This window comes from Arvicanthis niloticus, chromosome 10, assembly GCF_011762505.2.
Source record: "Arvicanthis niloticus isolate mArvNil1 chromosome 10, mArvNil1.pat.X, whole genome shotgun sequence".
Lineage (NCBI taxonomy): Eukaryota > Metazoa > Chordata > Mammalia > Rodentia > Muridae > Arvicanthis > Arvicanthis niloticus.
The window spans coordinates 21,428,455-21,483,651 of record NC_047667.1 but is presented as its reverse complement, the minus strand read 5'-3'; the positions used below and the strand labels follow the sequence as shown (position 1 = coordinate 21,483,651).

Genomic DNA, 55,197 nt, shown 5'->3' with positions numbered 1-55,197 from the left:
CCCATCCCACCCCCAGGCCTGGCCCAGCCCAGTCCTACTTCTATACTACAGGCTAATGACCAGCCTTTCATGGCGTGGGAGGGAAGGGTCTCGGCTTCCTTTCCCAAGCCCTGCTCCAGTCTGCCTGCTCCATGGTAGGTCACAACTCTATCTTTATGGAGTGGGGCTGGAGGAGCAAGCAGCATCCTTCCTGAAAGCAGATGGCCACAGGAGACCAGAGCTCCTTCTCTCCTGTTCATGAGGTGACACCTGCTCTCTCCCAGTCCCAAGGAAATGGCACTATGCTTGCTGTCATCCCTTCCTTGGAGAGTTTGAATCCTGCCTGCTATTCTTCAGTCCTACAAAGACTATGTGAGGCAACGGCAAATCCCATTCCACGCCATACAGCTCAGGACTTAGTTCTTCTGCTCAGGTATCTACCTTCCTGCAGAATCCCCGAAGCAGCACTTCCTGGATTTAATGCCCACTCCCAGTGCTCACCAACCTTAGGTTCTCTTCACCCAGCAAGGCTTTTGACAGGCTGGAAGAGTTCAGCCACACAGTGTGCTAGGGGCCGGGCATTGGGTTTATCCCAGGAGCTCACACATTAAAAAAAAAAAAAAAAAAAACAATAGCTCTTTAGCAGCCAGTCGGGTGACTTCTGGGAACATTCCCGTTTCTTTGTTCTTATGCGTGGTGTCTAGAAGGGAATCCATTGCTCCTGTGGAAGCCAGACCAACTGGAAGATGACACTGAGACTTCACCCTGAAGGCTTGGTCACCTTATCACCTGAACACCAGGTGAAGTCCCTCTTGAAGAGACATGCTCAGGTCACTAGCCTGCAGGGTAAGGCCTCCCTTATACGGAGCCTAAAAGTCAGTGTTCAGTCCCGAAGTCCCTTGAGTGTCTGTGGAACCTGCATCCACTCTCTCCTCTGAAACTATTCCATCATCCTATGTGACGCCAGCATCCCATCTTAGATAATAGTCCAAGAGTCACAGGCTAGACTGTCTGAACGCTGTGAGGAAAACAACCTAGACTACCTTCCTGCTCAAACGGGTCTTCACACCAGTTGTAAGTCTCATGCCTACCTCATTCAGGTCCTCACCTGGGACAGAACCTGGAGCAGAGACTGTTGTCAAACAAGCACTAAGCCAAGGCCCAGAAAAGAGCAGCGACTTCCCCAGTGTCACAGAGTCAGTCTGGGCAGCTACATCAATTTTCTTACCCCTTTAGGGCCCCCAAAAGGCCTAAGTGTAGAGCCTGAACCCCAGAATCTCAGGGAAAAGAAGCTGGTTTCTGGCCATGGCCTGCCCAAAGGATGCAGACTCCATACTTGGCAAGAGCATCACCCCAGGACAGCATGTTGCCTGGGGTGGAGGGTAACAGCGCCTGGAGCCAAGCTGTGGTTGTGAGCTTTACACACAGGCTCAGACTTGTCAATCCTAAGGTTTCCAAGGAATTCCTACTCCCTAAAAACCTCTCCACTTGTTTTGAGACACTGACTCCCTTCCTTGGTGAGTGTTCAGATGTCGTTCCTGTAGTGTCCCTCCTCCAAGCTCCATGTTTAGACCCTACTGGGTGCTGTCTGCTTCTCGGACTCACATGACTGTGTGAGTCTCAGGCTGGAGCTGTGAACTCAACTTAACCACTTACCCAGCCTTCCTTGGTAAGCCTTCCTTCTGGTCCACACACCAGAAACCATGAGCTGTGTTTTGCCTTCAATTGTGTTCTGTGGTTTCACAACAACATGCCCTTTTCTCAAACCTCTGTGGCCAGAGGAGGTCCAACATTCCTGTTATCATCTAAGGTCTTGATAGGTTTTATTTTCTCTGCCAGTTAAATAATTAATTGGCAGTGACATTTTGGTATCTTTCATCTGAACATCTGTACTGAATATTTTCGTTCAAACATTACCCTGTATCATGGTTGGCAGAGGTCCTGATGTCTCATGACACTTGAAGCCCTCATACCACGATACTGCAGCAGTAGCGAGAAGAAATCCCTAGGAAATTGCAGTAGTTGTCACATTCATAACTAAATAAATAAAATGAAAAGTCAGAAAGAAAGAAGGAAAGAAAGAAAGAAAGAAAGAAAGAAAGAAAGAAAGAAAGAAAGAAAGAAAAAAAAAGAAAAGAAAAGAAAAAAGAAAAGAAAGGCAGGCAGGAAAAATCTTGAATGTAATAGATCAGGGAAATCTCAGACAGAGATTGACAGAGCCAACCAGTAACTTTTATTACGGGTAAGAAGGGGAAACACACACACAGAGAGAGAGAGAGAGAGAGAGAGAGAGAGAGAGAGAGAGAGAGAGAGGAACAAAGAGACCCTCTGCTTAACTAAGGAGAGACTCAGAAGTGATTGGGTCTCTCCTTGATGACTGGGGGTTTTTAAGGGTCTTTGAGAGGTTTTTTTAAGGAGATCAGTTTGAACAGACAGGGAAGCTCACAGGCCTAGGATTATGGAAAAAATACATCCTAGTCTCTGCTCACCAGATCTTTAGGCCTTTGACTCTGGTCAGGAGGAAAAAGCCAATATTTGCCATCTTTATCTTTATTTTGGGCCTGTCTGTCTATCTGGGAATTGACTTAACTTCTAGTGCATCCCCCACCCCATTCCCCCGTGTTGGCTCCTAGGAACCACCTGAGGTACCTGGTGTGGTAGAGAACACCTGTAAGCCCTATTCAGGAGGGTCCAGAGTTCCAGACCAGCCTGGTCAGCACCCAAAAGCATCTCCCAGCTTGTGGTAGGTAAGGGAAGAGATAAAATATAGAAACTAGGCTGGGCACGGTAGCACATGTCTTTAATGCCAGCACTCAAGAGGAAGAGGCAGATATATCTCTGTGAGTTCAAGGCCAGCCTGGTCTATAGAGTGAGTTCCAGCACAGCCAGGGCTACAAAAAACAACCCAACCAAGATAAGAAACTAGTTTTTAAAGTCATTCCCCAAGCCAACTAATTTGTTTCATTTTATTTTTTGAGACATGGTTTCTCTGTGTAGCCCTGGTTGTCCTAGAACTCAATCTGTAGACCAGGTTGGCCTTGAATTCATAGAGATCCACTTGCCTCTGCCACCCAAATACTGGGATTGAAGGTGAGCTCCACCACTCCCAAATTAAGCAATTAATTTTACTTTGCTCCACAGAGCAAGCACACAGTGTGGGTCGGGACGGAGCCAGCAGCTGGAGAGGTATGCTGGGGTCAGGTGGTGACCTTTGACTCCTGTGCAGGCTGGCCTACGCTGTTGGCACAGCACTCTGGAGGCAGAGGTGAGGGGATGGTGGCAAATTCAAGTCCAGCCTGGGCTGGGGCTGTTATCCAGTTATTAGAGTGTTTACCTATCTAGACAAAGGTCTGGATTTGGTCCTTAGCACTGTATAAACCTGGCATGATTGGTGAATGCCCCCCCCCATGGGGGTAGCTGGGGAGGATCAAGAATTGAATGTTATTCTCAGTTACAGAATAAGGTCAAGGTCAAAGACAGTACAAGCTTTAAGCTTATCTACAAAAAGAAAGAAAGAAAGAGAAAGAGAAACAAGAAGTCCTTCACCTTATGTTATAAATTCACATTATTTACCTCTCCTCCCCTGCACTCCCAGGCTTTGAAGGGCAGTGAGCATCTTCTGTTTAGTTCAGGACTCCCAGGGTTCAGCACCACACCCAGTATGCACTAAAGGAGGAAGAAAACAAAGGGTGCTTGACAACCTTCCCGGCAGCGGCAGCGTGATTTCTAGGGCACACCTGTCTCTCTTATTAGACTGAGTGCCCCCAGAGCTGGCTATGGTGACACTGGAGACCCACATCAGCCCCTCCTCTGGTGGTTCTCCTGAAGCCACCTTTCTTTCTCTTTGGGGGTCACTTCTATACATATCTTAAGATTTTTTTCTCCCAAGGCATGAACTCCTGCTGCCCCGACTATACTTTCGGAGGCTCACCCAACTCTGCAGATTCACCCCACAGCTCCACACCCTCACCCCTCCCCTCCTGCTCTGCCCAAAGTGAGGGGGGTGGGGTAGCCAGATGATCTCAGCACCTCCTGGTCTGACATCCTCCCTGGGGACTTCAGACGTCCTCTGCCTCCACCCAGTGTCACTTCCTCATTTTGGCAGGAACTCCACTGATAATCTTGTTCACTCTCCACCACTTCCTGTGTTTTATGTGAATCTTCCTGAGCTCAGCCATGGAAGAAGATAGCCCTAAATGTCTAAAGGCTACCCACCAGCTCCTGGACACATTCAGTTTTGTTTTCGTTTGTTGTTTTTGTCGTTGTTTTGTTTTGTGTTTCAAGACAGGGTCTCTCTGTGTAGTCCTCCCTGCCAGACTGGAACTTGCTTTGTAGTCCAGGCTGGCCTTGAACTCACAGAGATCCACCTGGCTCTGCCTCCTGAGTGCTGGCATCAAAGGTGTGTGCCACCATCTTCCGGTTTGCCACAGTCACCTTTTTAAAGCTGTCCAGAATGGGAGATTCTCTCCTCCTGTGGGTCAGTAGCCCAGTGAGTAATCCAAGACTTTCTATTGCTTAACCTCAGTCTTCCTGCTGCTAGGATTTCCAGATTGGAAAAACAAAAGATACAGGATACTTACTCGGTTTTGAGTTTGAGGGAGATACTGTGTAAAAATTCTAGTGAAACATTTCCCTTTCTATATCAGAACAAGAGTGAAGCTTGGTGGAAGAGCACATGCTTAGCCTGTAGGTTGGATCCCCAGCAATCATCGAAAATAGATTGAGGGTCTGGGGAAACAGCTCAGACAGTCAGAGTGCTTGCTTTTCAAGCATGAGGGTTTGAGTTCAAATGTCAAGCACTCACGTAAAAAGCTGGGTGTGCCCATGTGGCCCTGTAACACCAGGATTGTAGGACGCAGATGGAGAATCATTGGGGCTTGCTGGCTGCCAGCCTGACTTCAGGTTCAGTGAGAACCCTGTCTTAAGGGAAGAGGGAAGAGAGCAATAGTCAAAACACCAAGGCGCTCCTCGGGTCTCCACATACTTAAACACGGACACAGACATCCACCCACTCACATGAGTACCCATGAGTAGTTCTCTCTCTCTCTCTCTCTCTCTCTCTCTCTCTCTCTCTCTCTCTCTCTCTTTCTCTCTCACACACACACACACACAAAGACCTTAGTAAGAGGAGCAACATTGTTTTTATTCTCTCTTTCGTGTGTGTGTGTGTGTGTGTGTGTGTGTGTGTGTGTGTGTAAACGCATATGTGTGTATGTGAGTGCCTGGTGCCCTGGGAGGCCAGGAGAGGGTGTCAGATTGCCTGGAACTGGAGTCATAGACAGTTGTGAGCCACCATGTAGGTGCTGGGAACTGAACCTGGGACTGATATAAAAACAAGCACCCATAATGGCTGCAGCATCTCTCCAGTCCCATATTCTGCATAATCATGTGAATATTTTCTTTCTTTTTATAAACAGGCTCTCACTCTGTAGGCGAAGTTAGCTCAAACTTGTGATCTTTCTGCTGTCCCTCTCAAATGCTAGAATGACAAGCATATGCCATCGTGTCAGGCTCCACTTTTAATATTTTTCTTCTGGTCTTTCAAAACAGAGTTTCTCTGAGTAGCCCTGGCTATCCTAGAACTTGCTTCATACACCAGGCTGGATTTGAACTTACAGAGATCCACCTGCTTCTGCCTCTTGAGTTCTGGTATTGAAGGCTTGTGCCACCACCACCCAGTGAATTTTTTATATCATAGAGAAAGAAGTTTGGACTATGTACACTCTGAAATGATTCCCGAAGCTACACTTGGAAAGCAATAGTAACGTAAAACCAGTGACTTACTTGCTGGTCAATATTTTTTCTCCATAAGTTAATCTGAAATGGGGATGGTATGATTCCACACACACAATTTAATGTGAGTAAAAAGGTGTCACATTTCTGAGGTAGCTGTTGAGGATGTGGAGAGGCTGAGGCTGGGTCTTGCTTACAGCCACAGCGGGGAGGGAGAAATTGATGTAGGGAGACAGACTATCTCAAGGGGTCTGGTCATGGGACGCAGACGGTTTGGTAGCCCAATTTGACTCAGCTGAGGCCGAGGAGAGTGGTCTGTAGTGAAGATGTATTGGCTGCCAAGCATCTGTATGAGCTGTGACCTTTAATTCTTGCTGCAATACGTGGAAGTGGGGGGACTGTAGAAGTGGCTTTTAGGTGTCATGGCATGCTTTGTGGAAGATACAGGAGGTGCCGAAGATATTCAGGTCCTCTAGGCAGCAAGAACAAAAGAGAACAACCACACTAGCCAAGCTGTCTGCTTGCTGCCCACCTCAAATGTCTGCAAGAAAGGAATTAGCCTGCTCTACCCACCCATCTGACATGGGCATGTCCTACGATGGTGGTAGCCAAGGAAGATCAGGTTGACACTGGTTGTGAGGAAGGGTTTAGGACTATGAGGTGTCACCTATCACCTGCTAGGCTGTGGAGCCTAGCATCCAGCTCATTCCTCAGCTGTCCTATCCAGCATTTCATCTACAGTGGTCCCCTTACAGATCTGAACATCTCACCACATGCTCTGTCCCTGGTCTCCACTCTTACCCCATCTCTGTATTGTTAACCATCAGCCTGTAGGTGTTGGTTTATAGCTTCAATTTTATTCTACATAAATTCATGGAGGGAGGGGACCACTCCTGTGTTTTCTATGGCATCAAGAACAATAGTCTGATCTCAGTAAATGTTGATGGATTTATTGGGTAACGAGTTGTCTCTTGTTTCACTCTCAGATTCCCTTTTATAAGGGGCTGGGCTGACTGGTGGAGGAGGCCCTTCACTGTGGGCTTACTGAGTACCTGTTCTCACTCCTTAGGCAGGCCATGGTGATGTCTTGCTTACAAAGCACTCTCACGTGCTGCCTCCCTTAATCCTTGCAATAACACGATGGGTGTGAAGGGGACTCTGAAAGTGACTCTGAGTCATTGTGACATGCTTTGTAGAAGAAAGGACACGTTAAAGAAGAAGTTGCTCTAGTAGCATTTAACAGCATGGGGTGAACCTAATGGCTGTGTTAGTGCTTTGAGTGACACCCCCCCCCCCAAAGGCTGGCACCAACACCCAGGGCAGCTCTTGTCACCCAGCTGCTGTCCAGGTGACACTTTCCCATTGCATTTGAGTTTCCTTTGAATGAATGTCCCTGACAGTGGACATGGCTAACAGTAGCTTCAAGCATCAGGTTGGTTTTGGCTGCTATTATGTTGTCCATGCTAAGTCAGTGAGTGGATTGGCTTCTTGGTGCGTCTGCTCATGACCCAGAGTTTTTTGAGTAGGTCCAAGTCTGTCTCCAAGGCCTATTGGCAAGCCTGGTTGTTGATTAGAGAAATTTCAAGTTAAGTGCAGACACCACCTTGAATCACCCATGGCTTTGGCAAATCCACAGAGGACTGGTCACCAAGGTGGGAAGCAGGGCAAGCTGGGAGCCCCCTTTGCAAGGAGGGGCTCTTGGCAGAGGATGGACTGCTTTGGAGCTTGAGGCTGCACCAAGCAGAGACAGTGGTGAACAATGGCACCCAGAAGTCCCAAGGTGAGCTGGGTTGGGCAAGTTCAGACTCCAGCCCCAGAGTTTTGAAGGATGACAGCTCCCTCCGTCTGGCCTGCTTGGTCAGCTCTGCTGCAGGAGCTGAGTTCCCACAATCCGAAGTCCAGGCAGTGCAGCCGAGAGACAGGGGTGGGGGGTGGGGATTCTGCTTGTTGGATCCCAACCTCCACAGACACACTGTTGAGCACTTCCATCAGGAAATGGGGGCTTAGCATGTGGAGCTGGGAAAACCCTATGTTTACAAGGGAAGCTGAGTCAGACTGCTCTATCTTTTCAAACGTTCAGCTATTTCTAGAATCCCATACCGTCAGAGCCGATTCCTTCCTCTTCCCAGGAACTCCCCGGCAGGGAGAGAACAGAAGGCCAAGACTGCCTTTTTTTGAAGATTAAAACCTAAAGAGTTAGTGCCCATTTATGGACTAAAGCCCCCTCCCCCATTCTCCCAGCTTGTCCTCAATGCCCTAGACAGGATGGGGGAGGATTTTGTGGTAGGATTAGCATAGGAAGGGAGCAGAATGCTGGAGAAAGATTGAGGAGAAGATGTGTTCAGGTCCAAAGGAAGCTAGAGAAAGCTTGTGTCTCCAAGAAAACTATGGTTCCAGCTCCCCCAGAGGCCCTCAGCTGAGTACTTGTCAGTGGGACCAGAGTCATGGCCCTGTGAACACTCAGCCTTTCCGTCTTTTTTTTCTGGACAACAGTCTGTGAGCAGCCTCCTAAGAGGACTGAAGCAGAGAATTCTGAAGTGCAGAGATGATGAAAGATGACCCAAAATTATTCTTTCCCAGCCCCTGCTGTGTACCGCAGCACCTGTCCCTAATGTAAGGACCAAGGCTAGAGGCAGAGACATTTCTTAAGTTCTTAGGGAATCTAAAAGCCTTTGAAAACGTGGGATTTCAGGCGTGAGAGTAAGAAAATGTTAGTATAGCCCTTACTATGTAGATAAAGAAGCCAAGTCTTAGGAAAGTTAAGCTACAGAAAGGATCATACACTCCCCAACTTTCTCCTCTGGTCCTTCAGAGAGAGCCTTTCAAGGTTTATCAGGGCAATGCTGGCTCCACCCTTGTCTTCAGCTCAGCACTGTTGGCCTCCCCAGAACAGAACAGTACAGGCAAGCTTAGGAGGCAGCCTATCAGCCTTGGAAAGATCTGCCTTCCAGTTTAATACAATTCCAAACTCTTAGAGTGGGAAGTAGCATCAGACAACCATTGGTTACTTTCTCACTTCCTGGACAGAGATATCTACAAGCCCCGACCCCAGCCCAGGTTTACCCCACTCCTCTTCCATCCACTAGAAAAACTGTTGGTTCCCTCTTCAGACTACACACCCCTCCCCTCCCCCGAATCTGATTGCTCCCACTTCTATGCTGCTGCAACTCTGGTCTAAGCCCTGCCATTTTCTTTCAAAAGTGGTCTTCTGCTAGGTCCCCAGCCAGCCTGTCACTGTTCGCCTCATTAATCAGCTATCCTTTCATCTATTTTTTATCAGTGTGTATGTGTGTGTGTGTGTGTGTGTGTGTGTGTGTGTCACAGCTCATGTGTGGAGATCAGAGGACTACTTGAGAGAGTCCTTTCTCTCCTTTCTACTGCATGGACCCCGGGTGGTCTCAGGTGGTCAGGCTCGGTGGTAAGCACTTTTACTTGCTAAGCCATCTTGCCTGCTGGAAAGACTCTTTTTAAAAGTCTTGTTAGGTCATTTCAATCTTTAGCTCAGTTCCTCCCAATGACTCCGTTTCCCCCAGAATGAAAGCCACGGCCTTAGAATGACCCACAAGTGCCATAGCTTCCCTCCTGTGGCTTCTCTCAGCCCTTCTTCCTGCTAATCTTTTGTGCACTTTGCTCCAGCTTCACTGGCGATTCAAACACCCATGAGGGCATAGATTGCTGTCAGTTTTGTTCACAAATGTATCCTCAAAGCTGGACATGGTGGAGGATTGCCCTTTAGACCAGGCTAAGAGAGAGCCTTTCAAGGTTCATCAGGACAATGCTGACACTGCCTTTGTCTTCAGCTCAGCACTGCTGGCCTCCTCAGAACTGAAACTACAGAGTGTGAGCCTGCCTTAGAAACAAAACCAAGACCAAACCAAATCCAAAACACAAATGTACTAGAAGGCACTTAGTAAATTAAAAAAAAAAAAAAAAAATAGAAAGAAAGAAAAAAGGTTTTGTTGAAGTCCTGAAGATGGAACCCAGGGCCTTGCTCACGTCAGGCAAGTGCTGTATGACTGATCCACAGTCCCAGTTCCAATAACTGGTAATCTAATAAATGGTAATCAATTGACCAAGTAAGTGACTGGGACACAGAATGTAAGAGATTATCAAGCTACAGTTTACATTTGGAGGTCCAGCCATTGGCTTTGGTCCTGGCCAGGCTCCATATCCTTGCCTGTACATCCGTCTTCTTCCAGAAAACCAGCCTGTTGTCTATTAAGTGATTCGCAACACTTTCCTTCTTCTGTTTTAAAAAATGTCTGTGCCACTCAACCAAATCGTTGTCCTTGATCCATCCTGTTCTTTACAGACACAATCTGGAGTCGGAGTTCAGATTCCCACTCCTGATGTCTGCAGACGTTCTTCCAGGGGAGTGGGGTCTGCTGCTCCCCACATTTCAACTCTGTTTACCCCCTCTTACTCTCATCGGGATCTTGAGCCAGGGAGCCAGGCCAGTGTATCATGGGAGTTTCCCTCCCACGGCCCTACCCCACGAGGGGGTGTCCACTCAAGAACATCATGAGCCTGCCTGTGCCTCAGGAAAGGGCCAGGAACAGGGAGCATTCAGAAAACCTTTCTGATCTCCTCCAGCTGCCTCCCCCATCTTTGTCTAGGTTGTTCACATTCCGGAAGCGCTGATGTGGCACTAAAGATTCCTGCAGCTCCAGCCTTGTCCCTCGGGGCCCCCGCGTCATCGCTGAGCCTGCTTTCTGGAATGCCTTTGGTATGAAGTGTCCTGGCAGGTGAGGTCTGGGCAGATGAAATCTACAGTCCAAGGCTAGATTTTTGGGGTTCCTCCCCACATTCGCCCCTTTACCCTATCCATGACTTAGCTCCCAGTGTATTAAACAGACCACAGGAACTCCACCAACCCAGAAGCCGGTGAGGCTCAGCTCCTGTCCAGACGGTGAGGTGCTGTGTCCCTTCTGGCCCTCATCTTGGATGTCCGACTAGGCTCAGCCTTCTCCTTGGTCTCCCCCTTTCCCGCTGTCCCCTCTTCTCCATTTCCTTTCTTGGGCCTTGTGGAGGCCAGAGTGGGGGTGTTTCCAGGAGAGGAAATTTCTCTAGTTCTTGTGCCTAACCAAGAGCATAGCATGTAATAGATACTCACTGGTAGGTGTAGCTGTTTGCTTCTGTCTTCTCGGCCAGTGTTTGACTTTTCACCGATCTGGGGTTCATGCTCCCACCATGTAAATTAATGTTTCAAATTTCTGGGGTTTTTTTGTTGTTGTTGTTTTGGGTTTTTTTTTTGGGGGGGGGGTTTGTTTTGTTTTGTTTTTCCCAAAATAAGACTAAATAACAAACTCACATGGATGTAAGGAAGTTGCTGAGAGCATGGAGTCAGGCACTCTCCGTGAAGCTCCTGCTGCAGGAGGGGCCACAAGCCTGGGATGCTGGTACCCACACAGGAGGAGAAAGAGTTATTTTGAAACCTTATCTTGACTCAACAAGAACTGGAGTTTGCAACTCAGTTATATGTTTGCCTAGCATGGCTCTAAATTTGATCCCAAACATCAAAAATAAATAAATAGAAATAAATGGTAGCCCCGATTATCTCCCAGAATGAGCTTCCCTTCCTCTAAACTTCCCATCCATGTTTTCTGAACAATTTTCACCGAGTTTAATTCTTCTGTGCTCCAGTGTGCTGCCTCCCCCAAGCCTGACGGCAACCCAAGCTATCTGCCACAGTTCAGCACACCAAGGACTTGCTGCCGGTCCAAAGGGAAGGAAGCAACCAGCCTTGCACACTCTGCTGTGGGATGAGGGCCCAGCCTGCAATTTTCTAGTGTTTACCAAAGCCAAGCCCGGTCCTGGGACCTCAGGCACATCTGCTGTCACTCAAGCAATTTTTTTGGAGGGGGAACTGTGCTGTCTTAATCCCCTAGCGGCCCAGCCTTCCCCAGGTCTCCAGGCTGTGACCTTTCTAAGTCTCCAGGTATAACGAGGAAGGCTCAAGTCTTCATCCAGCAATGCCCCACACTGGAAGGACAAGTGGGGTGTATAGCTGAGAAGCTGGAGGCAGCCAGAACTGGGCAGTTAGGGGGTGAATACCAGATTGAGTCAGGAGTGGGGGTGGGGAGAGGGCCTGCTCAGAACCTAAGGCAACCAGCTGCTTGCCTGCACTTTGTCCTCTGTGTCCCCCCCGCCCCCCCACACTTATCCAGTCCCAGAGTCCAGCAGTTTCTCAATGGAACAGACTGCAGGAACAGCTCTGCAGGGGGCTGAGGGGCAGGCCAGGGAGGGTGGACATTCCAAGCATTCTTGGCTTCCGGAGCTAGGGCCCAGAGAGAAGCTGTCCAGTACGGAAGGAAAGGGAATTTCTTCAGAGGGAATAAAGGCTCTGGGAGAGTCTTCAGGCAGCAGGGGGCAGGGCACAGGCCAGTGGGGGAGGGGAGTCAGGGGGAGGGGGCAGCTGGGGAAGGGAATCAACCGGAATAATCCATCTGATCCATTTCTTCCTTGAGTACTAGGGAAGGAGAGAAGAATTCAGGACCCTGGGCCAAGGCTTTTCTTCCAGAAGGCTTAACAGGTCAGGCTTAACGGCAGGTGGAACTGGGTGTTTTAGAAGGTTTTTTTTTTTTTTTTTTTTTTTTTTTTTTTTTTTTTTTCTGTTGTTTGTTTGTTTGTTTGATTGATTGATTTTATTCTTTTACAGTGCAGGGATTGAGAGTTGTACATTAAACAGCATTCTGACCACCCAGCTGCACCCCCTAATCCCCTTTCCCTGTTTTGATTAAACAGAATCTGTGTCCCATCTGTGGTCACAAAGTATCAAAAGGCTCAAAGATGTGAACCCAAGTCCCCAAAGAGAACAAGAGACTGTTTTCCAGTTACCATTGCTGGTTTTAATGAGGTGTTTTTGGCCACAGATGAGGGAGGGCAGACAGCCTCGGGTGTGAAGGGACTAGAGACCCAATTCGGACAGTGCTCAAGACATACATTTGGAAAAGCCCCTCCCCCTTGATTAAAGGGACATCACAGCCAAATACTTCTCTGTACATAAACTTCAATGGCACTGTGGCTTTCCCCAGAACACAGCATTCACATTATTGAAAGCAGCAAAGTTCACTTAACAAAACAAAAACAAAAAAACAAAGAAACAAACAAACAAACAAAAACCAGAAGTGAGAATCACAAAAATAAATAAGTCAGCACATTCTAGGTCCTGCTGGCCTGAGAAACAAACAGACACATCCATCCATAGTCTGGTTATCCGAAACAGCTCCAAGGCTCAAGTCTCTGAGGTCTAAGGTGGGATCCAGAGGCATCTGGTCCCCTTTGAGATGAAAAACAGCAGTCAGAGTCTTTCTCGGTCTTTGAGATGCACAGCAGCAGAGACTGGAAGCCAGAGGTAGCTTCCTCTTTACATAAGGGAGGTTAGTCTACATGACCTCCAGGGATGTCAGGGTTCTAACCCTGGTGGTTGATGAGAACAGGAACTGATGTGAAGGTGCACCCTGACACTGGCAGAGAACCGGGTGGGGAAATGCCAGGGGTAACGCTTGTGGCATAAAGGAGGTAGGCACTTTCAGGTCTCTGTGGCCCCACTATAACATTCTGTCAGCCAGGGCTCCCTGTGCCTTTCCACATCTGTGCTATTTCTCTCATCTTCCAGGTTCAGTCAGGCTGAAGACATAGAGCCTTTGATGTACAATACTCCCCTGGGGAATCCTACCCAGGGTTCCTCTGCAAACCCTCTCAGAGCCTACCCCATACTGGGACACTGCCTCTCCTCCTCAGCTGAGCTTTGAGCAGATTCCTAAGGCTTGTCTGTAGGCTGCTGTCACCTCTTGGCAGTCTGTCAGAGAAAAGCAACTCTCCCCCAAGGATTCCTGCCACCATCGCTTCAGGCCTTCTGAGGGAGGCTGCTCAAGCCTCCTCAGGTTGTCCACAGACACACAGCCCCTCAGTGGGGTTTCGGGAAGCCGCTCAGGCAAGTCCAGTTGGTCAAAGGACTCGGAGGACAGGATGCTGTCTTCACTCACAGCCCCTGAGGGACGGCTGGCCCGGGCTGCAGGATGAGGGGAAGCCAGTTGGTCCAGGGAGCCGAAGGTGCTAGGGGTAGTGCCTTCTAATTGTGTTCGGGAGAACTTGCCATTGAGTTTGAGAATGCCCTTGCGGTGGAGGAGGAGCCCTGAAGCTTGTGGAGACTTCTGCTCCACAGGGTCCCCGCTCACAAACACATCACCTGCATCCAAGAGTTCCCCAGACTCACTGGGCTCTGGGGAGGAGTAATAACCAGATTCACGCTGCCGAGACTTCTTAAGGATGCCCTTCCTTGGGAGGAGGGATACAGCAGGGACAGGCTGCCCTGGGGTATCAGGCACTGGTCTGAGTTCTTGAGTGTCCTCCTGTACCTCCCCTGATGAGGTAGAGGTCTTTTTCTTGAGAATGCCTTTGGGAAGCTTGAGGCTGCTCTTGCGAGAGGAGGTATCCTCAGCGGAGTCACCCTGCAGAGTCTGAGCCATGTCGTTCTCCTTACGGGACTTCTTAAGAGAATGTTGTCGCTCCAGCCCAGGTACAGCGTTCCCCCCTCCCGGCACGTGCTGCTTGAAGAAGCTGCACACCTTGGCTCCATTCTCCAGGAGAGGGCGGGAGGAGCGACGTAACCAGTCCGCCATGGAGGCCCGGCCAGAGTCACCATTAGGGTGCCCACCCTCACGCAGAGCTTCCTGTTCTCCAACCCGGGTGGTATAGCCCCAGTTGACCCACCAATGACTGGCTACATCCTCCAGGGTGGCCCGACGAGTGGGATTCACCATTAACAGCCACCGGATCAAGCCACAGGCATCTGTAAAACAAAGGCAAGAGCTTAATAGCTGCAAGAACCATCATCCAAGGTCCTCTACCATGGGCCCGCCTCACCTAAGGGTAGACACTGCTCATGCTTCTGGGCGAGACTAGTGCATTCCTTCCTCAGGCTCCATACAGGTTCAGGCCCACTCCCCAGGCCAACTTTCCTGGACAGGTGCAGGCAACTGCCTCTGTCCCACAAGCTTTTCCTCTCAGCCCTGTTTCTACATCTGTGATTTCTTTCCCTGCCGAAACTCAATTCTCTGAGGACAGGGACTATGCTCAACGACAAAGCAACGCTCTCCTGAGCTTCTTCCCACTGTCTATATCTTATATAAAAGGTCAGATTTCTCAGGATGAAGAAAAAGTCAATAAGAAACAATACAACTATAGCAAAGAGGGTTAAGCTGGACCTTAGGGAGCATTTCTGAAGCACGCTCACAATGAAGAAAGCTGCCCACTTCCTCAGGTCCCCGACTGGAGAACAGTGTGGCGCATCCTAATCCCCCTGGAGTTTCTATGAACTGCTCCCTTCTTTATCACCATTGTCTAGTCACTGTGTTGGGAATCATTGGCAGTGACAGCGTACCCCACTCCCCCAGCCCGGTCACAGTTCCCACTTACCAGACGGCTTGGGCGGCTCACGGTAAGCCCCGCTACTGATTTGCTTCACCAGTGTTTTATGATCCTGCCCATCAAAGGGCATGGTGCCATGCACCAGGATGTACAGGAGAACGCCCAGAGACCAGCTGTCCACCTGGGGGGGGGGGGGAGGGAGAGATGCTCAAACAAAGACACAGCATGTGCTGCAGACTGGAGAGCTGTTGTCCGTCTGTGTCTCTAACACAACGGAAGACATGAAGGTCTCATCTGAAGGCTTCCTCTTACCCTCTCTTGTAACTAGGGGTGAAGTAGGGGGTGCAGCAGAGGGGTCAGAGGAGCTCATAGGAAAAGATGCTGCCAGTCACTTCCCCCTGGAAAGGATAGCCACAAGCATAGGAACAGTGGCCAGGCCACTACCATCCTTCTGGGTCAAAGGTGGGGTGGCTGGAGGTGATGAGAACCAGGGGGCAAGAACAAGACACAATACCAGGAGACCTCCGTTCTATGACAGTTTTGCTATCTCCCCCTCAAGGCTTGGCAAGCCACTGCTTTGTAGGGGCCTGAGTTTTGTGCTCTGAAAAAGGAAGTAACTTGCAAACTACCTCATCTATCCTGCATGACCTGGATTCAGGGATGCCGGTAGAAGAAGGATGCTTACCTCTGGGCCCACATAGGGCTTCCCATTGACGATCTCAGGCGAGGCATAGAGAGGACTCCCACAGAACGTCTGGAGGAACTTGCCTTTGTGGTACAGGTTGGAGAGGCCAAAATCAGCAATCTATAGGATTGGGACAAACACAGGTCATGACAAAGGTCTGGTTGTTCCATAGCTCTTGGTCATCCTTTCTCCAGGCAATACACAGTTTAATCCGCTGCAGTCAAGAAGCCCTTCAGCTCCTCACCTTGTTACCATCCCTTTCTGTGCCCCCCTCCCCCAGAAAACACAGGATCCTGGGAAAAGCCAGGCCCTGGTGGAAGAAAAGAGACACCCAACCCACATCTCATAGCTCAGATCTTGAAAGACAGTGCCTTAAGGCCCTCAGTAGGCAAGCAAGGACCCTGACCCAGTAACTATGTGAAGCCTAAGCTGCCCTTTTGAGCCATGGGTTCATCTCTGCCCACACCTAGGCAGAAAGCCAGGGTGGACCTGCATGGCTAAGCGGCAAAGAGGAGGAGAGGACAAAAGTCAGAACTGTTTACAGCCCAGAAGATAGAATCCTCGCAAAGGACTCCCCGAGCTGCTGGATTTTAGGGGCCAGAGAGGTTCTAAGATCATCCTCTTCTTTCCCATCAGCTAGAGGTGGAGGTCAAGACCCTGGGGCTACCTGATCCTTCACCCCATCAAAGGGTCATGTGTGCAGGGTGGGGAGGGCTATTTATGAAACCCTGGCTCCTTTGTTTATAGCTTTATTGGCGTCTTATCACGCAGCTGCCAGGTGAACTGGTAATGACGTTGATGATTGGTACCAACAGAGTCTATGTCCTTCTCCGGCTTTGTGAGTTTACTGGCTCTGGCCTCCCTTCCCTGTCAGCATCAAAGAAACCCCACCTCCTTCAGGAATGGCCTGGATAAGGGCTACCAACTCAGTACCAGGATACCTCAGGACACGCAGGTCAGCAGCCATAGAGTGACCCTTGTCCTATGTCGGGTAGATCTGAGAAGGGCCAGACGGTCACCCTCCCAGTTGTTTGCCAGGCTAGCCTGTCACCTCAGCCAGCTCTTTTCATTTTGCCCTTCCAGCCCTGAGATTCTTGTTCATTTCCTTGGCATGAGCTTGTGATTGGCATGAATCTAGCTGCTTCAGCATGACAATGAGAACCCGGTGTTTTTGGGAAACAGAAAGTGATAGCAGTAAGGAAAGGACTTACGTGTAGGACTTCTTGACTGTAGCAGATTAGACTGTGTATGAGGGCCGTGTGCAAGCGCTCAGAGCAAGGGGAGCTAGGCTCAGTACCTGTTGGCCCCAAAGTTATGAATAAAAATTGACCCTAGATTACACCCTTGCTGCATGTATGATGTAACTGGCCTGAGAGGCAGAGTCTTCATTTCTGTTCTAGCTCAACCTCTGCCAGTCACTTGTGGGGTGATCTTCCTCTTGAGGGCTCAGTGCCTCATCTATAAAGGAAGGGTTGGGACGGAAGATGGCTAAGGTCCAGGGACCCACTAAACACTTACTTAGAGCTTGGAGAAACCAGAAGCAGGTCTCACCTTGATATTTCCATTGGCATCTAGAAGAATGTTCTCCAGCTTGAGATCCCGGTGAACGATCCCGTTCTAAAAGAGGAAAGGAACTGAGTCAGGGAATGTCACCAGAGAAGGGAATGGAGACAAGGGGCCTCGTCTAGAAAACGTAACTGTCAGAGTACAGTGTACAGGCACGCTGGGATACAGATACCAACAGAGTTCAAGGCTTTTCCAAGGCCAAGAGAATGAAGACAAAGGTAAAAGCATTCCTTGGGCTGAGAGTCCAGAAGCCTTTCTCAGAGTCCCAGTCTCAGCACCCCAGAGACACCCCCCTAAAGAACATGACTAGGTCTGGAGGGTGGGCGCTCACCTGGTGGCAGTAGTGCAGGGCTGATACAATCTGCCGGAAGAAATGCCTGGCGTCCCGCTCACTCAGCCGTGGCCGCTCACTGATGTAATCGTACAGATCACCTCGGCTGGCATACTCCATGACAATCACAATCTTGCTGCTATTCTCAAACACTGGAGAGGACGAGCAAGAATGTCAGGCCTCATGCTGCTCCCACCTCAGGCCATGGTCCCTGTCACAGCCTCACCCAAGATTGGACCTCCCCGTGGAATGTCTGCTACAGGGGACAGGGCCACAGGCAGCAAATGAGAGTTGAAGAGCCGTGAAGACTCAGTGCCTTCTAGGAACAGCAAATCAAAACACGAGGTCAGTGGCTACGTTTAGGCTTTTGAGGACCCTGCAACCTCCCGGGAAGGCAGAGATATCATGAATGGGAGTAAAAGGCAGGGCTGTCTGAGACCCTACACTTCATCTTATGACCTTGGCCAAGTCGATACTAGATCTACCAGTGTGAATGAAGGGTTGCTGGATGAACTTGGATACATAATCAAACCATTGTGCCCGAGTTTCCTCCCTCGAGATTAGAACTCCCAGCAACAACAACAGCAACTTCCCAGTCTCAGGCGAGAAACAGACAAGAAACCAGAGCTCTTGGTATGTCACAGTATTTGACACATGAGAAAGTGCTCAAAAACAGGACCTATTACTGTATACTGTTCTCCTGTATAATTCTAAAGCCTGAGACTTGTCCTGTGACTGTGAGAGCCGAGACAGTCCTCAGTCCTGCCACCATTCAGAGTACCCAGGCTACAGCCAGGGTGCATATGGCCTCGATCACAGAGGCAATCAATAAACATGTGGTAATTAATTGGCTGGCTGGTTGGCTTCTTGGCAGCCAGCCCACTCCAGTTAGCCCATCTCCATGGTGTAGGAGGGGCCGTTTCACCACCCCGGGCCGAGTCCTGGCTCCAGTCCTGGCTCCAGTCCTCTAGAAAAGTAGAAAATAACTGGCTTGTCAAGCTGGCCCTTCAGCTGGTGTGTCAGAACACGCTAGACTACGACATGCATCTTTGTGTTAAACGGGTCCTATGAGTTTGGCTTGCTGGGTCAGCCCTAGAGCCTCTGAGAAGGAGCTAAGGGGTGAGTCCTTGCTCCCAGATGTCAGCTTCAACACCAGAAAAAGACTTGTGGTGTTGTTTTTCAGGAGACCCAGACTCTTAGGAGTACCTGACTGAGACTCCTCACTTGTGGTTCTCAGTCTATATGCTAGGAACAAAAGCTAAAGAGCAGCATGGTGAATTTTGAGGAACGTTAGAAGTCAGACCCAGCATTCTCATAGGCCAAAGCTTCTAGAGTCTATAGCAAGATGAAGATGAATCTGGAGGAATCCTTTAGACACCAGTAACAGTGATGCCCTGTGTGCGAACCATCAACACGCTTGAGTGCATGTGTGTGTACGTGCATGAGTGCTCATACACACACACACCAACAAAACAAAACAAAACAAAAGCCAACAATGAAAACACAACAAAACAAAACCCTGAGCATCAGTTCAGTTCGCAGACCCAAGTGGGAAATGGGTACAAAGAGAATTCGTATATACACAGATTCATGCACACACATGTGGGGGTGTACACACACACACACTGCCAATCACCAAGCGTGATCTGTCTGCCCACTGTTCCCGGAGGGAAGAAAAGAGAAATACAATTATCCCTCTCAGCCACTTGTCTGGGCTCCTCATGGGACAGACTCAAGCCACAGGGTTACAACAGTAGCTTTGCCCTTTATCTTCCTATGAACCTGAGAGTAGAGACATTTCTATTCCTCCTACCAGGAATCTTCAGACAAAAGAAAACCACTCCAGACAAGTCCACAGGCTCCTCCCTTCCTTCCCTTCTCCCCTCCCTCCTCCTGCTGTTCCTGTGATCCTGATTACTGAAGTTACATAAAGACTTGAAACAGACAGGTGTACGTGGGAGGGAATTCTCCCTTCTACCCTTGTCACCTCCTCCTGCTCACTTTGTTGTCTGGGCCACAGGGAAGAGGGCAGCCAGAGTGATCAAGTCAGAACTGATGTCAGAAGAGAGGCAAGAAGAGGCAGAATAAATCCATGCAGGAGTGATTCAGGGACTTTAGGAGGCCTGGCTAACAGAGCAGCATAGAACAGCACCCACACACCTGAGACAGGTGCGGACTCTGGCCTTTCAGCCTCTCCTGGGTTGCTAAGGATCTCATGGGGTTCAGAGACAGTGCTATTAGGGGAAAAAACAACAGAAGACTTGCAGTCTGGGATTAAGGATGGAACACAATTCACAGCGCTTACCTAGCAAGCGTGGGATTCTAGGTAGAACCCCAGCCATGCTACGAACACACAAACAAACCTACAGCTTTTCCACTTACAGAGTACTTAGTGACAGTATCCAGTTGGATTTTTGCAACTGCCCTGTGATATAGATGAATTATGCTGTTTTGTAAGGGAGAAGTCCTGTGTCATTTGACAAGGTTTTGAAAGCAGCTTTTGCACCTCCACAGCCTTTATCATTCTTCCTTCCTTTTTAAAGAGAACTTCATTTAAGTTATGTATTTATTTCAAGGCAGGGTCCTGTTATGCACCTTTGGCTGACCTCGAATTTATATTCTTCCTCTTGTCTCAAGCCTCCTAGGGCTGGGGTTATAGGCATCACCGTTGGGCACATGTTACTTCTTTGTGTTGGTAGATCTGACGTCTGTGCACCCCCTCCTCCCCGACCCCAGATTCCTGGCTCCCAGCTCCAAATGTCCCACTACTATACCTTCGTGGATGGCAATGATGTGGGGGTGGTTGAGTGAAGACATGATCTCAATCTCCCTCCTTATGTGCAACAAATCTTGCTCATCTTTGATTTTGTCTTTCCTGATTGACTTGATGGCCACCTGGGAACAGAGGATACAGGAGATTAAGGAGAAAGGTCTAGCAAAGCATCTCTGAGGATGCTCCATGAGCCCTGGTCCTGGTCCTCTGCCTGCAGCTGCAACACATAGCATGCACCAAGAGAAGCCACCCATCTTCACCAGGGCAGGTGACGACAATTTGAAGATCACCTTGTCAAGAAAAGGTTGTCACCTGAGTCCCGTGCAGTCCAAACAGCACTGACTAATGACCTCATTTTTAAAGCCTATAGATGAACAAGAAACATAACAGCCTGCACCTGTGTGAGGTTTGATGCTTTAGGCTTTGCAAATGAAACACGCACAGTGCATCCCAAGGACAAGGACCTGGGCTGACTTGCTCAGGACGATTTGCTCAGTGCTTGATGCCAGGCAGAAGACCTGGCACACACTGGTCAGTGAATAGCAATTTGCTGAATTAGTGAACATACTGGTTCTGCTCTGGAAAGCAGATGAAGAAAGCATCCTCACCCGAAGCCACTGGTGAAGAAACTGGAAACCCAACAGGCTAAATGCTTGCCTTAAAGTCATAGTCACCGACTAGCACAGCTGGCAAGCTGATTGAATTTAGTCCATCTTCTGTCCTGAACGCCAATTTGCCATAAACAACCAACCACTCACTAGTCAAACGTTACAGCCCAAATGCTTAGCAACAGGTGAATGAATAGACAAAGATGGTATTAATCTGCCAGAAAAGGGAGAGGATTCTGATACCTATGATGACATGACTGAACCATGAAAATATACTCAGTGACATAAGCTGGTCACAGAGTGAGAGATGTTATGCCATCCCCTTCTGTGAGGAACTAAAATAAACAACTCTATAGATAGAAAATAGATCAAAAGTTATCAGGGGTATAGGGCAAAAGATGGCACTGGGGTGGTATTATTTTACCAGCACAGCACTTCCATTTGATGATAAAACAATCCCAAATAGAAGGTTTAGAGGGCCGAAGAAGAGATATCTCAGCAGTGAAGAGTGCTGGCTGTTCTTCCAAAGGACCAGAGTTTGGGTTCCAGCACCCACATGGTAGTTCACAACTGTCTGTAACTCATCTGGTTCCAAGGGACCAGATGACCTCTGCAGATGTACAAACATACATCCAGAGAAGATTGCCATACACGTTAAATAAAAGCATTTTATTTTGTATTGGGATGACTTACAACATTGTGGATATGTTTAACATGCTAGCGAGTTATTAGCTGTAATAAAGAAGATCATAAAAAACAAAACAAAAAAACAAAATCCACCCTTCAGTGAGCAGTCTTCGAACTCCAGGTAAGGAATGTCCAACAAGCAAACAAGTTGACAGACAGCCCTCTGGGGCTTATCATCTTAAAGGGTCTTAAACGTGGAAAAGGATTAAGACTGGTGTGTGGTGGGCTCTGGAAGTGTGGGTACAGAGGAAACAGAGGAGATACAGATCAACACCTAAGAGCTTCCATCTCTCTGGCCCATGGAATTCTCTAGAATGGAGAGAATGAACGGAGACCATAGAGCCGGGACCCAATGCTCCTAGTTCTCTGGTTCTGTCCTAGTAGCTGTGGGCAAGCCCTACCCTTGTCAGAGCCTCAGTTACCTTTCTGTGAAATAAACAGATTGAACTAAGTACTCTCTGGGGCTTTCCTGCTCTGGTCTGTGAAGTGAGCTGTACAAAAGCCAGTAGCCCTCAGGCTGGGTGAGGGTTAGGTGTCTCAGGTCAGTCAGTCCCTGGCAAGTTCTGGCCAAGGACACCAACAGAATGGTAAACATAGGACTTCCTCTTCACACAAGTAATGAGAAATATGAAGGCCCAGTCTGAGGTAAACAGCTCCTCATTCAATTTCCCAGGAGGGCTGGCCTCCCCTCTGGATTCAAAAGGAGACAGAAAGGAAACCCCAGCTCAAGGGGCGGGGCCTCTAATCCACCCTTTCACAGGCTCTGGAGGTAGACAATAGCTTCAGCTCTCTGGACAGCAGGCTCTTTCGGTTTGTGCTCCCCATCTGACAAGAATGCGGAATAGCCCTAATCCTGTCAGAGGAGTTGCTTTCAATGCCTATAGCCCGGTCACCCCGGCAACGGCCAGGGATGGCGTGCCCTCCGCCCCATCAGGCCCTAAAGCTGCATTGCTGAAAGAGGGCAGGCCCCATTCTCAGCCCTCCCCAGAACAGGGCAGGGGGGACAATGGCAGATGGTCACCATGGAGCCTCATCCCTGAGAGGCCCAATGCAGGGGGATGATGCAGATGGGAGAATCTGTCTGCTTCAACATTCCGCTCCAACCCCTTTCCTTAAAGAGCTAGGCAGAAAACCCCCAGGCTTAGAATTGGAGAGCAGGGCAAAGGCCTTGAATATTCCTTCAACTAGGCGATTCCTCTCTCTTCTCCACTTAGCACTGAGCAATACTCCCACACGATGCTTTTCCACGCTGCTTTTCTCACCCTGAAGGGGAGATTGCATGGCCTGCTCTCTTCTCTGTAAGTCTTTGTTCATGAAACCAGACAGTGAGTAAAGGGCTGTGAACTCTTTAGAGACAAAGGTCTGTAAAAGATCTATTAGTAGGTAGTAAAAACAGTCATATGTAAACACACACCACGATCTAGACAACTAAAAATACCTGAGTGCTTAAAATGCATCCAGGCAAAGAACAGGCAGATGTCCGATGCACAGTTGTGTACACACAAGTGCATAGAGTACTGAGATGACTTCATAGGCTTAGGGCCAGAGCTCTAAGGGAATAGGGGCCAAAAGAAATGAGTTTCCAACACGGGTTTTGAGGGTGCTTGGAATTATTTGGTATGACTAGTGGGCATACAGCTATCAAGATCCACTTCTTTTAACCTTAGAAGATCTGAGATGCTAATTTCACCCCCAGTTTCATTCTCCTATAAGAGATCAGAGGGGTGAAGAGCCGACGAACCCCCCAGATATCTACAGTAGGTCCTAGGAGATCCTGCCTAGCACTTCCCAGGAAGGAAGCAGGGCATGTTATCAGCCTGCCATCAGTCCCCAAAAGGGTGACAGACAAGAAGGACTGATTTATCAATGGCATAGTGGGGCTAGGCCACTGTTCCCAAACTCAACAAGCCCTAGTATGTCAAAGTAAATTCAATCCAAAACTAGAAAGAGCCCTGCATGCGGAAGGCCTTTAACAGCTGTACGCTAGTGAACACTCATTACAAGTATCTATTTGTCAAGTCCCTGGATGATCTTTGCCTGAAGGGACCAGTGACCAGATAAGGTTTCCCGCTCCCCTCCCTCCCAGGCCTAGGTGGAGTCTCCCTCAGTTACAAGAACTAATTTCTAGAGACCTTTGTTCTCACCTGCAGGGTCATTGGCAAGTGCACCTAAGGATGAAAATAAGCTGACTGAAGCCTAGGAAGAAGGTGCCAACTGCAGACAGGTACCCAAACCCAACAGGAGGATGGCCACAGGCCAGGGTCTTTGTCCTAACCCAAATACTTTTTAAAAATTTTTCTGTAAATTTATTAATTTTATGTGTATGCATGTTTTGTTTACATGTCTAAGTATGTGCACCGTGTGTGTGCCTGGTGCCCAGGGAAGTCAGAAGAGGGTGTCACATCCCCTGAAAGTGGCGTTATGTATGGTTGTGATGGTGTGGGTACTGGGCATGGAAACTGGATGGTCTGGAAGAGTAGCAAGTGTTGTTAACCACTGGACGTCATTTCACTCCCTGACACCGTCATCAACACCACCCTCTTTACTCTGCATCTTACTCACATTTAATCAATTTATTATATGGCCAGCATGCTCTGAAGCAAAAGAAGGAAAACCAGACCAAGGATGGTTCTGTGTATGTGAACACATGGCCAGCTGTGTAGGCCCTGTGAACCCAGGCACCTGAGTCACACTTGTCTGTCTCAACCCATGCAACTCAAGGCATGGAGGACTCGGAGAATCTGGCTGACTGAGCTGTCTAGTTTGTTTCTTTGTTTGATAAGATTTATTTTTACTTTAAGCATATGGGTGTTTTGCCCATGTGCCATGCTCGTTGTACCACAGGCATACAATGCCCAAGGAGGTCAGAAGGGGCTTTGGATCCCCTGAAATTAGAGTTACCAATGGCGCTGAGTGGCCAGCCACGTGGGTACTGAGAACCAAACCCAGGTCTTCTGCGAGAGCGCCAGTGCTCTTAACTGCTCAGCTGCACTCCTGGGCTGTCTAGCTTTAAAGTCCTGGCTTGTGGAAGGGCTTGGGGAGCACTGGGGTGGCTCTCTTTACTTGGAAGAGCATGGGAAACCAGCCCAAGAGAAGAAAAGTGTTTCAGATATGGAAGGCTGAGTGAGGGTTTCAGCTAAGACAGTGGGCTAGGAGAGGGCAATGAGCATGCCCGGCAGATCAGGGTAGATCTCCAAGCTCCCTTCCATGCTTCAGCATTCTGTGTACAGCTTCCTCAGAAATGGGCCACGGCAATGTCAGGAAGGAGCCGGCTAAGGACGATTGCTGGGCCATCATGCTCGGCCATGTTAACTGCCAGAGCATAATATCTGCTGAAACCATCCCAGTAAATTTTCTTGTCCTTGAAACTCTGCAAGTTCATAAAGTCAACAAAGCTTAATTCCTCAACCAGCAGTGAACACCTCAGAAAGATAAACTCACTTCGCCCAAGTTCCTCTATGCACAGGACAGGGCTGAAATGGAGGAGAAGCTAGTATCTCAGAAGACAAAAGTTCCTTGCAGGTATCCAATCCTGCTCCCGATCCCTGGAGAAGGGACTGCCTGTATCTTGCCATGGGCCACGTTGTGTGTGCAGCTCCTTCCCACTTAAAACATGCCCACCCTTTGCCAACACCCCGAGGAATTGGTGCTGAGGCTCCATGGGTAAATACCTTCCCTCTCCCGGGGCTTGGATTAGGAATGATTTGTATTCAGGTGATCAAAAAGCTTTAAAAAGAAAAAGAAGGGGAGGGAGTGGGGAGGGCAGAGATGCTGGTTCCGGGTGCTGGGAGAGATGGTCCAAGTTGGGCATCTCTGGTCGTAGCCAAGATCCTTGACTCCCTTCTGCCCTTTCGTGGGAAACAGGTAAGGAGCTGGATGATGACCCACTTAGATAGTGCTGGGGAGGTTAGGTTAGGCAGTCCTGGCTGGGCAGCCGGGATGTACCACCCAATCAAGAGCTAGACAGGAATTAGGAAGAAGCTGTGTAGGTAACCTGAGCCATCTCCCCCAGTCCCATATAATGCCACCTTCTCCCTGCCTCCTTCTAGCCCACTCTGCCAGGTTCCTGAGCAAGGAGCTTCTCTGCCCAGCCCTTTTGTGTGGTTTGGCTGGAGCCCAAGGACAAGAGTCGCCTGCAGCCTCCCTCCCTGCTGCTGAGCAGGCAGGTGCAGGAGGAGCTGGGAGGGCAGCATCTTGCCCAACAAGCCTTTGGCAGCTGGCCAACAGGAATCCTTCTCTGAAGTTGGCTGAATGAGAGATGAGGGCTTTGAACAAAGCGGAGGAGACCATAGTGATTGAACTCAAGAAGACTGAGCCCAATCCATGCTTCCTATTGCGACAGGAGAGGACCAGGATACGAGAGTTCCCTAGGTCAAAGCCACCCTTACTGGGACAATAAGCCCATGTGTCGGGAGACACTGCTAGCGTTTTTGCAAGTATTATTTTATTTAATCCTAGAAGAAGCCCACGACACAGGAAGCATTATAATCTGCATTTCACAGATAAGGATTCTGAGGAACACAGAGAGGTAATGCATCTGGTAAGCAATGGGAAGCACAAATTGACACTTTGCAGGAGTATGGTATCCTTCCTCCCACCCAGGATCCCTCAGCACAGTATTGAGAAGGGGGGTTCCCAGTGACGTCTCCCACTCTAAACATCGCCTGCAGTGCTGGGAGGGCCGCTGGAGCTAACCGATGGGATGACAAAGCACTCAGAGGCAAGCCCAGGCTCATCTCAGAACTAACTTCTAGACCAAGACTCAGCACTTGGTCACCCAAGGCTTATGGTGGACAAGTCTGGAGGTTGTGCTGCAGTTCTTCCATTGCCCAGTCAGAAGACAAGTCACTTCCCCTCTCTGGGCCTCAGTTCCCTCATCTGCCAATGAAGTAAGCAGCTTGTCACCATTGTTTCCCAATGTTTTGTAGCCCACTGAGCAATTGAAAACGGGAGAGGAGCAGAAGCAATGTGACCTCACAGAACTACTCACATGGGCTCCCTTCCTGCCCATCATGGCGCCCCCTTAGGGATGATTGAGACATCCATGCAGATCAGACCAAAGGCTTGGGCGAGACCCCAGCATGTGTTTTTCTCTTTAGGGAGGGGGGTCGGTCAGAGGATCTGGGAAACTCACAGGAGGAAATGTCATTTGGATACCAGGAATGTGTCTGAGATCCAAAGCAAATATTTGGTTTTCTTCTGATGCCCTCCTGGAGTAGCCATTAGTCCCACCTACCTGTCCCTCCCTGCAGATAATCCCATGGAACCCTGCTTAGCCATCTCTACAAGAGGAGAGTGGGAAGGGGGCTGCAAATGTGAGAAATTCCAGATGGCAGGAGGCTTTCCTGGGAACCGAGCTCCCACCAACAGTCCCAGCTCTTCGAAGTAAGACCTGAGCAGAGCAATGTCCCTCTCCTACTGAAGTATCTGAAGCATCATCTCTTTAGGGAGAGCAGTTAAGATGCAGAAGTGGGTGGGTGGGGATGAGGGCACTGCTCCAGGATTGAGAAATCATTAGCACAGCGGAAAGCTGCTTTCCAAGAAAGAGGGGGGACCCTGAGCAAACTCTCAACAGCAATCCTGGGTGGTCTGGTTGGGGAGTTTCAGAGCAGACTCTCCACATTTGCTGATCTTGGCTCCTTGCATGCAGCAAGACACATGAACCTGGGAGTTCCTTCTGATTCTCTCTGTTTTGATGTAAGAGTCATTGATTTAGTTCACTTCAAAATCAAATGTGACGTGTGTGTGTGTGTGTGTGTGTGTGTGTGTGTGTGTGTGTGTGTGTGGCAGTGACCTCGGTCAAGAGCTGATGGGAACTCTGAACTTTGATCTCAGTTTCTCAGACACTCTAGTTCTCTCAACCCCCTCTTCCCACAACAAGCAACATGGGACACAAGGCACAAGCAACTATTTTCTAGCTAAGCCCCAGACAAAGCCCGGGCCCTGAAGTCTCAAGCCTGGAGCCTCTGGGGCCCTGGCACTTTATAGAAAGAGAAAGAAAAGAAAGCCCGGAAGTACACGATTGCCCAATAACTGTAACCTGGCAGCGGGCAACTGGGGACTGAGCCAGGCCTTAGCAGGAAAAACATACTTGTTCCTATTGATGGGGTTATAATCCACTCCTTTCTCCAACATCCACCTTCCTTCACCAATGAATTGACTCCTGAATTTCAAACCAGCTACTGGCTACAAAAGCAAACAATTAGGGGAGGGGACCATTCCCATAGTCAATAGGGCAAATGATGGTCGCACACACACACCCCTCACAACCAGCATCCACTGGACCTACCAAATGTTATTATCCCTAAAGCCACCTGCTCTGAGGCTTGCTAAAATGTGAATTATAGACCTTTTATAAAATACTTCCCTTGGTGGGAAATGAGAGACGAAGCATTTTAAACAAGTACCCAGCTAATACCCAGACCCGCTGAACTGGAGTGGAAGAAACAATGTTGTGTAACTTTTGGTAAATTTGCTATCCTTTCAAGGGGAAGTCTCCAGATAGAGATATTCATTCTCAAGGCAAGATCTATGATCAGGGCCCACATGCATTCACACTTATATGTTAGTCTTGCAAGCAGCTTTTAAGACAAGCTGTGTTCTCTCAATTTTTGCAGAAGGGGAAACAGAAAACAGAGATGGAGGAACTTGCTCAGAGTTACAGATTACTATTACAATTACACACGCGTGAATCAAAAGGGCAAGTTCCCCAAAGGCCTCACACCCAAAGACTTGGCTGGAGTGCCGGGAGATATAGTGGACCTGGCACTCGGGCCTGGTTTTACGTTTCCCAGAATAAAAGCCCATCACAAAGAAACTTTGCTTCATCTCAGCTGGAAAGGCCCCAAAGTGTCAAGTCAGAGTTAAAGATCTCCACACCTCATCCATCTAGTGAGATCTGGTGCTTTCAACTTCCTCCTTCCATTCTACTCTGTTGACGTTTGTTCCAGTCAAAATTCAAGTTAAGCCCCGTCTTCTCAAACCACAGGCATCTAGTGAAGCTAAGGTTCTCAGGTCCATGAGCACTGTCCCTGAAAACCACGGACAGACACATCTAAAATGCTCGCGCCTGGCAACTCAGCCGAGGACACCGCAAGGGACGCGTTGTGAGCTCCCGAGAGCCGGGCGCCGCGAGGGACACTCACCAGGCGTCCCGAGCTCTCTCGTGCCTTCTTCACCTTCCCGTAGGTGCCCTTGCCCAGGGTCTCCAGGAACTCATAGCGATGCCGCAGGTTGTGTTTGTGATGGTGCCGCTTCACCGCCTGCTTCTTCATCAGAGGTTTGGGCGACTTGATGAGCCCGTCCGCCAGCGGCCGGGCGCTCTCCGTGGCCAGGGCGGAGGCTGAGGGAGCCTGGCTCGCGCGCCGGGGTAAGGCCACCGACTCCATGGTGCGGGGACCGCGAGGCGAAGGGGGTCGGGCAACAGAAGCGCGCGGAGAGCCGCGGGCTCAGAGGTCACAGCCGCACCCGTGCACGCTAGAAAGCCCCGCGTTCCGAATTGCTATAAAACGTTTCGGGGGGGGGGGGCGGGGGGGAGAAAGTCCTGGCCACGCCCCTGCGTCCCATTGGCTAGCTTGCCGGCGACTCGTGACCAAGGCCTCCGCATTGGTTCAACGGCTCCCGCCCCGCTCCTCCCTTGGCTAGGCGCGGAAAGGTGTGAATGGAGCCCCGCCCACCTGGACCCGAGGGCCAGGAATGTGAGAAAGGAGGCAGAGCCGAATTACTACCGAAGTGCCAGTCCTTAAGTTTGAAGGCTCTCTGAATTGCTTTAGTCTCTGAATGACGCCATCCTTGTGCTATTGTGCTGTTCTCGGTTGGCAAGGGACAGTCTAAGGACACCAGAAAGCCCCGAAGTATTTCTCCACACGCAGTAAAATTGTTTCTCCCAAGCTCAGAATCTGAAAAGCCATTTGATAACGTCTTGAGGTCCAAAAAGGAGAGCGTGAATAAGAAGATGGAATGGATTGGAGGCTGACTCCAGCTAAGCACTGGTGGAGAGCTGTCCTGCCTCCAAGTTCACTCTGCTTGGTTCCACCAACCTTAAATGGATTCTGGAATCCAACAGGCCTGGGGAAATCCTTACTTTATAGGGTTGAGTGGATTCCTTCAAGATGTGGTGGCCTTTGTGGATCTTCATAAATCGTGGCAAAAGCACATCACATTCCAAGGACTTACATTCTTGTGTCTCTAAATCTGTAAGGAACTTCTTGGTCCCAGGGTTTCATCCCAGTGATTTTTAGTCAGAAGAGCAGGAGGCTGGGAATGAGATTTGGCTGCATTTGAGGGGCCTGGAAGGCTATGTCCAGACCCTCTTTTCTGATGTAGAAAGTGAGTTTACTTCTGCCAAAGGCCACACAGCTGGCAAGAAAGCCACAGACCTGGAATTCAGACACTGGCCAATAGGGAATGAATATAGAACAAGAGGACTCCCCCAGTTCCAGCTCTTCTGGGCAGGCATTCCTCTCTACTCTGCTGGACCTCATCTAGCTGTATTTTTAGGACTTGGCAGAGAATCAAAGAGAACTACATCCTCAATTATCACATTAAAAAAAAATAGTATCTACCCATTTTCCCACGTCTTTGAATCTTTCCAGGGGAAATAACCGGTATCTCCTTGTGGTGGAGCTCTCTGTAGCCAGAGACAATCCACCAGGAATCAGCCTTCTCTAAGTCTGGATGGTTCATGAAAACTGTATAGCTAGTCTGCCATCCTAGCTTCTGTCAGTCTGTCTGTCCGTTCTGAGTAACCTGTGAAAATAGAAAAGGCTCAACCAATCTGCTCTCTGTGCTCCCTGTCTGTCAGTTCCTGGGGGTCTGTCTAGGCGGAGTAGGACAATGAAAAGCAAGAGTGAGAGGAGTGGATTCGGGGCTGGGACACCTGGGTTCTAGTACTGACTGACATGAGAACAGGAGGGAGCCCCTAGCCCAGATGTGAGGAGGACAATTTGGGGATGCTTTCTAAAGATAGGACTTTGAAAGCTTACTGAAAGACTCACGGTCATTCGCTTAATTTAGACACATCACTATTCCTAAACACCCCCAGTACCCGGTGCACTGCTGAGCCCATAAATGTGCACAGTGGATTCATACAGACCAAATGAATGGATGGACAATGGAGGCAAACAAACAGACCTGGCTGCAGGGGAGCGAGCCGTCAGAACCACCAAGAGAACTGAGAGGTGGCTCAGCAGGTAAGAGCACTGACTGCTCCTCCAGAGGACCAGGGTTTGATCCCCACAAGATGGTCCACAACCAGACACAACTCCAGTTCCAGGGGATCTGGTACCCTCTTCTGACCTCCAAGGACATTAGGCATGCAGAGAGGCAAAATACCATACATATAAAAATAAATTAACTACCATTGTTTACAGAACTACTGATTAGAACAACCAAGTGCTGGGACTCAACTTTCATTCCAGGAGGGCCTGGGATGTGGCTCAGTGACTTGAAGATTGGGCTTTGATCTTTGGTGGACTTGTTAGGACGTCTAAGCTGAGCTGAGCCACCCTCGATCAGTCCTCTCTGCCTCACGTCCTAGGAGGCACTTCTTCTAACCCTTGTACCCAATCACCAATGATTCTCAACCTTCCTTAGTCCCGTGGCCCTTTAATGCAGTTCCTTGTGTTGTGGTGACTCCCCAACCATAAAAGAATCTTTGTCGCTACTTCATAACTGCAATTTTGCTACTGTTATGAATCGAAATGTAAATATCTGATATGGGGACTATCTGATATGTGACCTCTGTGAAAAGATCCTGCAATTCGATAGGGGTCAGTACTCATAGGTTGAGAACCAGGGATTTAAAGACTGTTGTGGAAAATGGGCCTTCTGTGTAGTCACTGGGAATAAGTATCCATTCCTGAACTCCTGCGCTCCATAGGCGGAATGTGCTATGACAAGCATTAGGTACAGGGTGTAGGCAGGAGCACACGAGAGACAGCAAGGCTGTGTAGTGAGGAAATGGGGTAGGGTGGGTCAGGCAGCTGTCAGGCACATCTAGGGGGGATGACTTAATTAGTTCCCCACTCTCAGGAAGTTTTCTGCCTAATAAGAGCAATAAAATAAATAAAGAAGATAAAAACAAAATAAACTTCCCCTATAATCTATGACAAAAAGTGGGACACCCCTCAAAGTGGTATGAAGTGCAAGTATAAGGCAGAAAAGTTGGGTTTTCTCTGGCTCAGGAGTTCGGGTGTCAGAGGGTGCTCACTTGGGTTTTGCAGGGGTGGGTGTGACATAGATTAGTCTCAGGCACGACATGGAGATGGGGGGGGGGAGAAGTGGAGAGACTAATTCTTTTGTTCTCTGTGTATCTGAGAGCCATAGGAGTCTCTAGGACCCAGAGTGTCTACTCCCAGGGAGTATCAGAGCAGATGTGCAACTTTTCCCCCTTTTTCTCAGGGAGAAGAGCAGATGCAGGACCCAGCTCAGCACCCACCTCCAGCCAGAGACCTTGGTCATTAAATTGCCCTTTCCTTAGAGCTCAGATGAGTTCTGGCCCTCAGTCAGCTTTTAGCCCCACTCTACGGTGGACAGTAAGGCCTGGATATGCAAACCTTGCCCTCTTAGGGGCTGGTGGAATAGTGCGAACAGGAACCAGCCTGTTAGAACTGGTTCTCCAAATCAAGGAGGTATGAATCCAAAGAGCTGGCTTAAACCCTGTAGTCTAGAAAATTGAGATGTCTGGCTCAAAGCTGCCCTCTTCTGGCCTAATTGAGTATAGCAGGGCTTGTGGCAGGACTAAAATTGTGACTACCCCCGTTTGTTGTATAATGTCTATCTACCATTTGTTGAGCTGGTCCAAGTTCTAAGCATCCTAAATAAAGTGTCACCGGCTAGAAAGTAGCATAGCTGGAGGTAAATGAACATGATCATCTCAGTGTCATGTCTCAGATCATACATCACCTGTGGGGCCCAAATGCATTCTGGAAGTACAAGATGGAGTGAGTGAGCTACAATCTAAAATTCTAGCAAGTCCTACAAGGAATGTGACATGACAGCCTTTGCTGGCCTTAGCTGGCCCTAGCTGGCCTGTCCAGATGAACTCATGCCTCACTGGGGACTAGCATATGATTATGCCCACTGTGCAAATAAGTAAGTTAAGCCACAGAGAGACGAAGCACCTGTCCCTATAGGGTCACATAGATGGCACCAGAAATGATGGGCTTATGGCTGGATCTGTTTTTCTCAGCCTCCTGATGCTCTCTGTACTCATGTATGAAGCATGTACCACATCTTTCATGAGCTTTCTTTGGGATCAAATGAGATTTTTGGCTGGCCTTTGGCCTTCCGGCCAGCCCTGGCAGAGATCCAAGTGTGTTTCAGGGAGGCTGTACAACAAGGACTTAACAGATACTTGAGCTCTGTTTGATCTGACCCAGGCCAGAGCGAAGATAAGCCCAGAGCTAGTGAGTGACTGTTGAAACTGTCTGAGGCTTGAGAGCTATGCTGGGAGACACAGGAGGATCTATCTAGGGGACACAGGAGGAGCTGGGGGACACAGGAGGAGTTGGGAGACACAGGAGGAGCTGGGAGACACAGGAGGAGCTGGGGGACACACAGGGGAAGAGGAAAGGAAGGTGCTTCTAACCACCTCACATGCTAATTTTTAAGCTCAGGATGCCAAGAGGTAGAAGGGTGTCTATTTTTATTTTTTATCTTAACTTAAATTCTGGGGTTCCAGTCAGTGCTTTGCAAAGGGCTCCTCACCTTCCTGTTAATGGGAGAACACAGAGATCTTCCTCCTTTTCTGCCCCTTGACCCATATCCTCTTTCTGACCTCTGAGGTTCTGTGGTATTACAAAACTCGGGTGTCTGTGCCTTAGGGAGGTGTTAAAAGTTACAGGATTCTTCTAGTGGGCCCCTGAGACTCTGAGTACTTTCCATGGGCTCCCTGTGTGGTTCCACTGCAGTAAGTCGCCTGGGACTGTTGATGCCTGAGATGGAGTCAGTAAAAATAACTCCTGTCTTTCTAGCTGTCAACACTCCAGTGCACACAACCTTAATGCCTCTTCACTGAGCCTTGGCTTAGGTGTTGGGTGCATGGGTAGTTGATGCAAATGAGGCAGAAAGAGCAACAGCCTGAGTGGAAGTCAGAGACGGGGCTGGGCAAGGTGTCTGAGTCTCCTTAAGCCTAATTGCACTAATGAAACCCTGTTAGAAGTGGTTTTATAGAGAGTTCTAGGCTCCCCAGCAGGTGGGGCTTATAGCAAGGGGCACCGTGGCTCAGGGCCTGGTGTCTTCACTTCACATAAATGAAAGGATATATTTTTTCCTGCCAGTCCTGCCTCCATTCAGGGGAGACCCAGGAGTGACTAGAAAACACATAGAAGGGATACATGCCGGAATTTGAGGGGGGATGCCTAGTACACCCCCTCTCTGCCTTGTGCCCAATTGGCTTCTACTGCCAACACAAGTCCTTGGTCTCCCAAGCTGATCCTGGAATGTTAACCCCAAGCAAAGCACATTCTTTAGCCGGGTCAGCAGCTCCTCGCCCTGGGTAAAGGAAGGTGGGAACCAGCATTCCTCGTGGCCCTGAATAACACCGGTACAAACTGGTATTCAGGGGTTGCTATTGCCAGGTGGATTAAGGAGCCACCATCACCAGAGATTACAAAACGCTGACCTAGAACTCCTACAAGAGCCTACGATAAAGGACTAGAAAGGGAGTGGCTTATATTTGCCACACATGGAGGGGTGTGCAGGGTGGGTGGGACAGGTAGATGGGGAGGGGCTAAGGAGAGAGGGAGTCTGGAATACCAAGTAGGAGGGAGGCAGGCTGGAATGATAGCCTTTATAAGGAGCTGAGGCTGGGGGATTTTATGAAGACTGGGAGGCTGAAAGGAAGGTTGAGTTCCAGAGCATGAGGTCAGATGTATAGCCAAAATCCCCAGAAGGGTGGAGGGAGTCCAGGGAAAGCCCGGGCAGCCATGTTTTCATGTGGTGATGAGGATCCGAAGGCAGCCAGTCACTGTGTGAGGGAGAGGGGCTGTCTAGGGTAGAGCCTGCTTCCCTAAGGTTCTAGAAGCTCATGTCCCAGATAGAACCAGAGCAGCATAGAAGGGAAGCCCCTGGTCATTCCCCTTCTACAAGTGGGGGTGTGGAGCAGGGGATTCTGGGAGTGTGAATTATATATCATTTTTTTCTTACATATGTTTGCTTTTGAGACTGAGAAAAGGACCACATTTCCTGTTGAGTGATAGGTATGATGGTTCCGAGTCTGTATCATGTCCAGGAGAGAGAGCAGGGTGGACCACTCCAAAGCAGTGACACCCCCCGCCCCCCGCCCTTCTGCCACGGCCACGAATTCTAAGGCTAACCAGAAGAAAAGCCCCAAGAGCCCAGTGGAAGCCCTAACAAACTCCAAGGCCACTAGCTACCAGCCTGGAGTCCAACCTGGCTGTTCCTCATGGCATAGGCAAACGAGAAGGCAAATTGTAATTCCCCACAGTCCTCAGACCTGGCATGCAACAAATGTCCCGACACTTCTCTGTCCCATTCATCCTCCCAAAGACCCTCTGAGTCATCTGTGAATTATTTCCTCTTGGGAGGATGGAGGTGGCTCCCAAGATTTGCGCACACAAAAAAAAGCTGTCTATGCAAGAAGAGAGGTCTGGTCAAATTTGGGGCTGGGGTAGGGCTTAGGCACTGGGACTTCCTGGATCCTCCCCAGGGAAAGCCATCTGAAAGAACAATCTGTTGTTCATCTAGTAGTACTCGGCTGCAGCCTGTGCTGGCTCTGTGCCAGGTACTAGCCAGGGACTAGGCAGAGAGGGCAAATGAGGAAGGCCAGGTAGTCCCTTCTTGATAGAACTCAGACGTTTTCTTGGGAATCAGAGTACAGAATTCCTTTAGGCCTGTCTCCTCACTGGCAAAACAGAAGGATCTCAGCCCAAGTGTGGTTCAAAAAGTTCCTCTAGCCACAGTGGCAAACTGTAGCATGGAGTCATTGGGGGAAGGGTGATCCAGAGGGAGCAGGGCAGGGCAACAGATGACCTTGCCTTGGCAAGAACAGCAGAATGTTGAAGCAGTCTGTCCTTCAAATGATAAGGATTCTGAGCTTGGAGGCATGGCCTAATGGTTGAATTGCAAGCATTCTGAGCTGGGCATGATGCCCTTCCTATTCCTTTAATCCCAGCACTCAGAAGGCAAAAGCAAGTAGATCTATCTCTATGCGTTCAAAGCTAGCCTGGTCTACATAGCAAGTTCCAGGCCAGTGGGGGCTACACAGTAAGACCACGTCTCAAAACAAAAACAACAGGGGTAGGGAGTGGAGGGAATTCTAAGTCTGGCCACCACCGACAATTGAGAGCATGTGAAATCAAAGCTATGTGTAGGACAGATGTCCATAAGGGGGCATGTGTAATGTATTTGTAAAGATTGCACATGAGCATGGGTAGCCACTTGCATGAAGAGTGTGCACAGGGAGGTGTGTCTGAGTGAGAGAGTGGATGATGAGTACATGTGTGAGCGGAGTGGGATCCAACCAAGTGTGAGCGGGAGGAGAATAGGGTACAGGCAGTAGAGGTGTGAGGGAAGAGGGCTCTGGGTGCTGGAGGCAGTTCCGGGAGCTGACTTAAGGCAGTCAAGGCACACGGTCTGCAGTGTCTGCAGTGTTCGTCCTCAAGAGTCACCTCCTGGGCTGGGGAAGCTGAACTGTAAAAGCATTTTGTCCCATAGAGCACAGCTGCCTGTGGAGCCCAAGTGTTTGGGAAAACAGATTGTAGTCCAAGCCATTGAAACAAAGAGAATCATAGCACAGGGAGAACACAGCTCTCCTTGTAAGAACTCAGGGCATCTGCTCTGGCTGCTAGCTGGTTCTCCCCCTTCCCCGGGGACCATTCCTTCATCCACTGGCACTGTGGTGGGCAAGGGACAAGGCCCTAGAAGCACTACTAGGACATGCTCAAAGCTCTCCTCTCTAAGCCTCAGTCCCCTTCAGGGTTGGTTCAGACCCTGCCTTGCTTTGGCCTCTTCCAGCTGAGTGCAGGAAATGTGAGCTTTTAGACACTCACGCTGTTCTTCAGAGGCCTGTCTCTAACAGTGGACTGACTCAGGATTTCAGGGTTCAGGGAATTCAGGATTCTGGGAACTGCTTTCCCTGGCCTTCTCATCGTACTTGGTGTTGGTAGTGAGCTGCATCTGCTCTTAATTTCCTCCATGCATAAAGTCTAGACTCTTCCACAAGGCATGAAGAAGTCTTTTCTGCATCTGCCGGCCTGCAGTACAGTCTCATGCCCCCAGAAATGCCTTCGCACTCTTCCACATGCTCTCCGCCATATTCAAACCCCTTCAATAGTCCTGATTTTGAGAGGAGGGGGTGAGACAGGGTCTCTCCATGTAACTCTGACTGTCCTGAAATTTACTATGTAGGCCAGGCTGGCCTCGAACTCACAGAGATCCCCATGCCTCTGCCTCCTGAGTGTTGGAACTAAAGGTATGCATCATGTCCAGTTTCTGATTCTGAAAGTCAGAGTCTTGTTATGTTGCCCAAGCTGTGCATCAACCCCCTCCTATGGTCAAGAGACTTGCCTCAGAGCTGACCAGGAAACTGAAGCAGGTGCTTTACCACCTTGTGAGACAGACAGGGGGATTCAGGAGGGTAAGGGACCTTCGGAAAAGTGTGGTGTGGAATGGCCTGTAGCAGTTGGATGTGTGAGGCCTGAAGGCAGGCCATTGGCTGTACTGCCTCTGAGATGCAAGGGGTATTAACCACATGCTTTAACACAGACATCAAGGGCCTCCCTCACTCCTCACCGAGGTGTCCCTTGTCTTCCCACAATGATCCTTGCACAGGGGTGACCCTGGCAGATATTAGCTCCAGCTTAGGATTGTTCTGATAATGTCAATGTCTAATTCAACCTCATAGAACTTGCCGGGGCCCTAAGGTTCCAACTATCTTAGAAGGATTCAATTCTGTCATAAGATATGGGGCCATTATCTGGATCTCTCCAGCTGTCTCTCCAGTTCTCTGGAGAGAGCCCCTGTATGGCTTGGCTCCTCTTGGGTTGGGAATAATGTGGGCAGGACAGAAGTGCAAGTCAGATAGGGAAAGGGGGTCAAGTGTGAAGCAGCTTGTTCTGAGAAGCCACCTGTCCTCTGTGGACCCCAACTCTTTCTTTCTAATGGTTAGTACAGGGGGACTTAATGGTATTGGATCCATAAGCCACAGAGGCTTCTTTGTGCTCTGTTCCTTAGAGGCCACCTCAATGAGAAAAAACTGCTAGGCCAGCAGGTGGCAGTGTCCTCCTGGAACCCAAAGGGAAAGCCAATAACCCACCATCCCTTAAAGACCCAGGTTTCACTCGGTCCTTGAAGATCCAGCTAGAAGAAGGACCCCTACCACCACAGCAGAAAGACGTCCTTCTGACCCCTCAGACCCTGATAGGCCATCCTCCAGTTCAGGCTCCTTGGGAGGTAATTAATCACCTGAGCCCTGTGAAGAAGGTGTGGGGCTCCCTGCCTCCTCCACAGTCTCAGTAGGGGGAGATTATTCTTTGTGTCCTCAGAACTAACTCAGAGCTAGTTCAGTTTGTTTTCTGTGCTGTGGATGGGACTCAGGTCCCTGAGCATGCTGGGTAAGTGCTCTTCCCCAAGCTAAGTCCTAATCCAATTTAAGTGCTTGGGAAATAACACAAAAATCTGCTGTGCAGGCTAGAGGGAAGGCACATCCATCCTACAGCTCCCAGTTGTTTTTAAGTCAATGAACAGTTCTTTCCTTCTTTGAATATGCCTAAAATGAGCTTCAGCTGAATTGATCGAGGTTAGACATGGGTATAACCTAGCAAAGACTGAACGGTCATAACCTTGGCCAAACATACGTGTGTGTGTGTGTGTGTGTGTGTGTGTGTGTGTGTGTGTGTGTGCCAAGAGAACTAAACTCGGTTGGCTCTTTGAGAGTGGGACAGCTGTGGTGGAGGGAAGGTAGAACTTTTCATCAGGAACCATCAAGAACAAGTGATCAATCGGTCCCTATTTAGCAGAACACAGTGGGAAATGGTCTCGTGGGGTTTTCTATCTACAAACCAGGACACCCCTGCCTTGTCTCCAGGGCCCAAAGAAGACAGGAATAAAGTTACCAAATGTTGTGCTGCTGTTATTAACCAGAGTGCAATTTATCCACCCTTTGTGGATTGGGAAGCCACAGTGTAAGTCAATGAGATGGTTTCACACAGAAACACGCTGAGAGCCGTTGGGCACAGAGTGGCCAGGCCTCAGGTCAGGAGAGGGTGGCGGAAGGTAGAATACAGAAGATATTGACTTTCCATCATTACATGCCCAGCAGGGACCTGAAAGGAAGGATCCTTTCTGCCGAAGCTGTTGTCCTGGAGGGTGAGCCCCCAGCTTCCTTCCTACACAACTTGGGCCTAGCTTCGAGTCCAATCCCTGATACGTAGGTGAGATCTGGGGCAGGCCCACAGATCTCTAACTTCTATATGGGGAATGGATGTCAACCAAAGAGAAACAAGGGTTTGGGGGGGTGCCCTGTTCTTCATTAGTTTATCCCACGACACTCAAACTACCTCAGAGATGAGGAAGGACAACAGTGGCTCCCTCTCTGGGTGCCAACTCTACCTCAGGAGGTAGGCAAGAGGAGGAAACTTTCCCCTGCTGTGTTTGAGCACTGTGTGAGGTTTCTCCCCAGTCCACAGCCTAGCACTGACTGACTAGTGGAGTCAGCTATGCTTTCTGAGATTGCAGATTTAGAGGGAGGTCACTGAGAGCCCCAGGGCTTGACCCCACCTGAGGAAGTAGTCCAAACTGCTTTGATGAGACCATTCCTCATGTCAGGAGTGGAGTGATACTGTCCAGGCAAAGGTGCTGCTCAGGCCACTTAGGAGTCAGAGACAAACAGCGCCTCTACTGCATCGCTCAGTCCCTGGCTGACACCCCCCACAGCCATGAGGCAGTTCTTGAAGACAATGCTGGAGCAGGCACAGCGGGGTGTGGGCATGGGGGGGAGGGCCTCCCACTTATTCTTCTCAGGGTGGAATGCTTCTGCTGTCTCCAGGACAGTGGGCTGGTTTCCTGAAAGCAACAGGGGAATCAGACCTTAGACCAAGGAGCCCAGCCACCAAACCAGGTCCCAAGGTGACCATCTCCCAACCCAGAAGCAAAAGCCAAGCAACTTCATTGTCTATGGCTATAGGATGGCTCTCTCTTTGCCATCCTGGGCCAGGAATTCCTGTTAAAGAACTTTGTCCCTTGTCCCTTTTCTGCCTCTTCATCTTAAGAATAGAATTATTTTCTCCTGTCTTGATTATCAGAAGTTTTTAAGAGTACCACTACCTCCCTCCTGATTTTACACACACACACACACACACACACACACACACACACACACACACAGCTTCCCTCATAATCTAGCCCATATGGTTGTTCATGAAGGAGCATGTCAACATTGAATAAACTCTGGTTGTCCCCCCCCACACAGTTCCTTCATCACTGTGTCCTAAAGACTTCAGTGTGCCTCCAAGTCCCAGTCTGTCCTTCAAAACAGCAGCAGTCTTTGAGAGGGATCAGATCCAGAATTCAGAGCATTCATTTGATCATATACTTTACTATCCTAAGAGGGCTGGATGTCCACAATGACATTGGGTCAAGGCAGGATGAAGACTTTACTTTTACCCTTTGTCTCCAGCTATCCCCAGAGAGGGACTCAGGGACCTGGGTTCAGCACAGGAGTTCATATGTCCCCTATTATTTCTAGATCTCCATTTTCCTATTTCCAGGTGGAAAGAACATATGTGGGGCCATGTGGAAAGGTCAAGTCCAGACCATATTGAATTCTTTGGAGTAAGTCAGTGGGAGGCACGCAGAGTCAGTACCATCCATTGCTCCAATGCAGTGCCAAGGACCTACCACGTCCCAGAACCACAACACAACATGTTGGAGATTCTCCATCCTTACCAAGGCCCCCAGCCACTATGACCCGTCCACTCAGACCACCAGCCACAAAGTCTGCCCGGCGCTTCTTGAGGAAGAATGAACGTTCCATCTTCAGCCATCCCCCTGCAAGATACCCACAATGACAGGACAGAGAAAGAGGATTAGGTGTTGATGTCCCCTAACAAATACAGATGAATCCCAAGTGGCTCTTACCCTGGTGGCTGCCCCTCTTCCATTCACCCTTGCATCCAGGGTGCAGAGAGCATGGCCTGTTGGTTGAAATGACACCCTCTGCCACTTGGGCCTTCTCTGGTGCTTGTCCCAGTCTAAGGTACAGAATTCCCATGAGCTCCCTGTTCTACTTAGGTTTTCCCCAGCTCTAAATGGGAAAGGAATCTGATTAAAGGCAATGGGAGGAGTAATCAGGCTCCCTGATTCTCCATCAGCAAAGGAAGAGACACTTCCTAACCTGGTCCTGCACAGACACTGGTGATGGAGAGGAAAGGCCATAGTGAAAACACACAAGCAGGCCAAAGGAGCCTTGGAAAGAATCTGACTCCAAGTATACCCATGAGTTAGGAAGGTGCTCAGATTTCAGAGAAGGCTGCCTGGATATGTAAGCAACCCCAGGGAGATTGCCATGGTGGGGAAAGTGGGGATCAGTCAGAAGACAGCAAGGAGCCAAGGGGATGGGAACCCAGCTCACCCTGTTCCATGTCGAACACATCCATTGTCCGGAGGAACTTGGGCTGCCGGTACAGACGACCCTGCCGCAGGCCTCCCAGGCTGTATAGGTGGTTGTCCAGAGTCACAAAGCTGGAGAAGGCCCGCTTACAGGGAATGTTGGGGAACTTGGTCCAGGACCGAGACTCTATATCAAAGACCTCAAAGGCATTGACTGCATACTTAGATTGTCGTCCCCCTGGAGGTGGGAAGGTGAGGAAGTGGGGAGGTGGGGAGGTGAAGAGGGAGGGCAGGTTACAGAGTAGAGGGTGGGAAAAAAAAGCAGTTCCTGAGAACAGAGAGGACTGGGTTGGCCCTTCTGTTATTCAGTCATCTGAAAGACTCCTCAAGGGCTAGGGTGGTGATTATCCCCCATGGCCAAGGATATTCTCAGGCTGTTGGCATCTCTTTCCAGGGAACTCACCCAAGGGAACAAGAAGAACAAATGAACAAGAAGCTTGTCCTTACCCAACACATAGATCTTGGAGCCCCGGAGGAAGGAGGTGGCAGCATATCTTGGGGTAGGCATGGGTGCTAGTGACACCCACATGTCCTTTAGCATGTCATAGTGTTGCAAGTAGTTGTGTGGACGTAGGTCCAGGCCCATTCCTCCTGCGGCATACACTCGATAATCTAAGAAAAAGGCCACACAGAGACACGGTTCAGCTCCCAGGTACTCAGAGGCAGGCCCGACAGCACCCACCGTCTTTCATAGGCCAACACAAGTTCCCAGCCTTTGCTTGGCTAGTGAATCAGGGCTGATTTGGTAATGTGGGCATTCAAAGTCTCTGTTCTGGTTAATCCGAAACTGTGGATGGACTGTGTGCTTCGGCTTATGTCAAGTCCTTAGCAAAGCCTGTCTCTGAGCAGAGACAGATGGCAGCGAAGCCTAGGCCTAGATAACCCTTTGCAGGTTTGTCCCTCCACTGTCCTTTCTAGGCAGCCAGAGTGGAAGCCCAGGGAAGAGGCTTTTGTAATCACCTCCACTGGTGACCTGTCTCCTAGCAATTCTCAGATAATTAATTCTCCAGCTGGTGATGTCCTATAGAACTATAGTTAGCCCCATCCACTGGCCTTCTACACACTGAGTTGTCAGTGGTTCAGTCTGCTACTCCAGTGGGGAAATGGCATCTCCTTCACAGTATAGAAGTGGCAGGATCCGGAAGGCACCTGTACTGAATGGGAAGAGCCTAGGTCTGAATGAGGAGGAGGAGGAGGCTTTGGGGAACTGACCCTTCCAAAACCTTGCCCTGAGAGTCTCCACCTTTCTCTTCTGCTCTTGGCAGTGGGTAGCTTTTCAGGGACTCAGCACACTGTACCTAAGAGTGTGGGCTAACATTCGTGTTTCCCTAGAGCTTGCCCGAATGGGTCCTTTTCTCAGGGATCTTCAGTTCCTGCGTGGAGTTTTTGCTCCCAGCAGCCCTCCCTCACAGCCTTCCTCACAACGGTGCCTTGACTCTGTGAGATTACCACAGGAAGTGAGCCTTATTTCCCTTTAGCCATCCTGGGAGACGATCCTAGCTCTAAGCCTAAGGCTGGGGTAAGACTTGATGGTAAGCACCTGATTAGAACAAATTCTACCTTCTCTTCTGGAAACACCCCCCCTCCTGGAAAAACTCTAACCACTCTACAGTCACTCAGCTCTGGACTCAGTTCTGACCCATCCCGTCATCTGGGTTCTCTGAGCTGTGAAGCAGAGGACTTGGCTGGGTGCCTCCCAAGTGATGGTACCGCCATTACTCTGGAGTCACATGTAACTGGCACCAGCACCAGCTTGATTATGTTCCTCCCAATACAGTGCAGACCGAGGATCTGGTTCATCTATGAAACCAGTACAAACAGCCGGCATTAAACGTCGTCTACCAGCACAACCCTTGAGACCATTTGGCTCTGTGGTTTAGAGCACAGGCACAGTCATTACTTACTATCTATTTAACCTTGGTGAATTAACCTTTCAGGGCTTCACGCTGCTGCTCCTAAAATAAGAATGAAGATAGCACTTATCTCATTGGACATATTGAAAGTCCAAAGGGGGAAGGCACCAATGGGAGGGAAGCCTTAATTCTCAACTTTCAGCATAATTTATTGAAGCTAGAGATGGGGTGTGGTCCATACTCATTATTCTCAGTGTCCCCAGGGGCCTCTGAGACTTACTTTTAGATAATAATAATAATAATAATAATAATAATAATAATAATAATGATAATAATGTCTTACGATGTAGGGTCTTACTATGTAGCTTGATCTCCTAAGCTTTCTGCCTCAGCAGAGACAAGGTTTTGAGTTTTGTTTTGTTTTGTTTTGTTTTGTTTTTTCAAGGCAGAGTTTCTCTGTGTAGTCTTGGCCATCCTAGAACTTAGTAGTCCAAGCTAGCCTCTGAGATCTGCCTGCTTCTGCCTCCCAAGTGCTGAGACTAAAGATGTGTAGCACTAAGCCCTATTGCCAGGTAAGTCTTGAACTTGCCACTCTTCTGCCTTAGCTTCCAGAGTAGCTAGGATGACAAGCTTTCAGCACCAGGCCTGGCTTTTCACCCTCCTAACTGGCAGGCCCCTTCCCGATGGGGTTCTGGACCCCCCACCTTCTCGAGAATCATGTTCAGGGCCCAAATTTTCTACCCCTTTTCTTCCTCCCCAGAGACAAAGCAGGTACTTAAGAAAAGATGTTTTCTGGTCTGGATATATGTTAGCCAGTAAGCTGGGGTGTAGTAGCAAGAGAGATGGGGATGGATGGAAAAGAGGAAGGTCACCCCACCAAGTCTGCGGTGTGGAGGCAACTGCAAATGAACTTGGGGTCTCTTAACACCCAGTCTCAGAAAACTCTGTGTGTTTAGTTGGAACCCCTCTACACCCCGGGCTGTATTAGGCCCGAGAAGAGTGCAGTGAAGGCTTTGAGAAAGTGAGAATTTTAAAACCACACGCAAGCAAGAGAACTTGGTGGACCTGGATGATACCCAACATGAAACAACCTTTGGGAACATCCTGACCTCCACTCAGTAAGTCTGAAACTGCAGTCAGGAGCAAATGAAGATCCTGGGATGGGGTCTTGAAGCCTCCTGGGTAGGGCCTGGTAAAGGTAGAAGGATGGCGTGCGCATCCTCAGGAACCTACATAGGTAGGTTTGGGGGAGGGGGCAGGCGGCCAACAGCAAATGTGGTCATTCGGCTGAATGCCAGGGTCTGCAGAGTCATTGCAGATAACCCCGTGGCTCACACCTTGGCTCTCCCTCTGCAGTGGCCTGCCCAGCCTGCTGGAGCTGACTCCTGGCATCAGATGGAATTCCTAGACATTTCACCTGCTCAGTCTCCCTTTCCAATCTGTAAAGTAAGGGCAGTGGGTCTCTAGTTTTAGTGCTTAATGTGAGGCCCGGATGTTATTGGGAATGTGTATTGACCCCCCCCCCCAATCATGTTGCCTTACACCCGTGTCCCCCCATGACCTTTTACTTTCTTCCCTAATGCCCACCCTCAATCCTGGCCCCACTTGCCTTTGGCTGTGACAGAAATGCCCATGGCAGCCTCGCGCAGGACGCTCCTCTTCTTCCACTTGCCCTCATCGATATTGTACATTTCCACGACCTTCACAGGCAGCTGATTGGTGCCCACACCCCCGATCACCATAATCCGCTTTCCGAGGGCAGTAATTGCTACCCCGGCCCTGGCTGTGGGCAAGGAGGGCAGGGAGGTCCACTGGTCGGCCTCGGGAGAGTAGACCTCGAAGCAGTCCATAGGGACGCCATTGTCATCACATCCCCCGATGGCATAGACCTGCCCCCCAGTCTCCAGCAGTGAGCAGTAGACCCGGCGGCTAGGCAGTGGAGCAAGGCGCTTCCACTGGAAGTCCTTGACATTGGGCACCTCCATGGCAGCCCGGGGAAGGGCCCTGCTCTTGCGCCCCCACAGCGTTCGGGCAAGGTCCAGCCCCGGGACCCGCGGGCTACACGGCGCCGGCCCGCGCGTCCCCTTTTGCAGCCTCCATCTCACGCTGCACGGGCTCCCGCCGACGCCCGCTGGCTTCTCCCAGTCCCTTGGGTGTCAGCGGGGCAGCGACGTCCACGCCTGGCTCCGCGGGAAAAACCGAGCGAATCTAGGGCAGCAGAGCGCCGGCGGTAGCTCGCCCTGGTCAACTTTGCAGGATGCGCCCCGCCCCGCCCGCTCCCGGGAGCGCGGAGCCCATCCCACCGCGCGTGGGCGCCGCGCTCGCCCGGCACTAGCTCCGGGCGGCGCCCACAACCGCGCGAGGCTTTCACCGCCCGCCGGGCAGCGGTGGAGCAGAGGACAGCGCTCCCTGTCCTTCCCAGCCCGCACGTCGCCGTCACCCGCGCAGGCGAGCGGTCGGCAGAAGCGGAGCTCCGGTCAAAGAGACGCCGGCTCACCGCACCGCCTCCCCGCAGCTTCCACACCTGGGCAGGAGCCCATGCGACCGGAGGCGGAGGCTGTGGCCTGTGCGTCAGTCCGGGCGACCCGGGCGAGCGAGGGCAGGGCCTGCCGTGTCTACAAGGTCGGAGGCAGCCGGAGCAGAAGCTGGGTGCCCAGATGACAGGCAGATCCTGCCAGCGTGGGGGCGGGCGTTTGCGAGTGTTTGTTTTGGGTGAGGAGGCGGAGAGGCCAATTACCCAGTTTGTCTACAGTACACAGACCCAGTTCGTGACAGGCTGGCTTTGTTTGGGGGGGAGGTATGTTCACATGGTCTAACCTCAGAAGCCAGTTAGGAGACATAAATGTGGCAGAGATCCTCTGATCTAACAATCCTCACGTGTGTGCATGTAATTCACACATAACCTTATTTCCCTTAAGTGGAGACGTCCACAAAGCCTCAAATAAAGTCGCACACAGGGGAACCACAACTGAACACACCACCAGACAAGCTGGGAGGACCTTGCCTCTCCAACCCTCGTGCATCTACAGTAAAGCAAACCTGATTAGCAAATCCTGGCCCTTGGCAGCAACCACAGGAGTGGATGGATGACCTCTTCAAACCACCCGGCAACAAACCCTTCAGAACTGTAATACTCAGTAATTCAAGTGCCCATGACATATAGGACCACCTAGTGGTGTGTTTCTCCAAGTTTCTTTCCGCTCAGGAATGCCCCAACTTGGGAACCTGACAGACTGCTGTTGAAATGGTTGCTCTGGAAAACTTAGCTTTAGTATCTACTCTGTGTGTGTGTGTGTGTGTGTGTGTGTGTGTGTGTGTGTGTGTGTGTATTTCCCCTCACTGTTGGGGATGGGTCATCTCGGGGATGTGCACATGCTAGGCACTAAACTTTAACTTGTGATAAACTATAGATTCACACATAATTGTAAGGGTTATAAGAAAGAAGTGTTCTTTATCTAATTTTCCCCAGTGTTAATATCCTACCAAGCTATAGTACAATGCCATAAGCAGAACACATTTTCATTACAAGGGCTCCATGTCACCTTTTGATACCTGGTAGGACTCTATAATTCCTCCCCAGCCCCTGACAGTCCATTTCTGAAACCTTGTCACTTTGGCCATGTTGTACAAGGAGCTGGACTGCAGCTCACTTGGCAGACTGTTTGCCTGACAAAGCACAGAAGCCTGAATTCCGTCCTCAGCACTGCATATGACCAGGTGCCTGACCCGGTGACTTAGCACCCAGTGACCCACATTCATAATCACAGTGCTTGGGAGGTAGAGATCAGAAGTTCAAGGTCATCCTTGCTCTATATTGTGTTCCAGGCTGCCCTGGACTACTTAGACCCTGTCTCAAAAAGGGAAAGAATGTTAATACAGATGAAGTCATACAGTTTGTAACCTTTAGAGTCCCCCACACACCCAAACTCACTCCTGGAGTGTCATGATGCAAGCTGTTGAAATGATCAATAGTTCTCTCTCTCCTTCTCTCCCTTTTCCCTCCCCCCCCCCCACTCCCTCTCTGTTTTTCTGAAGCATGATCTCCGTATGACTGGAACTCACAATTTTCCTGAACTAGCCCCCAAGTGCCCGGATTACAGACCTGAGCTTCCAAGTCCGGTTCTCCTTCCTTCCTCCCCGCCCCCTTTTTGAGAAAGGGTCTCTCACAGAAATCCACCTGCCTTTGCCTCCTAAGTGCTGGGATTAAAATATTTGACTCTTCATCTGATTTTTTTTCCCTTGATTTCTTTGCAGTGTTTTGTGGTTGGGTGTATCCGTGTATGCTTTGTGAAGGTTAAGCGAGGTCTGTAGGTACGATTCATCAAGTGTGATATTTTTCACCTTACCTTCTGACACAGAACCGGGCCTACCGACTACACTCCTGCCACCACTCATACTGCGACTGTGAAGTCTGGGAGAAATAGAAGCCCTGATTTAAAACAGGCATATCTTAATATCTTGAGCTCTTGACCTAACAATTCTACTTATTTTTAAAGCTTAGATTCTTGTGTTTGCAAAATCAGCACCTAGACCATGCACAGAAGGCTGTGTTCTGTTCTCCGTGTTCAGTAAGAGCTCACAAATTCTAAGAGTGTAGTCTAAACTAATGAAGTTTTACAGACAATACCAACCATTTCCTGTTCTTGTAACAGGCCCCAGACCTTAGCACAACTGAGGCCATGGTGGAAGTACCATTGAGGCCTTGTATCCCAGCAGGTAGACAGCACCACCTGCCAAAACAAGAACAAAGACTTAATCCATTAAAGGACATAGTTGTGGGAAAGTCCCTAAATGTACTATCCTTGGGTTTTGCCATCTGTAGTTCCACTTCCAGCTGTTTCTACTATATGAGGCAAGACAACTCAGGGTGTGGTTTTTGTGCCTGTAAATTCACCCTCAGAAAGACTCAAGACTATACTCAGGTCTGGAACACCCAGTGTACTTCCTGCTAGCTAGTAAAGACCTTCTCTTAGCTCAAAGCTGTAGCAGGATACTTATTCTGCTACATTGTATTTGCAGAGGAGCTCAGTGATTAGGCAGTAGAAGAGGAGGTGGAGCTGGGAGAGAAAGAGAGGAAGGGGAAGAGAAGAAGGGGGCTATCAGCCATGGAGAACCACGGGTGGGTCGAAAGCTGTCGTGGGTAGTAACTTCTATCAAAAGGTTAGATATTGGGTAACAACTCTAATTGTGTGGGCATCTTGTTAATTGAGCATTTCTAAATATATAAACCCTTTAGATAATCATTATGCTTTAAGAGTCTCATTTCTACTGGGTACTGAGAGGACGGCAGATATTGTCTGGGGTTCAGCTGAACTTTGTGATGCAGCGTGGGGGATTGGCAGAACCAGCCCCCAGGCTGGAGTCTCGTGGGTGCCAGGGTCTGTGCATCTAGCTAGCCGGAGCCCTGGGCAGAGCCAAGGAGCAGCGGAAACGTGCTGGCTGCCCGAGAACAAGCTGAACCAGGCACCATTTTCTAAATATTATCTCTACACGAAGCCACGTCTAAATAGTCTTCTCTGGCGAGTACCTCACAACCTTCTTAGGGAACTATCCTTCCCGAAGGAATATGGGATGGACCCTTACCTCAAACTGAATCCGTTTCTCAGCTCTAGCTTGTGGTGATCAGGATGAATGGAAGCCACAGTCTTCTCAAATGGGTTTGTTGGGATCTGTCTGTCTTCAGCCTCTCTTGCTAAAAGCCTTCACTGAAGCAGTAAAGCCAACTAACTTCTCACACCCCTCCTCGCAGATGGGCAGAGTTCCCAGATCTCAGCCCTTGCAACTCCAGTCTCTCATAATCTTCCACTGTGGGGACACTGCCAGGCCTCTGTGAGCATCTGTGTCGTGCAGAGGAGTCTGACACTCGGGAAGTGCTTCTCTTAGAGCTGGCAACTCATTCAGAGGACTCTGGGTTGAAGGTTCCAGATTACAAACGAACAAATTATGTATTAGTAAAGAGGCTGGGTGTTTCCATTCTCATATGGTCTCCAGTCATTTGTCCAACTGCAGCAAGGGAAGGTGCCCAGAGCCCAAAGGGATCCCAAGAATTGCTGAGTGTCTCACCTAGGGAGACCCCAGCGCTCAGCCCTGGACAGGCCCTGTTCCAGCTCAGCGCTCACATCCACAGGCTTTACTCTGCACACCACAGGGGTCAAGAGATTTAGCCTTGGAAAGTAGAAAAAACCAGTTTGCTTCCAGGCTATGCCCAGTTGCTAATTCTGGAAGTTTGGCTTTTTTCCTTTCCTTCTCTCCTTCTCTCCCAGTCAGGTAACTTCCTCTAGTCTTTACATTGAGGCACATGAAAGCAGCTTGTAACCTAGCAACCACCACTTAAGATTCCCTGAGTCACCTGCAGTTCTCACTGCCTGAGATGACTGCATCAGGTCTGGGCCTTGAGGAGTGCCAGGCCCAGAGGGAGTCCGGTGTGTCCTTTGATTCCTCTTTGCCCTATTCTAGTGTGGAGTCACTCTCCCATTCAGAAGTTCTTCCTCATGTCACAGCTAAATCATTCTTGTTCTAAGATCTTGCGTAGCACCTGGCATGGGTTTCTGTTTTCTCTTTAAGAGTATTTATGGGGGCTGGGTGATAAGATGGCTCAGTGAGTAAAGACACTTACTTACCCGACAACTTGAGTTCAACCTCAGGAACCCACATAATAGAAAGAGAGAACCATCTCTCACTGGTTTTCTACATGCACACTGTGACATACACACATACCACACATACATACACACACATACACACACCACACACACCACACACACCACACACATACACCATACATACACATACACACACATGCCACACATACCACATGCACACATCACACACACAGACATGCACACACACACAACACACAAACATACAAACACACACACTACACACATGCACATACATCCCACACAGACACAGAGACACATACATACCACACACCACATACATATATACCACACATACACCCCACACACATTACATGCACCATATACACATCACAGACACACACACCACATACACACCAAAATCACAACACACACACACTTTACACACACACCACATACTCACTAAAATCACATACACATATACATCACACACACACACCACAATCCTAACACACTAATACCCCCCACACCACACACCATGCATACCACAGACACATACACACACACCACACACATCACACACACCACACACCATGCATACCATAGACACATACACACACACCCCACACACATCACACACACCACACACAAATAAATAATAAAATAAACTAATTAAGTAATTATAAAGTTTTTGATTGGGGCAATCAAGACAGAGGTAGAGGGTGTCGTTAACATAACCAAAGCCCTAGGTCACCTTCCTAGTATCAAAACAAAAGAGTGCCACTTTTATATGTTGTGGGAGGAGGCAAGGAAGGGAAAGAAATGCCACAAATGCCCCCACCGAACAGGTCTGCCTCTCCACCCACACATTACACACAGCATATACACATCACAGACACACAGACACATCACACAAACCACATACACATATACCACACACACACCACACATTACACACACCATACACACACATCACATACACACATATACTTCACACACATCACAAACACACATGTACACATATACCACACACACACCACACATATTATACACACCACATACACACATATACATCACACACATCACAAACACACATATACACCACACACACACCACACTGTACACACCACACAGGTAGTGTAGACTTGTTTTATTGTGATACTAAGGTCTTAGTCAAACTTGGTACTCAGCCCCAGATAGTCAGACCATCACCTTGTGAAAACGTCCTACCTTGTATCTTTCATGGTCAGCCAGGTTACAATTAGTAGCAGTTGCAGCTGGCTGGGCACCGACCAAGCACCTGCTCAGTGTCCTGTAGAATCCATCCTTCTGAACCCAGATCTCTTAAGAGGAAACTGCGGGTGGAGAATACCAAGCAGTTTTTCAGAGCCGTGGCCCATTGATGTGTGTTTTGTGGTGGGACTGATGGATTCCAAGAGTAGGTTACGTTTTTGAAGAGACAGCCTTCTCCAGCAATACACATTGCCATCCCGCTGGGGCGAAATTGCTGGGCGCGTTGTAGGTACTACGCAAAGAAGGAACATTTCTTTCTTTCTGAGGTAGTGAGTGTCCTCTACCTCTGACTTGCTATGTTCAGTTCCTGGGCTCAGCTCCACAGGGTGGGTAGCCTCTCCAGCCCCAGCCTGTGAGTCTGGAAGCCAGCCCAATGTAATATTAGGCTTAGTCAAACCAGAGCCACACCTTCCTGCATCCCATCATGTTGGGGCTATCTTACAGGGGCTATCCTCAGCCAACTGAAGTTGCCCCAGTGAGGCTAAAGCTGCAGCCCAATCTAGAGGACAGCTGGTGGCCCTCACTGGGTGATCGCCAGGTGGCATTCTGGATCAGAAACCTGGCCTGTGCGTAGGGGTGAGGACGACTCTAATCACGAGCAAGACAAGCTCTGTGAGCCCCCCAGGCCCCACCCTGTCAGTCTGGAAGCCAGCCCAGTGATGGATTAGGGTTCAATCAAACTGGATGGGAGTCTGCAGGGCAGAGGTGGCAATCAGAGTCATGACCTGTATCTTGTGGCCCCACCACTGAGGGAGAATGTTGGAGCGCCCCAATTTCTTCTTTGCCTCCTGCTCCAGTGCATAGCGTAGCTCCGTGGCTCCAGAACCTAGGGATTTAATGGATATCAGTTAAGGAATGTCTCTGCCCAGGGTGGGGACAGGAACATCTTGGTTTTCAGACTCCTTGAAATTGAGAAGCAGGGGTGGGAGCCCTCTTCTCCCCTCACATTCCTCTCTTGTTGAGTGCAAGCAATAAGACTGACAGCTCAAAGGCTCTAAAAGACCTGAGCTGATTTCCTGTGTTGATTGCGGGCATTGAAGAGGAAATGGGGCTTGTAATAAAGCCTGAGCAGTAGTTATAAACCGGGAGGAATTTCCTGGCCAGCGGTGCAAGAAACCGAGAACAGCAGTATGGAGTGGGGGTGAGAGGCCATGTTGCTACAGCTTCTGCTGCTGCCTCTGGGAGACACGGAGAGCTGGAAGGACACAGGACACATGTCTATCATACCTACCTGGGCTGTGCAACCACGAGCATAGCGTGCCTCTCTCTGGTGGCTGTCCTAGATGGACAACAAGGCTGAGAGCAGCTGGGGGAGTCTCCCAGCTTTAGCATTCTTTGTTTCCAGGGACATTGCATAGGGCCGAGGCCCTAGAAAAATAATCGTGTGATCATGGTGAAAGGGGGCAGATTCTGGAGTGGGCATTTCGTGTTCTTCCGGTAGCTACACATACACAGATCTAGTTCCCTTGGTTCATCTTCACAGTGTCAGTTCTCCAAGGGGAGCCTTGCTCGGGCCTGTGGCTGCTACTGCCCATCTGGTTAATGATAGTCTGTTCCTTGTGGTGTTTGAGCACCTGTCTGGAAGTCTACTAATGCCTTCTGCTGTGCTCTGACCTTTCCAGGGTGCCTCTTGTGTCCCACAGATATCTGGCAGGACTCCTGGGTTCAATTTATACTGCAATCTGGCCCTTTCTTTAGAGAGGAAACTGTATCAGTTAGTTCCAGCTCGCTGGGTTGGGCTGCATTAGCTCTAGAGATAAGGGGGGTCCTATCCTCTCTACCTCCAATGCAGAGCCCCTCCTTCCCATCCCAGGCCCCACACAGCCTTCCCCAGGGTCCAGTCTGCTCTACAGAGTGTCAGATGTTGTGCACAGGAAGGTAGCACAGGTTACTCAGACACCTCTCTTTAAAGACTCATTAGTAAGTTAATGCCACTTCCAGAGCCAGCCGCACCCTCCATTCTTCTTAATTAAAAAGAGCTCCGTGTCCTGGCAGAGCCGAGAGGGGCTCTGAATGATTTACACACCAGCTCCACGCAGCTAGCCGGAAAAATCGGCAAGGAAGATTGATTGACAGATGGGCCCGCCCTCCTGTCTAGCTAGTAAGTGCACATGTGTGAAAGTGTTCATATGTGCTCGTGTTACGTGTGCAGGGGCGGGATGGCTTTCCTACTGGCAGGTGCAAAGTGAGCAGGGCCACAGATCCATCCCACGGTCCCAGAGAGCTTGGTTTGGTAAGGCCAGAGGAGAAGCTGCCAGAAGCTGGGCCTTAGGCAAAGCCTGCCCAGTTCCCACAAGGGCTTCCTCATCCGGCAGAACCATCTTGTCTGAAGGCTGTTGTCTCTGTGCGGAAGAGAAAGGCCTAATATCTGGAGGTCCCGCTCATTCCCATTTCCACAGATTAAAAACAAAAAACCTGTAAGAGGAAGTTCCTGGGGCTGGGGCTGGAGCTGGGACTGTGCCTCAGCTGGTAGGATGCTTGTCTAATTTGCATGAAGCCCTGTGTTCCGTCCCCAGCACTGCTTAAACTGGGTGTGATATCCCAGCACTGAACAGGTGGAGTCAGGAGCACCAGAAGTTCAAAGGTAATCTCAGCTACTGGGTGAATTTGAGACTGCTCTGAGCTACACGAGACCCTGTCTCAAAAAGAGAAAGGACAGGAAGAGAGAGGGGAAAGAGAGAGAGGGGGAGAGGAGGAAGAGGAAGGGGAGATGGCTTCCTGACTTAATTCCCTTTCACCCACTTTCTTGCTTGTTGAGGCCCCAGATTTGATAGGCTAGGAATCAAACAACAAAGGCCACAGTTTGAATTGATGTCAGCTGACATGCAACCCCAGGCCTCTAAAGAGCCAGGGAATGAAAGTGGTCACTCTCTGAGGTACCCATGCCTCTCCATGCCAGGGGCCTTGGGGGTCTTGTTGCTTATTATGTGTCTCTGCTGCCCTCCAAGAGCCCTCCATCCTTTATGCTACCAGCAAGGCAGGAACAGCAAGCAAAGACTGTTCAGGGGTGGGCCTGTGCAGAGGGTCTTTCGCTCTATTCTTACCTTGCCCCTTCATAACACACACACACACGCGCGCGTGCGCGCACACACGTACACACATGTACACACATGCACACATACACAGGCACACACTTCCATACATGCACACACGTATACACACATGCATGCACACACATGCATCCACACAGTCGCATGAATGCACACACATATGCATGCACACTCACACGTGCAGACACGCACGCACACTCACACGCATGCATGCACACACATATACATGCATACCTACACACAGTCACACGCATGCACACACACACACACAAACACTCCTCATGCTCCTTTCCCTTTCTAGAGGGAAGAAAAGACAGCAGAGAAGCACAGCTGGAGGGGTGGGGGTGGCGTTGGGCTGGAGAGCAGGAGGGGTGGGGCTGGAGAGCAGGAGGGGTGGGGCTGGAGAGCAGGAGGGGTGGGGCTGGAGAGCAGGCCTCATCCAACACCCTGTTTTAACCCAATCCCATGGGAAACAGACAATCTGCTACGGCAGCAAGGCTGCCATCTGGTACGCTGACCCATGTCTCCTCCATGCAACACACAGAGGAGGGGGAGGGGGCGATGCATCATGGGCAGGCTGTATGTGGGCTGTGTGGACCTAAAAATAGATGGGCATCCAGAAAGGTGAACAGCAGGCTGGGGTGTGGGTGGATCAAAAGGTCTGCCTCTCTTCATTAGCAGACACTCCCAGGCCAGGCAGGTGTGCAGCTGAGGGATTTGACAAACCCCAAGGGAACTGATTGCTTCTCAGATGGAGAGAGAGCAAGGCTGGAGCCTGTCACTAGAAGAATGGATTTTCCTGATCAGGGCCTGAGAACCCTGATCCTGGATGTCCTTATCTTGGATGTCACTAAGTAAGGGTTCGAATGACCCCTATGCATAGCTCGTGTTCTAGAAGCTACCATCACAGATCCTGCTTGCCCTTTGTTCCTCTAAAGTTCTGGTTCCCACCGTTTCTTTCCATGACATCCCTCCCCCATGGTCCAACCTCAGCTGAGAGCCCGACATTCTTGGAGGCTCCTTAGTATAATTTTTC

General features: G+C 49.7%; 2 protein-coding genes across 2 annotated transcripts; both read right to left on the bottom strand.

Annotated features, from left to right (window-relative positions):
- Positions 1-12,537: 12,537 nt before the first annotated feature.
- Nuak2 (NUAK family kinase 2) lies at positions 12,538-29,238 on the bottom strand. Its single transcript, XM_034513400.2, has 7 exons — positions 28,880-29,238; positions 20,441-20,561; positions 17,667-17,818; positions 17,321-17,386; positions 15,770-15,889; positions 15,133-15,265; positions 12,538-14,506 (listed from the first exon to the last, which is right to left on the bottom strand). Exons 1-7 carry the CDS (start codon positions 29,120-29,122, stop codon positions 13,452-13,454), a joined length of 1,890 nt encoding a protein of 629 aa, XP_034369291.1. The 5' UTR covers positions 29,123-29,238; the 3' UTR covers positions 12,538-13,451.
- Positions 29,239-38,803: 9,565 nt separating this feature from the next.
- Klhdc8a (kelch domain containing 8A) lies at positions 38,804-45,850 on the bottom strand. The gene is made up of 5 exons (XM_034513646.2): positions 44,829-45,850; positions 41,814-41,978; positions 41,329-41,544; positions 40,644-40,745; positions 38,804-39,761 (listed from the first exon to the last, which is right to left on the bottom strand). The coding sequence occupies exons 1-5, from the start codon at positions 45,202-45,204 to the stop codon at positions 39,568-39,570; spliced, it is 1,053 nt and encodes a 350-aa protein (XP_034369537.1). The 5' UTR covers positions 45,205-45,850; the 3' UTR covers positions 38,804-39,567.
- Between the last annotated feature and the right edge of the window lie 9,347 nt (positions 45,851-55,197).

Coding starts and splice junctions, on each gene's coding strand:
- Nuak2 (XM_034513400.2), bottom strand. CDS start 29,122: ATGGAGTCGGTGGCCTTACCCCGGCGCGCGAGCCAGGCTCCCTCAGCC. Junction 17,387..17,666: donor CCCTGCACTACTGCCACCAG/GTGAGCGCCCAC, acceptor TTCCTCTTTTAG/AACGGGATCGTTCACCGGGA. Junction 15,890..17,320: donor ATGCCAATGGAAATATCAAG/GTGAGACCTGCT, acceptor CCAATCCTATAG/ATTGCTGATTTTGGCCTCTC.
- Klhdc8a (XM_034513646.2), bottom strand. CDS start 45,204: ATGGAGGTGCCCAATGTCAAGGACTTCCAGTGGAAGCGCCTTGCTCCA. Junction 40,746..41,328: donor TGTGTTCGACATGGAACAGG/GTGAGCTGGGTT, acceptor GGTATCTTGCAG/GGGGATGGCTGAAGATGGAA. Junction 39,762..40,643: donor CATAGTGGCTGGGGGCCTTG/GTAAGGATGGAG, acceptor TGTTGCTTTCAG/GAAACCAGCCCACTGTCCTG.